This window comes from Psammomys obesus, unplaced genomic scaffold, assembly GCF_907164565.1.
Source record: "Psammomys obesus unplaced genomic scaffold, mPsaObe1.curated_primary_1811, whole genome shotgun sequence".
Classification (NCBI taxonomy): domain Eukaryota; kingdom Metazoa; phylum Chordata; class Mammalia; order Rodentia; family Muridae; genus Psammomys; species Psammomys obesus.
Genome location: NW_026585504.1, coordinates 40953783 through 41024328, shown reverse-complemented (window position 1 = coordinate 41024328; position 70546 = coordinate 40953783). Strand labels below are relative to the sequence as shown.

The 70546-nt window shown below is 48.7% G+C and overlaps 2 protein-coding genes and 1 long non-coding RNA gene across 6 annotated transcripts in view; 1 reads left to right on the top strand and 2 right to left on the bottom strand.

The window, feature by feature from the left end:
- Cry2 (cryptochrome circadian regulator 2) overlaps window positions 1-23152 on the bottom strand; it is a 29505-nt gene extending 6353 nt beyond the window's left edge. Inside the window, exons 1-11 of one of the 3 annotated variants that reach the window (XM_055600258.1) lie at window positions 22919-23152; window positions 15295-15403; window positions 12858-13000; window positions 11191-11375; window positions 10501-10589; window positions 7489-7629; window positions 4907-5218; window positions 4538-4689; window positions 4220-4422; window positions 3867-3959; window positions 2832-2973 (exon numbers count right to left, since the gene is read on the bottom strand). In XM_055600258.1, coding sequence (XP_055456233.1) covers window positions 2834-2973; window positions 3867-3959; window positions 4220-4422; window positions 4538-4689; window positions 4907-5218; window positions 7489-7629; window positions 10501-10589; window positions 11191-11375; window positions 12858-13000; window positions 15295-15403; window positions 22919-23130 — 1779 coding nt within the window. In that variant the 5' untranslated portion in view covers window positions 23131-23152 and the 3' untranslated portion in view covers window positions 2832-2833. The other 2 variants (XM_055600267.1, XM_055600276.1) reach the window with 2 other exon arrangements.
- A 15129-nt stretch (window positions 23153-38281) lies between these two features.
- Window positions 38282-45369, bottom strand: Slc35c1 (solute carrier family 35 member C1). 2 transcript variants are annotated; one of them, XM_055600239.1, is made up of 3 exons: window positions 45247-45369; window positions 43494-44023; window positions 38282-40174 (listed from the first exon to the last, which is right to left on the bottom strand). In XM_055600239.1, exons 2-3 carry the CDS (start codon window positions 43990-43992, stop codon window positions 39615-39617), a joined length of 1059 nt encoding a protein of 352 aa, XP_055456214.1. In that variant the 5' UTR covers window positions 43993-44023; window positions 45247-45369; the 3' UTR covers window positions 38282-39614. The 2 variants fall into 2 exon arrangements, with proteins under 2 accessions (XP_055456214.1, XP_055456206.1); XM_055600231.1 differs by lacking the exon at window positions 45247-45369 and having other exon boundaries at window positions 43494-44600.
- LOC129671350 (uncharacterized) lies at window positions 44729-48141 on the top strand. Its single transcript, XR_008719344.1, has 2 exons — window positions 44729-44907; window positions 45076-48141. It is a non-coding gene; the product is annotated as an uncharacterized LOC129671350 (long non-coding RNA).
- The last annotated feature ends 22405 nt before the right edge of the window (window positions 48142-70546 follow it).

The following is a 70546-nucleotide window of genomic DNA, read 5'->3' as shown; positions in this document are numbered from 1 at the left end:
GAACTCCCTCAAGGGGCCCCTCTGCCTGGTCTAACAGTCTTCCAGAGCTTCAGGCTGAATAAACAATGATCCCAATAATCCCCATCCCAGAAGGAAGCACTGCGCCGTAGTACTTCTGCACTAAGCCCAGGCTATAAGGCCTACACACTGTGTGACGCTGCTGGTGTCTGCCATGATCTATACTTCTAACCCCACCCAAGCCTTCCTGTCCCAGACAACAGTCCAAGACAACGATTCTTAAAGCTCAGTTCCTGAGTCAGCCAACCCTGCGTGTCCCAGACTCTCCTTTCTCTTCTTAGGCAACTGCATCTTTTCTTCATAACATTTATAGCTTCTTGAAATTAAAACATCTCTCCTTACACTCTCTCCTCCTACCTGTATCACCCGAGGTGAGGTGGGGGCTGCCAGTCTAGCTCACAAAATGCCCCAAGCCTAGGACCTGTCATGGGAGTTGGAAACATGGGATGTACGTTAACTGAGCGAGTGAGTACAGTCAACCCTGCTGTCCTGTTCCTGCCTTAAGGAGGCAGACAGCTGAGCTGCAACAACCATCTTGGGCCTACCAAACCAGAATCTGTAAACCTCATCTTTGAGCCCCTGAAAGTAAGAAAAATGTCCCACTCTGTTTTACCCAACCAGTAGGGCTTGGTACCGAGGCTGAGTGCCCATTATCTGACACGCCCTGACCAGAGGTATTTTAAAGTTCAGGGTTTTGTGGATTTAGGGATATCTGCACAGACTTCACTATTGACACTCAAATGGTTTTGGATTTCAGAGCATTTGGATCTAGGAGCTTGAATTAAAGGATGCTCAACTCACATCAGCACCCCAACATGTTCTTGACTGGTATCTGTGCTTAATTTTGGGAACAACCTGATTTTCAGGAAGGAAAACTATCCTCCTAGAGATTAAGTAATTTGCATAAGATTGTGTGAACTTTAAATTGATTTTGCTGTTGTTTACAATACTCTTTACTCTGCCTGAATCCAATTCCTCTTTCAGGTTCCCTGCTGTAAAGTTCAGTTTCACGTTCCTTCATCACATAGTCCATCAACAGCTCTCTTCTAATAAGCTGCGAGTCTGCGTCATTTGTTTGGGAACTGTAGGCTGTTAGTCTGCCTTGCTGTGCTGGAATCCACATTAATGTGGCATGCTCTCTATGTCATTTTTCCTGTACACCTACATGCAACAAGCCATGCTGGCCTGTATGTCATCAGCTTTACTGTGCGGCCTTGACTAACATACCTAACCTTTCTGCTTACTAATCTTGCCTCAAAAGCAGGGAATTTGGGCTGGAGAGATGGCTCTGTGGTTAAGAGCACTGACTGCTCTTCCGGAAGACCTGGGTTCAATTCCCATTATCCACATGACAGCTCACAACTGTCTGTAACTCCTGTTCCAGAGGATCAGATACCCTCACATAGATATACATGCAGTCAAATACCAATGTATATAAAATAAAAAGAACTAAAATTTAAAACTGGGAAATTTACCAAGTACACTCATTAGCCATCACACACTGTGCTTAGCACCACAAAGAGCATAAAATTTTAGCGGCTGGCTCTTCCAGGGACAAAGCAGCGCAACCTTGTCTTCCCACTGGCAATGTCTAGATGGCAAAAGTACCAGGTACTTGCCATCTCACTGAGCACAAAAACCAAGACATTCGCCCTAGTGAGGCCCTGAAGTGATCAAGACCAGAAAGAAGAACCAAAAAGCTCCAAGGTGAAAAGCACCATCCAATCTACTGATGCATGGAACAGGCTGATAAGAGAGGATGACAAACCTGATTAAGAGAGGATGGCAATCTACATTTCTCCAGTATTGGCTTGAAAGCCTTTTCTGTCTTGGGGAAGGAGACACAAGGAGGAAGCAAGACTTCCTTCCTTCCTTCCTTCCTTCCTTCCTTCCTTCCTTCCTTCCTTCCTTCCTTCCTTCCTTCCTTCCTTCTTTCCCTTCCCTTTTTAATGATTCAGGAACCCTCTAGAAAAGATGAGCATTGACAGGGATGTGCAAAGCCACAGCCTCGGTGAGAAGAGGAGACGTTCTGCAGGTAGCGGCAGAAAGCTAGTTCTGGGCCCTCTAGCCCTTCCTGGCTCAGTGTTGCCCTCATCTGGCCTACAGGACACAGCCTCACACCTGCCACTTCACAGCTTCACATCCAGGTCTGATTTGACTCATGTTAAGAGACAGAAAGAACAAGTAAACAAACAGAACAAAACTAACCTTCTCCTCTTCCTTCACCCCAGCCAGAAAACAAAGGATTTCAACTTCTAAATTTCTTTGATTCAAAATAAACTCTTCTTTCCTTAAAAATTAATAATTTCCTTTTAAATTTTAGATGGTAAACTGGACATGGTGGCTCACATCTGAAATGCTGGCACTCAGGAAAATGAGGCAGGAGGATTGCTCCAAGCTGAAGATTAGTTCAGCTACACAGTGAGGCTCTGTCTCAAACAAACCAATAAATAAACCCCCTAAAGGTTTAGAACAGTGGTTCTCAACCTGTGGATCAAGGCCCCTTTGAGGGTTGCATATCAGATATTCTGTATGACAGATATTTACCTTTTAATTCATACCATAGAAAGTAGCAACAGAAACAATTTTATGGTTGGGGGGTCACCACAACATGAGGAACTGTATTAAAGGTCACAGCACTAGGAAGGTGGAGAACCACTGGTTTAGAAGGTATGAAAGGCAGAATGGCGGGATTTTGAACTGAACTTCTACCCCTCATCCCAATCAGATTTTAATCTGGTTTGCTGTTTCAATCTCTAGCAGGCAAGTAGTAGCTTTCTAACCCATGACCCCCTCCCTCCGCAAGGACTCACTCTCAGGCATCCTTGCTCGCTGGCTCTTGGGCAGGCATCTCTGTCACCCTCGCACGCTTGCTTAGTTCTTCACCAGGAGGCTCCTCAGCTGCTTCCAGCTTGCGTTTGGGGGAAGCTGGTCCACTAGATAATGGTCTGGGGCCTGTGGAGACACACAGAGAACAATCATAGTTACATACCATAATGGTCTCACGCTGTGCAATGACTGCTCTTTGGGGACAGGAAGCCCTGCCATGGCCTCTTTTCAGCAGTGGAATTGGATGAGAAGGGCATGAGTTGGCCTGCTGGCACCACAGCCAACTTCTGGTCCTCAGGTCTTTGGTCTAGGTCAGAGACTGATCTGGTGTATCTGCTGTCCTTGCTCTGAAGGTGAGGCTTTCCCTTTGCAGCCCTGGGGAAATTCTGGGAGTTCTGGCCACCTGCACACTATGGAGTATTCCCATGCTGACCAGCACCCTTGCTCTTTCCTGCTGCTTCTCATGCCTAGACCCCTGTGCCACCTTATTCCCCATCTCTCCATCCTTACACTGTTCCTCACTGTTCACTGTTTATGTGGCAGGCAGTGAAGTTTTAAAACTCAACCGGGCCTTGTCCGGCCCTGCTGACTCCCTTCAATGCAGGAAGGCAGGGCGACTTGAGACAAAGTTGCTCTGCTCACCTGTCCATGGCTCTGGATCCCTTCTATTCCTAGAGTGAACTCTGCTCACTCCTGCTTCTGGAGCTTTTCTTGCTATTTCCTTTCCTGGTTCTTATCATGCTAAACAGTGCTTAGAAAGCATCACCCCTTGGCTGATTCTATTTAAAGTAGCTCTAAGAAAGCCCCATTCCTAGCCCCACATCAAGCCACCCAATGCTACTTCCCTCCAAAAATCTTAAATGAACGCTCTTATATGATCGTCTTACAGTGTGCTCTAGGTGAAATATAGGCTTCACCAGGCACATGCTCATTTGACATAGGGCCTGAGTGACTGAGGTGGTGGTGGGGGCACAGACCACAGAAGGCCAGGGAGACCAGAGGCCAGTGTAATTACTCACCCGTATTGCTGATGCTCCCAGCCTGGCTAGAACTGGGCTCTGCCACAGGGTGACTGAGGTCTTCCACACAGGAAGGGACAGATGCTAGCAGACCTGGGGGATAAAGCAAGGGGTAGTCAGAATGCACACAAGATTAAAAGAGCTGTGGGTCATGAGAAACAAAGGAGCCCAGAGGGCAGGACCAGGACACAGCCTCGCCTTTTCCCAACACCCCACAGCTGCTGCTCAAAGAGCCCAATCTGGCCCAGCCTGCAGTGTCTTTCACAGCCTGGAACCAGTAAACACCTGAAAAAGCCTTAGGTTAAGTCCTCCCCTGGGTGAGTGAGATCTCAGTAGGGGTAGGGGCTCCTTACAGAGTCCCCGGTATCGTGAGAGCTGCTGGTAAATCTGCTTCATCCGCTCAATGTTGAGCCGACTAGTCTCTGCATGGTTGACAATGGGCCGTGGGTAGTCCACACCAATGATGCACTTGGCAGCCTTCTGAACCGACTCTGGGGCATTCCAGGGCTCATAGATGTAGCGAGAGGGGAACCCTTTCAATTTGGGCAGGTATCGCCTGAAACACACCAGGTAATTTGTCAGCACAAGTGGCTCTTCTTCAAAGGGCCCAGGATACTCCAGCCCAGGAGGCCACAGTGGTCCAGAGCCAGAAAGTGTGGCCTGCACCTTACCGAATATAGTCCCCGCTGGGGTCTGTGCGTCGACCGAAGCCCACAGGGCAGTAACAGTGGAAGAACTGTTGGAAGAAAGCGCTGCAGGACAGCCACATCCAGCTTCCCGCATTCACGCTGAAATCTGCGTCCAGGAGCAGCTCGTCAAACACCTACACAGGAGACAATCAACCTCCTTGGAGACCTGACTCTCTGGCTCTCTCCAAGTCTATAACAGTGTAACTCCCCAAGAGGCCAAAGCCCTTCCGTTGAGGGCCCAGAGGATGTGGAAGGGATCGCCTGGACCCAGAGATCCCACCCCAGCCCCCAGCCTAGAAGGAACTGCCCTTGGCTAGGCCTGGTCACAGGGTACAGGCCGCTTGCACTCACCCGGACCCCGCTCTCCCAGCTGACCCAGAGGTCCCCGCGGGTGAGGAAGCAGGCCACGGCGTGCCGGGCCAGGTGGTGGATCCAGCCCTCCTGCCTCAGTTGGGTCATGATGGCGTCAATCCAAGGGAAGCCTGTCTTGCCCTCGGCCCACTTGGCCAGGGCTTCGGGGTTGCGGTCCCAGGGGATCTGGATGCAGATGGGGTTCCCCTCCATTCGGTCAAACCTGGGGTTGTTGGTGGCCGCTGTGTAGAAAAACTCTCGCCACAGGAGTTGTCCGAATAAGGAGAGGGGGGGTGTGCTGTTCCTCTTCACCTGAGGGTGGGTAGAGCACACAGAGGTGAGTACCTGCGTGGTTCTTAACACTGTGATGCCCACATCTCCTGCACAGAGCAACCTGTGGCTCCAACCCCCCTAGATGTGCAGAGGAACTAGACTTACAAGTTCACAGTGTACAACATACAAGCCTTGCCCTGAGCACCAAGAATGCCTTCAGAGGGTTAGGGGTGGGGGAATGGTACTATGGAACTCTGCCATGGGAACCAAACTCTTCAAGACTACTCAGGATTCTGTGGCTCTACCTGCTAGAAAGCTGAAGGGATTTTACATATCATCAGCAATTAAAAACTATGACATCTGAACACATAAATAACTCACAGAACCCAGAAGTTCGGTTGGTATATACCTACGGCCTTTACTCTAGCTGCTAACTAGTGTTCATAGTACTGGAACGTACTTTGCATGCTCCCAGAGGAGAAAGAAAGAACACCAACCCAGTTGCAAACACACTGACCTACAACGGTGACCTACCTGCAACATACACCGATATAACACTGGCACAAAAGCTGTCGGAGTAACCAACCACTATGTGATTGATTTAAGGCCCACTCCATGAGATGGAACCCATCCCTGACACTGCCCACATGGCCACGAGCCTGAGACTAGATGCCTTGGACCTACAGGAAAACTAAAGACTACTGTTCTGCTAAAAGAATGTAGCAATAAAATGACTCCTAATGCCATTCTGCTATACTCATAGAGTATCTTGCTCAGCCATCATTAGAGAAGCTTCCTCCTGTAGTAGATGGGGTCAAATACACAGACTCACAACTGGACAAAGTGCAGAGAGTGAGACACCTCAGAATACTCAGTCCTAAATAGGATGTCTCCATCAAATCTCTCCCCTCTGGGCTCTTTGGAAGAGGATATGGAAAGACTGTAAGAGCCAGTGGGTATGGAAACAAGGTCTTCTAGATGGAACAGGATTGAAGAACACGTGAACTCACAGAGACTGGCAGCATGCACAAAGCCTGCACAAGTCTATAAGTCAGATGGGGTTCCAGCTCTGAGAGAAGTGGACACAGGCCCCATCTCTAACCCAGAAGCTATCTCCAACTGATAACTACTTACAAAGAGAAATTAGTTTTCTCCAGTGGAGTCTTTTTGGGTATACAAACTGCATGAGCAGAACCCAGCAGTAGATGGCGACCACAAAACAAAGTCAGTGGTGGTTTTGGAGGTTTTTTTGTTTTGTTTTGTTTTAAATCTCATTAATACTTTGGCTGGGCACTTTCTATCTTTCTTTCTTTTAAACCTTACAGGACTTTTGTAACATTATGGTTTCCGGTTTTGTGCTTTTATGAGATTTTCAAGTGTGTGAATGTCTGTGTCTTTGTGTTTATATGTGTTTCATGGGCTTTTTCTTTGGCTCTTCCCCCACCCCCCCTGTTCATTAGTTTTGTCTAATTCAGGTTTGTTTGCTTTTATTTTCGTTTTCTTCTTCTTTTTTTAGATGCCTGTTTGTATTCTAATGAGACAGAGAAAGAAAGGGGGTGGATATGAGTGGGTGAGGAACTGGGTAGGATCTAGAAGGATTGGGCGATGGGAAACTGTAATCAGAATATACTGTATAAAAAAATTAAGAAAAAAAATTAAGAAGTTTCAAGTCTGGATTTTAGTTAAATAATGTATAAGCAACAATCCAAGACAGGAAAGGATTAGGTTGATTCTATACAAATGATGACCTCCCCTAATTGCCAAAGCTACCCCATGCCATGAAGCTGATGCTGGCTGGGCTTGAGAAAGCAACACTTAGAAAGCAAAGACACAGTATGACCTCAGGAGCTTCTCCAGGGAATGCTTTGCCAAGAGGCTCCAGGCTGCATGGCACAGTCCTGTATGCAACCCTTCCAGGCCTCCCTTGGACTTCCCCTTTAAATTCTGGTCCCAGCTCCAGTGATGGCAGCTGAGCCTTTTTGCTTAGGATTGCCTCTGGCCTCACTGCTCACCTCCAACCCTGAGGTCCCAAGCCTTACCAGCTGCTAGTGAATGGACCACCTCTAAAGCCCCCGAGGCCAGCTTTTCTGTCTTGTCTTCAAAACCATAGGAGAATCTAGATTCATTCACATCAGTGACTCAGTTGTGCACAGCTGTCACCTCTTGGAAACCAACATGTCCTGTTTCTCTGAGTTGAGTGTCTCCAGGACTCTCAGAGCCCGGCCCCAAAGCCAGAGAGAAGGGCCCTTTCTGAGATGACTGGCGACGGGCGCTGCGCCTAGGTGGACTGTGCACTGCCTGCCCCTCACCTTCTTATACAAGTCCCACAGGCGGTAGTAGAAGAGGCGGCAGGAAAGGCATCCAAAGCGCAGGTAGGGGCTGAGGCCCGTGGGGCTGGCCAGCAAGGAATTGGCATTCATCCGAGGTCTCTCATAGTTGGCAACCCAGGCCTACAGAAGACAGGTGACAGAAGGGTGTCACAGAGTGAGGAGCCAGGCCTTGAACACTGTGTGCATTCCACTCCAGGAAAGAGAGGCATCCATGTTCTTGCTCTGACTTCAATGTTCAGGCTGTGGGATGATTGTGATGACTTACTCAGCTCCTCAACTACTTAGCTATTAAATAAGGGCATTCCCTGTCTCTGGGGATTAAATGAAGTAGAAAAGAATGCTTAGAACATGGAACAAACTCTGTAATTACACAGAAGAGGGGAAGGCACATGCTTTAAAGAAAACAATATTCCTAGCTCAGTCCCTGCTCTTGTCACCAAAAGCCTGTAGGACACCCAGGGACTTCTCACCATTGTTAAACAGCCAGGAAAACAAGAAACTTCCAACCCATTTCCAGAGACCAACAGAGCCATTCACTTCTGTGGCCTCTTGTCTTACATTAGTGGTCTTGTTTTCCTCACCCACAGGCCCTGGCACGCTACTCTGCTTTCCAGATACACTGTTCTGAGGAGGGTTCTCACAAGACCTTAACAATACTTGGAATATCTATTATGCCATCATCTTCTACAGAGTAACTGGGCTCAAAATGTTCTGTGACTCTCTTGGGGTCAGGGCCCTGGTAAGAAACAGGCTGCAGAGAGCCTGGGAGTCTCACTTTAGACCTGAATCTCCCATACTATTATCTTTGTTCCTAACACCTTTCCTTCCTGCCCACTCTAACATGTCCCCCTCAGCTTTCAGGTGTCCTTTCTTCCTGTGACAAGCAGGCAGGAGCAGCTTATGTAAAACCTCACCCTTCCTCAGCCAGGTGGAGAAACACCTCAATTTTCAGACACCCAGTATCAGTTTTTTAAAGATTTGTTTATTATGTATACAATATTCTGCCTGGACACCAGATCATATTACAGATGGTTGTGAGCCACCATGTGGTTGCTGGGAATTGAACTCAGGACCTCTGGAAGAGCACACAGTGCTCTTAACCTCTGTGCCATCTCTCCTGTTATAATGGTTTATAAAACTCCCCAGTTGCAAGTACAACACTTGATTGATAATTAACCCCAATGCTCTTTGCTCCTGCAACCTTCTGACCTGCTGCTTTCCTAATCCTTAGTCCATCTGCAACTAAACAAATGTGTTTGGAGGCTTTCCATGTATGCCCTATTCATCAGTCTTTCTAGCTCCTAGAACATCCTGATGTAAATGGCTGCTCCCTTTAGATCTGAAGAACCAAAAAGGTTAAGTTCTTCAATCCAGTACCTCTGGTTTGCCCAGTAAGTGGAGAACAGGGTAGCTACCATCCATAGGTGTGTGGAAAATGGGCTCCTGATTTGGTGATTTGAGGGGCAATACTCTACAAAATACCTTTTTTGTTGTTGTTGTTTTTCAAGGTAGGGTTTCTTTGTGTAGCCTTGGCTGTTCTGGATTCACAGTTCTGCCTGCCTCTGCCTCCCTGAGTGCTGAGATTAAAGATGTGTACCACCACATCCAGCTTACAAAATACTTTCAAGGAATAAAGATGAGGATTCCTCAGGCCACAGGTTAGTTCTGTGCATCGTCAGTCTTACCCCTCCTGCCATTTCCTTTGTCTGCTCCATCCCCTGCTCCTGACCAAACTTCTGTCTCCAAACAGCCTAAGAATCTCTGGGCCCGGTATTTTGTTTTGTTTGTCTATTTGTTTTCCTTTTTTCCTTTCATCTGGTGCTAGGATGGAATGAGGGTTTTGAACATATCTGGAAAACACTCTCACACCAAGCTCTATCCCAGCCCTGGTCAGAGCTCTCGCTGTAGACACAGAAAGCTGGTCCCTCACTGCTGCTGACTCTGGGCTTCATCTTTCAGATTGGAGGAACTTGTTTTAGCCTCAGCTAAACAAGAAACATCAGGATGGGAATATTAAGTCTGCTGAGCTAAGGAAGGCTGAGGCCATCAGCACAACCTTCAGGTGCTGGCTGGGCACTCCTGAGGCTGGGGAAGATCCTTCCTAAGCAGGCCATCTTGGGCCCTTAGTCCATTGTTGTCATCTAGCCGCTGGTGAAACACCTTGCCACTTGAGCAGGAGGAGAAAAAGCTGTGCTTGTAAAGGCCAGATTACAGAGACTGAAGGGCCAGGAAACTCGGAGGGGAGAGTACTCAGTCCTTGGAAGCTACTCTGCTTCTCTGGTCACAAGAGGGTGAGGACCATGGACAATATGGAACAGTGCCTCTGGGCCTCAGACTCTTCCTCTTGCTGAGTCCCTCTGCAAAGAATGGGGGCTGTTTGCTATCTGGAACTAAGCAAATGGAATGCAAAGCTGTGGAGGAAACAATAAAGATGGGGAGAGGCCATCTGATACTAACAATTGACCTTAGGGGCTTTACCAACTGAACAGTCCTGTGGATTGGTTCTCACTCTGTAGCCCACTCTGGCCTGGAAACTAAAGCAATCCTTCTGCCTCAGCCCTCTTCCATGCTAGATTACAGGTATGCACCAAGCCTGGTTGGATGCCCTTGCAGTAAGCAAATCCTATCCACAGAAGAAAGTTAATCTGGTACAAACTGTGTGTGGCATGGAACCACGCCTCCCTAGGCTACTTAGAAATGGTATGACCTCAGGCAGGTTACTCAACCTCTCTAAGCCCAGCCTTGTAATCTGTCAGATGGAGAGCCTAATGCCTGCCTGTGGGGCTGCTGGACAGACAAAGGGAGAGAGTGCAGTCAGGCACGTAAGCCTGCGGCCAGGGCAGGGGTGAGGTCTCTAGCCAGAAGCTGCTGTTAATTTTGTCATCAGAAAGAGTTTTCAGTTTTCAACCAATCGAAGATTGATTGACATGAACCTGACCTACACCCCCTGCTGTGCAGCTGCAGTTCTGTGGCTCGGAGACAGGGCCATACCTTTCGTTCCAAGTGCTTATCCAGGCGGGCCAGAGCTTCTGTCTCTCCTCCTTGCCAGACTGCTGGGCCAAGTCCTTCTGTGGGGAACCCTATAAAAGGAACAGCAGGCTATAGCATTGCAGATCAGATCACCTCAGAAAGAGCTTGGGAAACACCTTTAAGGTGATTAACAGTTATAAAAATGATCACTTCCATTATTCACACTGATCTGTTCTTTAAACAAAACCATAGACCTTGTACTTGATGCTATTGGGACTCAGAAAACCCTTAAAATGAAGAAGGCTAGCTTTATTCAGATCAGAAGATAGTCTGGGAGGAGGGAGAGAGGGAGGTGGACTGGATACCCAGAGACTGGGTTAGTCATCTTAGTGGAGAAGCCCACTGACCAGCGACAGACACACCTCTTCTGTCGGAGAGAGGAACAAAGAGGAGCAGCCTGGCAGGGCATAAGCAGGTCATGGAGGTCAGGTAGGTGGGTAACAGCAACTTTTTCTGGTTTTGTTTTGTTTTAGACAAGGCCTCAGGTAGCCCAGGCTGAACTGTTTCTCCTGCCTCTGTCTCCCAGATTCTGAGATTACAGGCGCGTGCAACTAGGCCAGTATTTTCTAACTCTGACAAAGAAGGAAACAAGAAAGCCACATCCCATACAGGAAGCAGCAGCCTGTATGATGTGGCACAGGACATACGAACCCAGTTCCTCTAGGGAAGGCACTCCATAGGTGTCATCATGGTTCTCCTGGATCTCTGCCTTGCAGCTCTCCATCTGCTGGCTGCTCACAGCTCCCACTGGCTTCTTGGGCAGCTCCATGCGGCTGATGATAGCCTGAAAGCGCTTGTAGGTAAGGGGTGGTTTCTGCCCATTCAGTTCGATGATTCTGGAGAGGCCAAAGCACATCTGAAGTCACTCCTGAAGTCCTTTATTTTGGGGTCCCTGACCACCCAAAAAATAGCCCAGACTTAGAAGCTCTGAGGGTCACTCTCCTCATCAGCTCATGGTCCCACCTCTTGAGTAGAAAGGGGGGGCGCAGGGGAAGCTGTATCTCCATTTTACCGAGAGGGAAAATGAAGCCCAGAGAGCTGGAACAGGTGCCTCAGGTAATGGAGCAAGGCAGGGCCAGAGCTGGGACTCAATTCCAGGTTCCCTGGTGTCCACGTGGAGACGCCTAGAGACAGAGACTGACCGTATCTCTCTAATCAGACAGAAAAATCCCCCATGGGCCTTCTGGGAACCTTTTTGACCACACCAAGGGCCTCTCTCCACCCCATTTCGAACCGCTGAGGGATGTGCGGTGTGGGCTGTGCCATGCTCCTCTCTTGGAGGCTCACCCTCCTGATAGCCCTAGCTAGTTTACTAGAGCAGAGTTGTGGGGGGCAGCTGATGCTCCCCAAGTCAGAGCCTGGGAGTGTGCTAAACAACAACAACATAAAGAGTTCTGCAGCGTGCCAAGAGCTTTCTACAAGCAAGAAGGAAAGGCAAGAGGGCTGAAGAAAAGAGCCACATGCCTCTGTATAAAGCTGGGTGGTTGGCAGCCAGATTCCTCAGCTCTTGCTGCCTGAGAAGGAGCTTATGCAAAGGCTGCCTGTCTGAGTGAGTTCATTTCCCGGTTTGTTCTCCCTCTGCTGCCCCCATTTGCCCAGACAAAAGCTGGCTGCTCCTTCTGCAGTCCCTCCCCTCCTCTGGCACGTGGCAGGGGAAGGGCTCCACACCAAGCCTCTCCTCCTGAGGGCTTGGCTCACGTGCACGGCTGTGTGACCCAGCCTCCTGGCAAGCAACCCTTGGTTGGGGAGGGCAGGGAGCAGCAGCAACAAAAGAGCGACATCTCCAGTAGGGAAGGGGGGACAGAGCACAGAGGCTGGCCACTGGGCAAGAAGGCATAGTTAACAGCACCCTGCAGGGGTCTCTAGAGCCCTCAAACAGCATCAAAATACATGGCCTGGAAACCCAAATAGGCAGAGCAGAGCCAGGAATTGTCCTAGGGCTTTAAAGTAGGTCTGTGGGAGCAGAGACCTGCTGGAGGGGTGGCAGATGGGGTCTGCCAAGGTTAGGATATTACAGTTTGGGAGCACAGCAGGAAGCTCAATAAGTCAAAGACAGATCTGTGAAAACCCTGTATGGAGATAGATCCTCCCTGCTTACACTGCTTGGGCCTAACCAAGACTCTGTTATCCAAACTGGGAAACCTCATGGTGACTTCTTTAGTCCCCAACTCTGGCCCATTCTTGTCCAGTTTCTAGAAGATACTGTACCTTGTGAGCCAGGTAGCCCTCGTGCTGAACTGGTGCAAGTTCCACTTAAGAGGAACCTAAATCACCAACCCTAACCATGAGCAACCTTACCAAGCGCCCCCATGTCTTACCTGTCCAGGTCATAGAGGGTGTGAGAGTTCTCAGTCACTACCTCCACACCAGCCTCCTTAGCCATCTTCATAATGGCTGCATCTCGTTCTTTCCCAAAAGGTTCGGAGTCATACTCAAAGGTCAAGCGGGTCACCCCCCATTCCTGTGAGGAGATAATCTGTTATGCTCAGTACTGTTGGAGAAGAGGGATCTGGGCATTCTCAGCTCCTTTTTGGGAGTGAACAGGGCTAATCTTGAGGCATGTCAGAATGGCTACAGAACAAAGGAAGGGCATCAGACAATAGCTTAAATTGGAAAGCAGAGAGCCTGAGGCCCAGAAAACGTGAAGCAGGCAGCCAGGAGCCATAGCACTGCTGTGGTGGAGTCAGTAGGAAGGCCCTGCGCATTCACTGTGGCCTTGAGGTGGGAGAATGAAGCTAAAAATACAGTGTTCCCGGGGGAGCCCCCAGCCCACAGAGAGGTAATGACTCACAGTGGAAGCGGGCGGAGAAGACACACACAGGGTCACTAACTCCCGCCTGCTCTGCAGCCTTTCCCAGGCCTCCTCAGACTCTACAAACTTGTGGCCTAGTTTCCTTGGCAGACTTGTGCTATGTAAAGTGTCTTAATGGTTTCCACAGCAACACTCCCTAGGCCAGAAGCAAACAGAGCTAATAGCTCTCAGAGCTGGAGAAGGAGGAGCGAGCCTTAGTCTGGAGGTTGCAGCAAACAAACTGGAGAGGCTACAGGCTGCAAAGAGGGGAACTGTTTCTGAGCTTTCTGTCACTTCTGGTAGGAATGGCTGGTCGCCTAGCAACAGCAGGAGAAAGTTGATCCACTGAAAGCCATCTAGACAAGCCACAGAAAGCATGTAACTACCAAGAAGCAAACAGTCTAACCAGTCTGTGGTCATAGTTCCTTAAAACGTGGAACGACTCGCAAATATCCTCATTCAGTCTTGCCCAGGGGGTGCGTTCTTAGCCATACATATCCAGCCTGTCTAAGTCCAAGGGCACTAAACTTTTATTTAGCCCTTGCTATGCTAAGTGGTTCACATAGATGTCATTACATACTCATATAACCCTGTGAGTAAGAAGATTCTCATTAAATGACAGCCCCCACTCCCTCGGGATGATTCTCCTGTGCCTTGTCCTATTTCTACCAGCACATCTGTCACAGGCAATTAAGTTGCCGTTACCTGTCTGTTTGGCCTATCATTGTGTGCGCTCAGCGCAGAAATCATGCTGTGTTTGTCGTGCATGCATCACTATCTCCCTGTCAGCCTTAGCGGCCTGACAGCCAGTACAAGTTCAATAAATACACATTGAGTGGCTCAATAACAACGGATCTATATTTCTGAGCTACAGGGAGAGAGAAGAGCACTGTGGAAGCACAGGAAAGACAAAATGTTTTCTGTTATCGTTGTCTTGGTTTTGTTGTGCTGGGGATGGGACCCAGGGCCTTACTCAGCAAGTGGCACCCTCAGCCAGTGCTCTAGCCCTGAGCCACAGCCACAGCGACAGCCTAACACACACATGTATGTTCGCCACAGCCTAACAAATTTCATAATGGCGGGTAAACACACAGCTCTGTGTCACAGAGCCTAAGACACCATCTTGGCCAGGGGTGCATGCTAGCTTCCTCACCTATAAACCTGAGACATAAAACCCACCCCTCGGGGGTAATGGGGGGTGGGTGTTAGCCCATGTTAGTGGTTGAAACAGGACTCAGTCAGCCCTCAGAGAACCTGAGTGACTAGTGTCCAGTGACTCAAGGTGTGTATAGAATTACGGGGGTTGAGGAGACACAGTATGAAGCAATTTTCTTTGACATTAGACTTTCTCTCCCGGCACAGAATTTGCAGTGCTACTCAGGATAAAAGACAATGGTCTAAAATGCCCTATCCATGAGTACTTTTGCCTTTGCTTGTGCCTTCAAAGACGCATTTTAAAGAAACTAGGAGAAAATGGGCTGCCTCCAATATGCTCCCTGAATGAAGATTTTATTAATTGCTTACTATAGGGAAACAGGGACACTCCCTCAAATGCTTGACTGACTTTTTCAATAATAAACAGAGCAAGTCAAGGTGGGCAGCACCCCTTGTTAGACAGGAAACCCCACCCTCAAAGCCTTGGCAAGAACAGGCCCTAATAAAACATCCTGGCTTGAGCAAGGAAACATAAGGAAGCCAGCGGCGGCACAGTGGAAGGACTTACCACACTGTGTGTCTGGGCTGAGCTGGGATCTTTCCAACACAACACTGATTGTACAGAGTTTTTTCCCTTAACAGTTTCCACCCTGCTGGCAAATTTACCAGCTGTCTCTGCTTCCGACCTCCCTAGCAGCCATTTTAGTGGCCAGACAGGCAACAGCATTTCCATTTTGCCAGCCAGAATAGCATTTCACTCTGGGGAGATGCCAGACAACAGAATCTCCCTCTCAGGCCTACACACTCACCTTGAATAGCCTTGGGAACACATCAGCTGGCTGTCCCCGGACTACAAACAGACGGGAGTTCAGCTTTCGTAAACTTGTATCCAGATCTTCTAAAGATTGCAGTAGAAACCTGCAGAGTCCACAAAAGCCTTGTTAGTAACATGGGTGGGGTAGGGGTGGAGGTGGTGAATGAGAGGACACAGGGACACACACAGGGACACACACATGCAGGGAGAACCTGGTAAGCTGCACGCAGGGCTGGAGACCTGGCCTGCGCTCAGCCCAGGAGTGTTAACTTCCTGTTTACTACAGTGCTGGCTGTGTGCTATGAGGCAGTGACTTAATCCCCTTAGTTGTTTTCTCAACCATAGCATGGGATTAACAGTAGAGCCTAGAGACTTACTAAAATGTTATCTCATGGAGTCACTCTGAAAATCAAATCAGATAACAAAAGGAAAACCTCAGGCACAGAGCCTGGGCATAGAATACACACAATCAGTGTGAGCTGCTCTTAGTGCTATGTTTCCGTATATCTGTTTAAAGGATGGCCTTTGGTTGGTAGGTGGCTTACTCTCCAGGCTTCTCTGTGTCCCACAGACCCTTGAGCCTCAAGCATGGTGTATTTGTATTGTCTATGTAGCCAAGGCTGGTCTTGAATTTGCCATCCTCTTGCCTTAGCCTCTCAAGCATTGGGATTACAGGCATAAGACACCATACATGGCTTGGGCTGCAGTCATTTCTGATACTACAGCCCCACACACCGGCTTGGTTGTTCCTGGGACTCTATTTGGCAGATTAGTTATCTTCTTATTACTTATCTGGCCTGTCCATTCCTCTGGCTACTAGGTTCTCATCAAGACGGGCAGGTGGTCTGGACAGATGCCATGCCATGCCTGGATATATAATAGGGACACAGATACTCAAGAGCCCATGTAAGAGAAGTGGGTCACCAGGGGACAAGGAAAGGAAATGAACCTTTGTAAATTCTGTCAGTGTGTTACTTTAAATTAACATTTTAACCAGGAAACTATTGATGTAGTTCAAAAATCCTAGTGATAAATAGGGACAGAGTGAAATGTCCTCTCTTGCCTTTCCAAGGCAATCAAAGTCATCAGTTTGATTCTGAATCTATTATACTTCCTAAGTACTTTCCATATTTGAACCTCTCAACATATTTTGAAGGAAACGGAACCATCCCCATTTTGCTGACAAAGAAACTAACGAAAGGCTAGGAATTTTACCAAAGCAGATAGCTATTAAGTGACTGAGCTGGCATTGTGGCCCAGGCTGATCAGACTCTAAAAGCCATGTTTTCTTCTCAGTGTCCATTTCTAAACACTTCAGTAAAGTCAGCTTTGCTCCTGGGCTGAGTCTCCTGGGCCTGGAATTTCTCTGACAGACACAAACCTCATCCAGACAGTCCATCCACATGCCTATCTTCATCTTCAGGGTCCAGGCCTGAACAGGTCAGCCTCTATGTCATGGTCGCTCCACAGAACCGGCTGCAGATCCCTGAGATATAGTCCCTGACTACTGGAGACTTACAGAAGCCTTAAGGGTGCCAATCACAACTAGGCCCTTCCTGCTGCCTCTGACGTAAACAAAATGACACAACCTCATTCCCATGGCCAATGCTGCAGGCCCACATTCCTGCAAGGGCCAAGCCCAGAGCTCACCTTAGTTAAACAGCACATAGGTTCACTCAAGGGGTTAAGACAGGAGATTGACAGCCTAAAGGCTGCTTTGATTGACTCAAGGTCCTGTCCTGTGATTTTCTCACTTAGAAGACCTGACACCCTTTGAATGCTAAAACTGGTCTCCCTGTGGCCTTGCTGCTTACCCCTAGCAACAAACCAAATAAAAATAAAAATAAGGAAGGCTCAGGGGAGCAGAAAGCCTCAGCTACCTGAAACACAAGGCTCTACCAAGCACAACTCCACCCCTCAGGGCAGAGGTTCTTTCCATCAGAAGACCCCATGTCCCAGCCGTACACTTTAAGTTTCTTCATCTTCACAGCTCACTACACCTCAGAGAACTTCAATCTGCAGCTATTAAGACTGAAATGCACAGGAAATACAGGTTTCAGAGTATGTTGCAATCTGTCTTCTTTACAGCTTTATTTTTATAACTCACTTACTAAAAGGGAGCTTCCTGCAACATCTCGACAGCATAGATGAATACCCTTGTCTTCCCTGGCAGGAAGCAGAAGGCAAAGTCTGCAGCGAGCAACAAAGCAATGGTGCAGTTCACAGTGGCAATAGCTACATTTCTGAGCACTCCCTGAGCAAGGGTCTATCCTACTTGTGCTGCATGTATTATTTCATTCTCAGACCACCCTGTGAGGCAGATGATGTTACTGTCCACGCAGATGAAGAACCTGGCATTCAAAGATTAAGTAGCGTCCCCAACATAATATACCTAGTAACTGGCCAGCACTGGGAGCCTGGACCCCCTGCAGCTCCCTACAGGCTGTTCTCAGCTACCAGGCTCCTAAGCCTCAGCAGTGAGCACACCCACTGCTCTGGGCAATGCTCGCTGAGGTGGGCAGTGTTGCCTGGGGAGCACCCAAGCTCAATTCAGGGCTAACATCTTCTCTGCAGATCTTTGCTCTCCAGAGTGTGGTGTGAGGCTCAGCAGCACTAGCTGTGCATGACCAGGAACTTGCTAGAACACACACACACTCTTGGGCTCCATCCCTGACTGACAGGATCAGAATTTGCCCTTCTGATATGAGTGCCTGGGAATTCACTCGTCTGTGAAAACTGAAGAAGCTCTACTGTGGCATACATTTCACCTTGACCTTGAAGTACATGGTGCATTTTTGTTTCAAATTTGTTTCTACTGGGCCCTATCCCCACCCCATCAGATCTTTATTTCAGATTATTTGGCCCTTAAAAAATGCTTACCTAGTGGAGTGGCGGTGGCCTATGACTTTAATCCCAGCCCTTGGGAGGCAGAGGCTGGCAGGTCTCTATGAGTTCAAGGCCAGCATGGTATACAGTGTGAGTTCCAGGACAGCCAATGCTATACAGTGATCCTGTCTCCAGCCCCCTTATCATAACCCCCAAAAGAAATGCTTAACTACTTCCATCATCTCTCTTCCTCAGCATGAACTCAGAACAGCTTCCCAGGAGACAACAGATATAGGGAGGTCCCTGGGTAGCTTCCAGCCCCAGGCAGCCAGGGACAGAGAGGCCACTGCTATGGCATCACCTTTTGTATCTGCCTGGTGGTAGATCTGCAGAGCACTGAAGGAACTGGAGCAAGCTGCTCCTGGACAGTACACACCAGAGAGGCCTGGGCTTTCCTAACTGGGGAGAATGGGCCTTCCCTGTGCTCCCTTGGAACCCTCCTCTGTACCTGCTCACTTCTCTTTACTTCAGGAGGGGAACAAAGGAAAACAGCCTGAGCACTGGAAGGGCTGGAGTTGGGGCCGATCCCCACCCTTGCTCTAAGTGGAGATCACATGGCCAAAATGCAGAGCACCCTCCAACCCAGGGAGCAGCCAGGGCTCACTCTTTTGAATAGTCATGCACTAGAGTTACGTAAGACCCCTGGAGCCTGGACACACAGAACTGGAGGAAACCAAACTGGGATTCCCAAAAGTACAGAGAAAACTGTCATTCAACAACTCTAGGAGGCTACCCCTTCAGAACAAGTCAGCTGCATACTTCTGCTCAGGAAAACCTTCTCTGGGGACAGCAGTGGCTGTGTTGAGAAACACTTGCTTTATCTGTTAACATAGAGAAGGCGGTGAGAGTGAATTCTTTGGGTCCAGAAAGTCCTTGACCAAATTTCTCTGTTTCAAGCATAACAATATTATGAGCTGGCAAACTGGTAACAGAGAATCTTAATAGATAGAAATTCACTTCTAAGAAATTAAGAGAGAAGCCGGGCATGGTGGCGCATGCCTGTAATCCTAGCACTTGGGAGGTAGAGGCAGTGGATCCTTAAGTTCAAGGACAGCCTGGTCTACAAAGTGAGCTCCAGGACAGTCAGAACTACATAGAGAAACCCTGTCTTGAAAAACCAACCAACCAACCAACCAACCAACCAACCAACCAACCAACCAACCAAAAACAAAAAGAAAAGAAATAAATTAAGAGAGTTCAAGCCCCACAAAAAAAAAAAAAAAAAGAAAAGAAAAGATTAACCCCACACTCTGTGGCCAAGACTTCTTCCTAAATCTCATTCAGATAGAAATATAGGTTTTGTTTGTTTTCTTTTGGGAGTGCTTAATCTTAAAGAGCTCCATCTCATCCCTGTTGGGCAAATACGCACTTGACCTACAGAAGCCCCTTGCTAGGGTTACAGTGTATTAATTTGAGCTCAATAGCTCAAGGAACACAAACCTCTGTACCAGCAACTGCAGAGCCCACGTCCTTCTTGCTGACCAAGTTTCCAGCCCTCCGGCTGCACTTGGCTTGGAGCACTTGGGAAGAAGCATGCTATTTCTCACCGGGTAATGAGAGTCCCCATCCCGTAGCATTGGCTAATTTCTGAGAGAAATGGCTAAGACAGAACATACTCCTACCAACTCCCTCTGTTCCAGAAGCTCCTAAAAGAGATGCACCATAGAGCCAGGGACAAAAGGATTTCCACAGAGGTGGAGGAGAACCCTGGTTGGCATCTAAGCTGTGACAGGGAGAAGAAGGTAATTAAAAATGGATTGAGTCTGACCTATTTTTAAAAGCTTGAAGCCACTCACAGCTGCTTTTTGTTTCAGTTCTTGAATGTAGCACCTCCTTTGTAAATACAGCAAATTTGGGGAAGGAAGAACAGAGGAAAATGGCAAATCGGTGCTTCCCGGGAGTCATAGACTTCCTACTATCACAAAGACTGCTATAAATATAGCAGACTTCCTCTATGCCAACATAGCTAGATCTTCATCTAGATCTATGTACAAGCTTAGCAGTGGCCTGCCAGCTACAACAGCTCACAAAATAACCTCTCAATTGATGTCTGCATCCTCACACGATTTGAGATTTCACCCAGGCATCTGAGCTGCCTCGCTTTTTCTGCCTCATTCTCTCAAAAGTCTACGCTGTGGTTCTTTTAATCAGATTCCATCTACAGGGAGGGAGCCAGTGTGACAGAGGTGACAGATTCTGACCTCCGACTTCTGCCAGATGGACCCCACCCTTCTAGGGAGACTTTGCAGAGCAGCTTACTGAAGCAGTAGGGGGCAGGGCCATTATGCTGCAGCCTCATTCTCAGGCTATTCCCATGTTCAAAAGCAGAGCCGGAAGATTACACACACTGTAGTTATGCAGAGGTGCAGCTGGGGGGCGGGGGGGGGAGGAGCAACTCTGCCTGCAACCCTGTGCACCAAATAGCATCCACCCTTGCTCTCAAACCATCAGGCCCAAGGGCAGTGGCGGGGCTGCTGGAGTGTGCCTGCTGCCAGGCTCGGGAGCAGTTACCATAGTCGATCGGTTTTGCGCTATTTCAACTCGTTCTCCCGAACGCTGAAGCTAATTAGACTTCCGGCCAATGCACTGAAGCAACACACTCCCCGGGTTGCCTGGCTCTCTGTGGTTCTTTAGTTCAGTGCTTCTGAAGCTTAGCTGCAATGGCCAAAAAAAACAAAAACAAAAAACAGCCCAGGCCAGGACAACTGATTCAGATATGGGAGGGGAGCCCATGGAGCTTTCAAAGATCCAAATGATTCCAATATGAGGCCAGTATTAAAAACCCATCTGTAGTTTGTCCCCCATCTTATTTTGTCCATGGCACGTAGGACCTCCTCCTCCTCCTCCATTATGGTTGTTTACTTGCCTTTCTCTGCTCAAATGCAGGCTCTGGAGGCTATGGGAGTACACCTGAGCCTGCTGTTAACCTCCATGCTTACCAGCGGCCTACCAGCTACGACAACACACAGAATAACCTCTCAGTTAGCATCTGCATGCCTATCACCCAGGCATCTGAGCTGCCTCCCTCCTTTCCTGTTTCATCCTCTCAAAATTGCAAGTACAGAACGGTGACCCACAAAACCCCATAAAACCAAATTCTTAGTATATTAGAGTTGAATCAACTTTGTATTGGGGAGAAGGTTCCTGTTTTTTTTTTTTTTTTTTTTTTACCTCCACTACCACAAAGGTGTAGGCAGTCATAGGCAATGCTCCTACAATCACAGTAAAAGAAGAAACATCTTCATGACAACATAACAGAGTCAGATTCTATTGACTCTGTCCAGATTGGCACACTGCCAAAAGGAAGGGGAGGGCAAAGTCTGAGGCTTGTTTTAATGTCCACAGTAGAGATGGTCATTTGCCAGTGCTTGTCAAATGCAACCTCCTATCTATGGAAACTGGAGCAAGACAGAGTAAAAGCGCTGCCTGAAAACGGTGTGGGCTGGCTCTCCGCAGGACTATCTTTAGTTGTTCCCTCTGTGTAAATGGGGCAGGAAGGGGTATTTAATAGATGTGCTACCAGGAACACTGGCTCTCCTAGCAGGGCAAACCCCTCCTGGTGAGGAAAGAACTGGGTGCTGTCTCCTGGAAATTTCCCTGCTCCTCTGTGCAACAAGGCCATAAGTAAACACCTCTCATAACAATGCAAACAAACCAAGCTACTGCTAGGAGGCATTTAAAGACTGATGGGTACATGATGTATCAAAACATCTTGTTTCTGAATACTGGTTACAGAGAAAATACATCAGCTACCTAACTATTAATTGTGCCACACAATGCAGGGAAAGGACTCAACCTCCTGGGAGTTATCAGCGGCTGTTGATGTTGTGGGTTTTGTGTTTCCTAGTCCTTACATCGGCTCCTAAAAGTCTCATCTACAACGATCCAGCTGTCCTCTAAAAAACCATTTCATCACAACAGGAGGAAGGGCTGATAGGGGATGCCGTCCTCCTTGAATATTTTTCCAGTAAAGTTGTAACTACAGAGAGGATCCTCCTAGATGAGTTAAGGGGGTCACCTAGGAGACAGCTCAGCGGGCAAAGGCATCTGCCTGGGAGATCGCTCAGCAGGTAAAGGAACCTGACTCCAAGCCTGACAAGCTAAGTTCAATCCCTGGAATCGTGGTCAATGAGAACCTGTAAGTCGTCCTCTTCAGTCTATACATCGCCATGGCAGGCCCTTTCCCATTAAACGCACAAATGCATAAATAAATAACAATAATAAAAATGGGTAAGAACTGCTCTAGAGGTCAAGACATAAAGAGGTACCACCCGAAGATGCCTTTGGGATCTTTTTAATACTAGCTAATGCTAAGCTAGGGCCCCCTAAACACCGCCACGGCTGTCTGTGTAGGGAGGTTACCCAGGATGGAAAAGGGAGGAGCGTGGGGGCGAGAGATTCAAACAAATCCGAGGCTTAGGAAAGCCCTGGGGGAGAGGGGGGGGTCGGCGAGGGGCCCCTTCTCTTGAACATGGCTCTTCGCTCCTCCCCGGCACACCCCTAAAAGCCCAAGACCACAAGTCCCCATTCCGCCTGGGACTGACTGCAGGTCCTCCAGCAGGTCGACTTCACGTTTCTGACGAGAGTCTCGTCTGCACAGAGGGTCGTGACCTCTGTCCCCCAGCCTGTCCCCAGCAACACGGGGCGAGTGCGTGTGACCGCAGGCCGGAGTTCCCGGATCCGGGGTGGGGGTGCGCTCGGTGTTTCCATCCCACAGCTTAGGGTTCCCTCACCTCCATCGGTTGATGCCCACGGACGAGGAGGCCGCGAACCACGGGTCGAGGATGTAGACGCAGCGCACACAGCGTGCCCCGCGCACGGCCGCCAGCAGCGCGGGGTTGTCGTGGAGCCGCAGGCCTTTGCGGAACCAGTGCACAGAGGACGCGCCGTCTGCGCCCGTAGACTGCCCGGGGACCGCCGCCGCCACCACAGCAGCCGCCGCCATCGCCGTCCGTACTGGGTCGCGGTCTGCCGCTCCGCCCCTGACCACACCGTGGGACCAGGGCCTAGCGCCCGCCCAGCGGCCTATGATGCAGCCTCTCCCAGGCACGGCCCCGCCCCCGGGGATCGGCAGCGCCTCTGTGATTGGGTGGAGCCCTCCCTCGGTTCCATTGGCCGGCGGCGCCGGCGCAGGCCCCGCCCCCTCACGTTCCCACCATGTGTGGTCCCGCTTGTTAGCCACCCCCTGGTGACGCAGGACAGCGCTGCCGCCCGCCCTGCGTGGGCTCAGTCTGGAAGGACCCCGGATCTCCTACGCATTTCGCGTTTCTGGCCTGCTTCTGGGAAGGACAGGGGTTGCGGTGACTGCGGCCAGGGCGTGACAGACGTGTCACCTGACCCTTTCTTGCAGCTCAGTGTACTGTTCACAGGCCACGCTGAGCGGTGATTGCCTTACACAAACTGTCCTATTTTCTATTCTCATCTCGTTCCGGTTACGTTCTTGCCACAAACACGGATGAAACAGATGCTTGTTGGTCCTCCTCTGTAGGTGAAGCAAGCTTAGGGCGCCCCAGTTTGAATGACTTGCGCAATACCAGGAATCCAGTAAGATTCCGAATCTTCCGGTTTCAAAGCTTCTGCTTTTAACCCACTTTCTAGAAGAGAATCTTGGCATTTGCATGCAGCAAGGCATATGGATGAAGGAGAAGCCCTTGTATGCGGCGGAAGTGGGTTTGGGAGAAAGGGCAGAGGATGTGGGTTGACGCAATTATGCCCTCAAATGAATTTTTTTTTTTTTTACTTTCTATTTAGTAGACACAGTGCCATTATTGTGCATAGAACTCTGAACTGGATTCCATGCGGGAATCAGAGATGTGGAGGGCAAATATCCCCCTATTTCTCATTTGGGAGCCCTTTGATTCTTTGGAGATTTTAACACGGGGGTTGCTGATTAATGGAGTCAGCAGATGTTTGCACGTGGGCTAAGATGGCTGGGGTGCTGGTGGTATTAAGTGGATAATCGTTTCCATTTGTTCTTGTGTTGACCCCATGCTTAGAAACCTTTCCTGTCTTGGGAATGAGCAATGAAAGAATCTAGATTTTAGTCAGCAAGTTAAGGGCATTAATTGGCACCACCCTCTAACCAGAGCGTCATTATGATCCTCTCATTTCCAGGGCTTTGGACATGCTGTTCCCTCACATAAATCACACGCCCCAGTCCACAGCCTTTGTATCTCCTGTTTTCCCTGTTACAGCTGTCATTCCCCAGCTTCCTGGGCCCAGCCTGCAGAGCGCCTCATCTCATTTGGTGCTTTGTTTAATCTCTGGCCTTAGCACATAGTACTGGAATTTTTTAGCTATCGTGTGTCTGCTCCATCCGACTATAAGCCCTGGCATGCAGGGTGCTTGGCAACCGTCAGTTGCATTTCCTGGGCCTAGCTCAATACTTGGCACAGAAGAATCATATGAATCAACAGTAAGAGGCTAGACTAGCCAGAGCCTTAAAGGCTGTCCCAGTCTTTGCCTGACTCTCACCCTTTTGAATCTCTTCTGCAAGTGCTTGATGAGTGAACTGATGTTACCCGTTAATTTTTTTCATTATTTTAAATTTCATGTTTAGCTGTATGTATGTATGTATGAGTACAGTTATATATGAGTATTTATGTATAAATACATGCTCATGAAGGCAGATGCTTAATGGATTCCCGAATGGAGGGTTTCCTGGGGCTGGAATTACAGGCTGTTGCCAGCCCCCCTCCCCGATGTGGGTGCTGAGAACCACCACAAGCCAGGTTCTCTGCAAGAAAAGTACACACTCTTAATCACTGAGCCATCTCTCCAGCCCCCCATTCCTTTCCTTTTCTGCTTTCCCTTCTGTCTCCTCAGGTCCCCACAACATTGAGGGCCTTCCAGAAAGAGAACAGGGAGGCTAAGGAGGTGGTTCTTTCACAAATGTCCTTTTAGGGGGTAAATCTCCTTTTTTTCCCCCAGGCCCCCATGATGCTGTGTCTATATAAACTGTGAGCTCTCTGCAGTCAGGGGGTGCCCTATCTTACTCATGGAGAGGCTGAACTCGGATTCCGTGTGCTTCTGTGTGACCCTGGACAAACTGCTCCATCTGTCAGCTGTTGCTGTTTAATTTGCTTCTATTTCTATGTGTGTGTACATTTGTCGATAGATGCCACCTGCATGCGGAAGTCGTGAGGCCAGAAGAGGGTGCCGGATCCCTTGGAGCTGGAGCTATACAAGGTCCCGAGCCACCTGATGTAGGTGCCGGGAGCCAGACGCTGCTCCTCTGGAAGATGAGTCAGTGTCTTAGTTAATTTTCCATCGCTGTGACAAAACACCGTAACCAAAGCAACGTGTAAAGTATTTCATTTGGGGTCCATGGTTCCAGAAAGTAAGCGTCTGTGACCGTGACAATGAAGAAAATGGCAGCAGGCACACAGACACAGCTCTGGAGCAGTAGCTGAGCGCTAACATCGGATCAACCAGCATGAGGCAGAGAAAGCTAAGGCGGGGGGTGGGGGGGGCTTCAGCTTTTGAAACACGAAAACCCAACCCCAGCGACACACCAGCTCCCACGGGGCAACCTCTCCTAATCCTTCCCAGACAGTTCTACCAACTGTAGACGGAGCATTCAAGTATCTGAGCCAATGGAGGCCTTCTCATCCAGACTACCACAAAGCAAGCAGTTCTGTTAACCACCGAGCCATCCATCTCTCCAGCCCCGGTCACTTTCGGAATAGATACGGCAGGGGTGTGGTAATAGTTCCTTGGGCACAGTGAGCAGCTGCTCTTCTAGATCGACTTTTGCCCTCCTTGCAATTTCCAGGCCTTTTCTTACACATGACATGTGTTCCATAAGTGACCCAGTGAATGAGACTTTTATTCATTAAAAAAGAGAGAGAGAGAGAGCCCTCAGAAGTTAACGCAATGATGAAAAACAAAGGTAAGCCTAACAGCTCAGTCCTCATGGACCCTCCCCACGAGCATCTGAGGCACAGGGAGGCGCAGTATGACCTCCGCTGCATGCGAAGCGCTCGCACGTTGCTGTGTCATCGTCTTTGTCTTCTGTGTGCCTGACGTAGTCAGGTTGATAAGGATGACTCACTCCGCAGATTGGCTGCCCGGTGCTTGGTAAACTTTACCTGGGCAACACTCAAGGGCCAGGAAGTCAGTCTGGCACCCGAAGGGACTGGAGGCCAACGTCCACTTTGGAAATGTGTGCTTTAAAGATGAGTATGGAGATGCCGGGTTGAGGGCACCCAAATCTGCACACGACCAGAGAAGCCGAGATCTGAATTCTGTCCTACCCACCTCAGAGCTCCCCGCCTTCCCGTTTTCCAGGCAACCACAGGCCGCTTCAGCTCTCACTAGTGACAGAAGAGGACTGAAGGGGAGGCCTCGGTATGAACGCTGTCTTCCATAAAGATCTTTAAGGCCAATCAGCCCTCTTTTGTTTATTTCCTTTGGTCAAAGTCCTCTGTGCAGAGGCTTTGGGAAAAACTTTCTGCTTTGGACCCGCCTTTTGTATAAATATCTGATGATTGGTGGAGAGGCGATCACGCAGAGGGCAGGACATGCGCGGCGAGATTAATGTGCTCACGCCCTCTAGTGGTGGGACTTGGAAAGCACGGGTCCGTCGGGGCTACTGTCTTAGTGCAGCCTCTGAGGACACGCCCAAACTCAAAGACAAAAAGGAAAAAGAAAAAGAAGAAAAAAATCGTCCTTTCAGCCACTCCGAGGAGCCTTTTGAAAGTATTAAGTATAACTCCAGACTCTCTTAGTTCGGTTTGCAGATCCACCGTTAACTAGTAAACGGCGTATTTACTCGGACAAGTTTCTTAATGTCTCCATGCCCCCTTCATTTGAAAAACAAAGTGGTGGTGGCAACGCCTTTCATCCCAGCACTCTCGAGACAGAGACAGGCGGATCTCCGAGTTCAAGGCCAGCCACGTCTATAGTGAGAAACAGACAGCCGGAATACACAGAGAAACCCTGTCTCAAAACACAAAAACAAAACAAGAACAGAGACGGGGAGAACGACAGGTGCTGCGTCGGCTGAGAGCAAGGTAAATAGACAAATGACGCAAAACTAAGACCCCAGAAGCAGAAACATGAGAATAAGTGAACAGGGGCTGAAGAACTGGCTGGGGTTTAGTCCCCAACACCCACATGGTGGGTATTGTAACTATACAATACTATTTGTTACTATTTGTAACTCCAGTTCCAGGGGATTTAGGCCACCTTCCGGCCTTTGCAGGCACTGGGCGCATGCACACACACGCAGGCAGAACACTCAATCACATAAAATACAAAAATCAAAATGGAGGGGGGGGGTGGAGAGGTGGGTGGAGAGATAGATGTCTCAGTGGTTAAGAGCCATCCGAAGGATGCCCTTCCAAAGAACCCCTGTTCAAACATCCCAGCACCCACGTGGCAGCTCACCACTGCCTGTAACCCCAGTTCCAGGGGATCCGACACCTCACACCAATGCACATAAAACAAATACATTGTTAAAAAAAATAAAAATGTGAACATTTTATTCATGACATCATGTCTTTGGGAAGTGAGGGAAAATGGTTTTTCTTATAGTGGTAATGGGTCAATCAGGTACCCCAGTGTTAAGAAAACAAAAAAACCAAAGGGAGAAACTTGACTGTGTCTCTCAACACTTACAAGAGCTGACTCTGTGCCCAATGAGCAAACTAAAACAGCAGAGAACTTCTTCACTGTTTGGGGATGCAGAGAACTATTTATTTATTTATTTATTTATTTATTTATTTATTTATTTATTTTTAATTTTTTTTTTGAGAATAATTTCTTGAACAAGACATGAAAAGCGCCCACTCAGAGAAAGGTTAATAAGCTGGGGTTTTAAATTTCATCAAGTTTAAGAACATCTGCTTATCGAAAACAGTAAGCTGGAAAACAAACAACAGAATAGAGGAAGGTATGGTGACCTAATAGCCCCAAAGGAGCTCAAATCTAAAGCTAGGAGACCAGCCCTGGTTACACAGCGAGAATTTGTCTCAGAAGACAAAAACTCGAAATGAACGAAGCAGCTTCATCCAGAATACAGAAGGAATTCTTGCAAATGAAAAAGAGATGGGGAGTTCTGAAGTGGAACAGAATTCAGATCTCGGCTTCTCTGGTCGTGTGCAGATTTGGGTGCCCTCAACCCGGCATCTCCATACTCATCTTTAAAGCACACATTTCCAAAGTGGACGTTGGCCTCCAGTCCCTTCGGGTGCCAGACTGACTTCCTGGCCCTTGAGTGTTGCCCAGGTGAGTTTACCAAGCACCGGGCCGCCAATCTTCGGAGTGAGGGGAAGAGGCTGGAATGTGTATTCTCCACAGCAGGCACAGAATGCAGCAGGCACAGAATTCGGGTGTTGTGGTTCTATGCTAGGGCCACGGATGGCCCATTCCCTGTTCTGCTAGTCTCCTCTGAGGCTCTGCGAAGCGACCTCTCAACCTTGATTTCTGCGTGCTGGCCGCTCCTGTGTGTCCCAACCTTATCTCATTTTCTTTCAAGTGTTGGTTTGTGAGCTTTTGACAAAGTCACATATAGCCTACACTGATCTTGTTTTTTTTTTTTACTTATTATTTTTATGTATATTTGTGTGTGTGTGACTATGTAAGTCTGTGTATACCATGTGCATGCAGGAACCTACAGAAGCCAGGGAAGGGTGTCAGATCCCCTGGAACTGGAGTTACAAGCAGTTGTAAGCTGCCACGTGTTGGGTGTTGGGAACTCAGCCTGGGTCCTCTGCAAGACCTGAGCAATGTTTCCAGCCCTAGACTGACCCTGAACTCATTAAGTATGGAATGATAACTTCTGAACCTCTAGCCTCCACCTCCCAAATGCTAGAATTACAGGTGTGTACTAACACACCCAGTTTTTTTATGTAATGGTGGGGATCAAACCCAGGGCTTTGTGCCTGCCAGGCAAGCACTGTACCAACTGAGCTATGTCCCCGGCCCCTTCCTATTTTTGTATGTAAGTTATGTACAACACAAATTAACCATTTTAATCATGTTGCATCATCCCGCCTGGAAACCCTATACCCATCAAACAGCAGGTCACCATTCTTCCCCGTCCAGCTTTGAAAACATGTGTGAGGGGCACACGACGTCTGTCCCTCCATGTCTGGTTTGTTCAGCTCAGCATGTTGCTAAGTCTCAGCCACGTGCTCTCTTCTGTGGATGGATAGATACAGCCATGTACAGGGATGGGCCAGCCCTCACAGAGTAGAGGTCTTCCCAGGAGACTGTAATGGGGTTGGATAGCTCCTGCCCGCCAGCGATGCTGTGACTCGCATCACAGGGAAGCACAAAGGCTCCCATGGCGCTTCTGGTACGAACAAGCCACCATGCCACCCTCACAAAAGTATACATGACATTGGAGAACGGTGATGAAGGACCATGATGGTCTCTGTGTCTTCTGTACTGTTCTTTGCACCATGGTTTTGGGGGCACACTCAAAACATACCGAAGGGGTCTTGGCTTCACACACCTGGTATATCAGGAGGCCTTGATGAGCGAGGAACTTAAGCTTTCTCTAAGTGATGAGATCGCCAAATAGGGCCCCGTTCTTTTCTAGAACAAACACCTGTGGTGGAGTACCTCATGACTGTGGTCCGCTGCGTGTTTCACCAGTCGTCTGCTGCCAAGCACAGGGCTATGTCCACTCTGGGATTTTGTGTGTAACGCCGTGGTGAATATGAGCACCGTTCTCTCCAGGCAGCTCTACTGAGACATAGCATCCATGTCAAAAAACTCACCCATTTAAATGCACAAGTCAATGCTTTTATTATAGCCAGAGCTGTGAGCCGCCTCCGCTATCTAATTTTAGAGCATCTCCTCTCTCCTCCCACCTTAGAGGAAGTGAGTGACAGTTTGAGGCAGCCACCCATCTATTTCCTGTCTCTAGAGGTTTGCCAATTCTAGGCATTTCACATAAACAGAATCATATGTCTGTGTTCTTTCATAGCTATTTTTTTTTTTTGACAGGGTCTCATGTAGCCTGAGCTGGCACTGGGCTTGCTATGTAGCTCAGGATAACCCTGAACTTCTCTGGTCCTCCTGCCTCTAGTTCCTGATGCAGTGCTGAGCATCAAACCCCAGCCTTCATGCCTGTTGGACAAGCATTTTACTAACTGAGCACACACCTAGCCCCCACCACCTTAATTTAGCATAATATTTGAAGGCTGATCTATTGCTACTCATCTCTGCCATGGGTAACTGGCTCAATGTGGGGGCCAGGATTTCCCAAGGCTCTTGGCAGACTCCGGCAGGCAAGAGTGCTGCTGGTGGCTTGTGTGGCTGCATCCTTGAAAATGAGCCTTCCACACACTGGCCACTCAGCCGTCACCAAGTGATGAAACACACTGGATGTGGTGACAGACACTTTAGTCTCAGCAGTCAGGAGGTGGGGGCAGGAGGGTCAGATGTTCGAGGTCATGCTCGGATACACTGGAAACTGGAGGCCAGTCTTGGACCCATGAGGCCCTGTTTCAAAAAACAAAACACCAGGTCCCAGAAGCTGTACAAGGCTGCAGAGCTGGCAGGTGGCAGGATGAGGTTTGACTCCAGGCTGTCTGGCTCCAGTGGCCGAGAGGCACAGAGATAGGGGGTTTTCTCTGAGGGCGTGCTGCTGACCCGTGTGCCCAGTGCCCCCTTCTTAGTCTTTGGTTTATTTGAGTAGGCCTGGCTCTGGCGTCTGTCTTCCCCACAGGCCCTGGATTCACTTGCCCAACCCTGAGCAATTGTAGGAGAGTAAAAGTTGCCCCCCTTTACCAGCTACGGCAGGGAGACCCTTCTGTCAGACCCTGTGGGCACTTCCTCTGTGAGTGCAGCCACCCCGGGACAAACTCCACTCGTGTCTGTGGGGCGCTCTTTTGCCTCTCAAAGAAAACTATATTTTAAGGCCTCATGGCCTTCTTATTGTCTCTTCCTCCTACCCTCCCTCCTCTTTTTGCAGCTTTATTGAGTTGTAACTGACAAATAAAAATGTTATACATTGAAGGTATAAAATGTAATGTTCTGATGTCTGAATATGGTATAAAGGGATTGTTGTAATCAATCTAATTAATCTATATATCACCTCAGATACATAGGTTTATATATATATATATATATATATATATATATATATGTAACCTTTTTGTTAGTGTTAAGAATATTTAAGATTTACTCTTAGCAAGTTACCAGTATAGAATGTCATATTATTAATTATAGTCATCATTTCAGAGTCTTTCTTTCTAGCCCAATTCCCTCCACCACTGAGTGTGTGCTCTTTATTAGACAGTCGGAGCTGAGATCAGAAAGGACAGTAGGTACTAACTAGATGAAGAAAAGAGGAACGCTGCAGATAGGAGGAACAGCATGGAAAATGTCCGGAGGTGCGTGGGAGCATCTAGGATGTCAGAAAACTAGAGTGCATAACGAAATAAGAACCAGCCAAGCACCCAGTTTCCTCCTGGCCCTGTGATGGCAGGGCCAGCAAAATGACCAGTCAACCCCTTCCTTCTGTAAGGAGAGGCCACCAGCTCACACTGGCCAGAGCTGCCTGCTTCATGTTACCTAGACCATATGCAGAGATTAGTGACTGGAAACAGACCAACAGCAAGCAATTCATCCCTGGGCAGGGGCAGAGCCTGGCTGCCGGGAGACATGATGGGTGCTCTCTCAGAAGGGGAAATTGTAGGTAGACTGTGGTGCTGCTACCAACTGACTGTGCCTTTTCTACCCATTAGGATGATTATGAGGGCCGAGGGAGTCTGGGAGCAAATGGATAGGCTAGAATTCACTGTTCCACCCTCTCAGAACAAACCATGAAGCCTCCTACTAGCATTCTCCAGGATAACTGCCAGCCTGTGGTAGTTCCCAATTCACACTGTTCTAGCACAGTAGCAACGTCAACCACAGAACCGGTCTCTCTGACTCCCTGTCAGGTAGCAATAAGTTAAGAAGAAGGCTGTGGAGTGCCCTTTACCCCTACACACACACACACACACACACACACACACACACACACACACACACACACACACACACATTTAGTGCTGCAGAAAATGGGAGAAGCTACCAGAAGGATCTTTCTGGAAGCTTGTCTCCTGTGGAGGCAGAGGAAAGAAGGGCATGCTAACTGGGGCATGGTGTTACAGACCTACTTTCATCGTTGGCCATGGGCCCTGTGTACTGCTCAACCTTTCATAGATGTGGCAAGGTTTCAAAGAATCTAGATGCCAAGAAAGCCCCATGCCGGTGCCGCGGGCTGAGGCCAGCTTGTGAGTTTGCCACATAGCATCTTACAACTGGAGTTTCCTTTAAAGATCAAGAGACTGAATACAAAGTTTCAGATTTCTGTTTTCTCTTGCAAAGTGAGACATTGTAGCAATTTAGGCCTACTGTTGTTTGGAGACGGTTTGTTACTCCACAGGTTCCCAGTGGAAAGATTGGGACAAAGGGGGTGACATCTTTAAGAGGTGGGACCTAGTGGGAGGCGCTTGGTCTTGATCAACTCCGTGGTAGGACTTATGCTGGTCTCAGGAGTGGATTAGTTCCCACAAGAGTGGGTTGGGGTAACAGTCTGGCCTTTCGCACAGTCTTGCTTCTTCCCTGACACACAGCCGCTCTTCTGAGCTGATACCATGTAACCTGTGACATAGCAGGAGCTCGCTCCCCAGACTTCATGCTGTTTAGATCTTCAGGCACCAGAACTTTAGATATTGTCCAGAATTGGGTATTTTGATACAGCAATAAAAAATGGACTGAGATAAGGACGATCAAGAGCCGGGTGGCTGGCCCTCCAGTCTAGAACTGTCCACTTCATTGCAGTCCCCACACCCAGCCCCCGCCTATGTGACTGGCTGCTCCTGCTGTTTTCATTAGGATTTCATGACGATGCCAGTTACGTTCACCTTCCCAAGATGGCAGCAGGAGGGAGGGAGTAGAGATGCATTGGGGACTTGAGGGCAGAGGGGCAGTTCTCTCCCAGCAGGCTAGGCACTGTCCTGGCAGGCCTCCCATCTGAGCCCGCCTGTCCAGTGGCAGAGAGGATAAGTCTGTAGAATCCCACCACTCTTCCTCTGTGTGCTAAATCATAACTGCTGCCTATCCACAGTGTGCCAAGCAGGCTGCATGAGCTATACCATCCTGTTGTTACCAGAGAAACGGGGCTCTCTGCTTGTTCTTAGTCTAGTTAATAAAACGTTTTAAAGGCAGGAGAGATGGCTCAGTGGTTAGGAACACAGGCTGTTCCTCCATAGGACCCGGATACAATTCCCAAAACTAGCATAAAAGTTCATAACTCCAGTCCCAGGGACTGCAACACCCTGTTTTGGCCTTCATTGGCACCAGGCATGCACGTGGTACACAGAAACACGTGCAAACAAAATACCCATGCATAAGAATTAAAATAAATAAATAATAAATAAATAAATATACACATGTATATATATTTAAGAAAAGCTAGCAGACTCATGACGTTACTTGACTACGGCACCAGGGGGCAGAAATTCTGGGAAGGAAAAAATATATTCTCTTATCGATGGGATAATTATTCCTTCTAGCTCTTTAGCAGGTGGAAGGTGGATCTCCTTCCCAGAGAGTGGTCCTTGGAGACTGAACTGCCCAACTGGAATGTTAGGTCTTTGTCCAGGCTAGAAATTCCTGGCGATTTTCTTGATCTGAAGAAATTTTTTTTTTTTTTCTTACTGGGATTCTGTCCCGTCACTGCCCCCTGGAAGAGGGAACAGTGTCACCCTGCTCTACAGATTAGGCAGGCAAGGTTCAGGGATGTCAAGACAGAGCTTATAGTCACAGCTGCAGTGGGATGGCCAGGAAGATAGATGGCAGAGCTGAGAGTCTGCTATGGTGTGGATCTTCAGCGTCCCCCAGAGAGCCCCTGTAAGCTGGAGGCTTGGTCACCACGGCACACTTAAGTGTCAGCGCAGCAGTGCTAAGATCATAGGCAGAGCTAGCCTGTCCAGCCAACCTCAGGTATTAATGTGAGATAGTGACGGACAGCTGCTCACACAGACTGCACCTTGGGCTCGGCTAACTTCAAAACTTAGATGTTCAACCAGCTGGCCACGGTGGCAAGCTGTTTTGACCAATGATGTATAATATATATTTTTAAAGATTTATTTCTTATATATACAATGGCCTGCCTGACACCTGCATGCCAGAAGAGGGCACCAGATTTCATTACAGATGGTTGCTGGGAACTGAACTCAGTAGCTCTGGAAGGGCAGCCATGCTCTTAACCTCTGAGCCATCTCTCCAGCCATATGTGTTTTTTTAAGATTTGGAATTTGGGGCCTTTTACAGGGTTTCCTTGTCCTGGGTTTGCCACCCACATGACTGCATGAGGATGATTTGGTTAGTTTGCTAATGGCAAGGGAGTTGGTTACCATTGCTACAGTAGCTGGTAGAGACAAGAAGGCAGGCAGAGGAGGGCAGAGGCCTGCTGGGATGACTTCAGAGGTGCCATCCTTGGACAAGTGGAACAGAGGGCACTGGCCGCAAGCCAACTAGAGGTGGGCAGTCTAGGAGGTTGCAGGTTCTGGTCAGGAAGTGTCTATGGGCGAGGTAGAGCTAGAGAAGAGAATGAGTCTCAGTGTCCTGGGTCAACACTGCAGAGGCAGTCGGCTTTTGGGCCAGTCAAGGCTGTGGGTCAGGGTTCGACGGCCATTGATGATTTGGCCGTTGTCTGTGTATTCATGGAGAGTCTCAGTGTGCAGAGGGGGAATCTGCTCTGTGCGGTGCCTTTAATCCCAGCACTCTGGAGGCTGGGGCAGGCACATCTCTGAGTTCAAGGCCAGCCTGGCCTACAGACCAAGTTCTAGGACAGCCAGAGAAACCCTCAAAACCCAAAACCAACCAGCCAGCCAAACAAACAACAAACAATCTCATATCTCAGGAGGCTAAGGCATTGGGACTGTAAACTCCAGGCCAGCCTGGGTGAGATAGCAGATCTGTCTCAAAAGAAGAACAGAGAAGAAACCTCTCACCCCTACAACAGTGAACCGACTCCATCAGTGAGGCAAACTCCACCTCCCAGCACTGCTGTTGGGGACAGTGGCGGCTTGAATAAGAATGGCCCTATTGGCTTATATATGTAAATGCTTACTCCAAAGTTGGTAGAACTGTTTTGGGAAGGATAAAGCGGTGTGTGGCCTTGTTGGAAGAGCTGTGTCGTTGTGGGAGGGCTTTGAGGTTTTAAAAGCCCTCACCATTCCCAGTTAGCAAACATGCTCTCTCTCTCTCTTTTAATGTCTGTGTCTTTCTCTTTGTCTCTCTCTCTTTTTTGGATCGGGTGTGAGCTCTCAGCTACTGCTCCAGCACTGTGCTTGTCTGACTGATGCTGTGCTTTCCCCCACGAGAGTCAGAGACAATAAGCCCCTGGAACGGTGAGGCCCCAAGTTAAGTGCTTTATTTCACAAGCTGCCTTGGGCCTGGTGTTTTGTCAGTGCTATAGGAAAGTAACTAAGACAGGCACTAAGGTTTCCAACCATAGCAGGATGCTCTGTAGAAGCCAATCAGTCAGCAGGGCACTGTTTTGTCATCAACAACCCGGCAAGGTGTTTGACCCCTCTGGGCCCCCGTTCTCTCATCCAGAAATAAGCGTTACATGTGTTGACCCCTTAAGAGATCTGCTACCTCTTAACCCGGAACGACTTTCCTTTCACCCTTTTGAAGAGGTTGCATTAGCTACGACAAAACAGCCGACGTTAACAACTTAAAGGATTCATTTATTTTTGCTGTACATGTGTGTGGCCTGTGGACTGTGTGCACATTCCTGTGCCTGTAGGAATGCTTGCTCATTCAAGGGGAAGAGGGTGTTAGTGACTCTTATCACATCTCACCTTGCTTTCTTGAGATAGGGTTCAGTAAGGTGAACCTGGCCTTCACCACTTCAGCTAGAATGGCTGACCAGCAAGCCCCCAGGGGTCCTGCTGCCTCCTCCCACCCGAGCTGAGGCTACAGGTGTGTGTGTAGCCACGCCTGGCTTCTTATATGGGTGCTTGGGTATCTGAATGCAGATCTCATGATGCTCAGCAAGTACTTTTTCACACGGAGCCATCTCTCCAGCCCAGGAAGCATTTCTGTAGAGTGATCCATCATGGCAAGGAGGGCGTGCCAGACCAGAGGAGCTTAGCCTATGGAAACAGAGGAGAAATTGTCCTCACCACTGGCTTTCCCCTCTTCTTCAAGTCTGCAGCGTAAGGGTTGGTGCCACCTACATTCAGACACGCCTTCCACCTTTAGCTAGTCCTCTCTGAAAACACCCTCACAGACACAGCCAGAGGTACGAATCTCCCAGGGGTCCATCACAGAAGGGCAGCGACTTGACTAAACTCACTCCCATGAGCCTGGACCTTTTCATATGAAGACAAACCTTGACATCTGCAGAGGCCCCATCTGTCCTTGCCTTAAGGGGCTATTATAATGGTATCACACAGATAATACATTTTAAAAACATATATATATATATATATATATATATATATATATATATATATATATTTGTGAGTTAAGACTGATAACTCCTGTTCTCTGGAAGAGTTCTGATAACAGCTGGCCCATCTTTCCAGCCCCAAATAATATTTTTTTCTTTTTCTCCAAGACAGGGTTTCTCTGTGGGATACTGGCTGTCCTGGAACTCAGTCTGTAGACCAGGTTAACCTTGAGCTCAGAGATATACCTGCTTCTGCTTCTGCCTCCCAAGTGCTGGAGTTAAAAGAATGAGCCACCACCGCTGGCTCTAAATAACATACTTTCAATGCTCAAAAAGCAATATGGCTTATGGCTGAGAGTGGGACTACTTAGGTTTGATTCCTAATTCTGTCCCTTGCTAACTATGGGAGCTCAAGCCACTCATGATGCTATGCCTCAGTCTTTCCTGGTTGTGATATGGGAGACAACTGTACCCACATTAGGTTGCTTTGAAAATTAAATGAGCAAACATTTGCAAAGCCTTTTAAAATTTCTTACATTTACTTATTTGCATATACTTTTTTCTGCCTTGGTGTGTGTGTGAGGAGGTCAGAGATCAATTTGGTGTGAGTGAGTCCTTCTTTCATGAGTATCCCTGGGTGACATCTGACCTAGAGACTCCCATCTACCAGTAGATACCCAGATGTGAGAATAAGGTACATTTGTGGGGTGCCCTGGCTGGTGGGAGCAAGGACTGCTGCTGGCTACAGGGTTCTGACTGCCGGCTTTTTGTTAGTGTGGCTTCTTGGAGCCTACAATTCTCTAAGAAACCCCAGTTTCCTTCAAATAACCCACCCCACATCCTAGGCTAGTGCGTTAGGAATCTATTGCTGAATGTTGCTTCTCCATAATTTAGAGGCTCAGAACGACCTATAATTTCTCTAGATGTGGGTTGGGTAGTTCTGCTGGCTTTGCAAAGCGGGTGCAGGGTGGCAGCATTTACCCATTGCCAGGAGGGGCTACTGGCTTGGGGGTTGTATTCTTCTCCTGGAGCCTTCAAACTGAATCCTCACAGGTGTACACAGGAAATAGAAACTCTAACACATACGCTGCAGAAAGCCTCCTTTGCCTTTGGCATTTCTACCCCCGGTATTCTTCTGGTAGGAGTGACTGGATCATAGGGCCAACGTTGACTCAAGGACCCAATACGCTTTGAGATCTCATTCATATGACCTACCACAGTGAACTGACACCCTCTGAAGCCGGGAGCCACAATAAACCTTCCTCCCTCAAGCTGTTTATTTGGTTAGGTATCTGTTCACACAGTGAGCAGGAGGCTGAGCTCTCCCTCTGAATTCTGCTGTTTCCCCCTCACAAGCCTCTCTGAGCCTCAGTGTCCTCATCTGTAAAATGGAGGGGGAGTCAGTAATGGCTGACCCTCACCCCACACGGTAGGAATGGCTGTGAAGCTGGGTGACAGGTGGACAGCACTCAGTAAGCACACCAGTGGCACCTGGTACCAATGAAAACTTGAACTCTGGTCGCCCACTTCCTAGAGTAGGTACAGGGAGAATCCCTGTCCTAAGGGGTCCCAGGCCCAGGAAGGCTGACCACTGGGATGGGTCCCCACAGACTTGGCTCTTAGGTCCCCTCTAAGCCCTGTGTCCCTCAGCCCACACACATCTTGCCGTTTTACTTTTTTTTTTTTTTTTTTTTTTTTTTTTTATTAAATCACATACAACTCAGGGCATCAGGCCCCAGCAACTTCATTAGAACCTGGGTTTGTGGGAAGTAGGAATCAAAGGGTGGACAAGGTCTCCCCATCTTCTCATGACAGGGACAAGGACATCAGACATTACCCCAAGGAAATGGGGGACAAAAGGCCCAACAGAAGGGACTAGGACAGTGACAGCTACCCTGAGGTTAGGAGGGTGTGGTGCTGTCATAGTCTCAGTGCTTCTGTCCTCAAATTCATGTTGGAGTCCTTATGTTGAAGGCTTAGGGGGTGATCAGGTCATGGAGTGTAATCCTCAAGAATGGGGCTAGTACTGCTACGCAAGAGACCTGAGGGGTTTTGTCTGTGCCTCTACCATGTGAAGATGTGAACAGAAGGGGTTTCCTTTGAAACACTGGGTCCAAAGGTGCCTTGATTTGGGCTTTGCTGCCTCCAGAACAGTTATAAACCAACCTCCAATGTTCTGAGCCACCTGGTCTGGGCTATTTTGTGATAGAAGCTAACTCTATCACTGTAACTTTTGTGACAGGCTAACTCTGAGAACCGGTGGGCTCCTTCAGCCTCAGAGAACATAAATGTCTCTTACCATTATGATGGGAACAGAGGCTGTGAGGGGACCCCACTTCCTGGCTCTTCAGATGGAGGGGTTGGTGGAGACTGATGATGAAGGAGGGAGAACAGAAAGGGAACACAGCCAGTAGCAGGGCCAGGGGCTGTGAACAGGATGGTGGCCCCACTGGGCCAAGAGAAGCCAGGCAGAAGAGCCAGGGCTAGAGGCTGTGGGGGAGTGCATTGCTCTACTTAATAAAGCTGCAAATATGGAGTGCAGAGGTGAACGGTTTTTTTCATCAGCCACCCCTGGGTGAAGTTCCCACCTAGCTCCAAAAGTAGGCCGGGGTGTTTCTGATTTAATAGCACCTAAGCTACTATGCAACCTACCCAGGGCCCCAGAGATGTGGGGGTCACAACCCATCTCCCTTGTGTTAAGAAGGTAGGACATCTCTTCATCAATCCAGCCCAAGAAGGCTGCAGCTGGTCCCCATTCCAGAGGCAATAAGGAGGTAGACAGGCCCCAGGGGGAGGCAGCAAGGGGTGCCACTCCCAGCGGGTTTCCTCGAAACAAGATGGGGTGAACAGATTTGGCAGCCCTCTGACATTGCCAGGGAAGACCCTGGCTCTTCTTCAACCATATTCCAAGGAGGATGTAAACAATGCTGCTCGGGGCCACACACAGCTGTCACTCTGAGCAGCCTTCAGTGCTGTGGAGGCCCCGCCGGAGCTCAGCCCCAGGTCCCTGAGGAAGCTCACACCCCAACGGCACTCTTTTCACCCTCTCTGGAGCTGGGGCCCTCCTGGGTCTTCTGCATCTCCCAGCCTCTGACCCACGTGTAGGCTGAGGAGCCCCCCAGCACCATCAGGTTGCTTGTCCACCACAGGAAGCTCTTAGTCTCTTCGTAGTAGAGCACAGCCAGCACTGTCTGCGCACAGGCTTTGGCTGTGCCGGACACATTGTGGGTCAGGGGGCTGGTGAATTTGATCTGCAGTCCTGTCACGTAGCCGATGGCAAAGCCGAACAGGCCACCCAGTGTCATCATGACCCAGAAGTGGGCACTGTCCAGATGAGCAAAGCCAAGAAGAGCGTGGAGCTCGCCCAGCAGTACCATCAGGGGCAAGAAGAGCACACAGGCGTTGACGTTGTTATAGAAGGTTAGGCGCCAGATACTGTTGTCTACTGCCGGAAGCACCTTCTTCGTATAGATGGCATTGAGTGAGACGCAGAGGCTGGCCAGCACCCCGAAGATGGTGCCCGTCAGGGACAGGGTGCCCTCAGCTCCCTCTTGGTCTATACCCAGCCAGAAACCACCTGCAACAAAGATGGACAAGCGATGATGGGAAGAGGGATGAATCCGGGAGGGAGAGGGACAGTATTCTGACGCCACAGTCCAGACTGTTCTGAAGCCTTACCTCATCATCAACATATCCAAAGTCTAACCTCTGCACCAAACAGGGGCTGAGGGAGTGGACCCCAGAATGAAAACCTGCATCTCCTCCTCCCCCCAGCCAGAATCTAGCAGAGGGGGAAGGTATAAGGACAGATGTGACCCTGTTACCTCTCTAATTACAACTGTAATCACTCTAATGAGGGCTATAAAACAGCATAGGCTCCTGATGGCCTGTGGGGTAACGGTGCTAAAGGAGGAGGGCCAGTTGGTGGCTAAAGTGATCTTGGACAAGAGACAGGGTTCTAAGCCTTGGCTCCCTCAGAGCATTAGGTCAGAGCTGCTCATGGCCTAAAGCTGCTTGCAGAGCCACTTGAGGACTCTATTCATTCTTGGGTGACCCTCTGCTCAAAGAGCCTGCATGGCTCCCCAGGCCACAGTGCTAGATTTCCTGTATCTGGCCAGCAGTTACAGGATGGCTTCAAGCCACCTTCTCAGCTCCCCACTTCTCACTACAGATATACAGATGTACATCTGTATCTAAAACATTTTTCTCTTCTTAGGGATTCCCCCATTCTTCAAGGCCAAAGCCAGTCTCTGCAGGGATCTCTTCCTGATCCACCCAGGATCTAGGCCTCTTCTCAGTGTCCAGCCTCCCACCCTTTAACATGATGCTCCTGGCTTGCCCATTGCTGGCAGGTACCTGCCCGAGGCAACACTCTGATCTCTTTATTTAGACTCCGAATTCCCACAAGGCAGAGGCTTACTGCTGCTAACCGAACGGGATCAGTGACATGGAACAGCAGGACTAGCACAGGCATCAGAGAGATCTGGCCTCTGACTGCTTTGTGATTTTGAAGCTGAGCTGCTTGAGAGAAGTCACTTAACCTCTCTGAGTTCCAATTTCCTTCATCTGTAAAATTTAGGGCCATATTCTTGCTCCCTTAACCAATCTACTCTTTCTCTTGTAACTAAAATGATCTTCCTACAGTGGATCTCCCCTGTGTCTCGCCATTGTCTTCAGGAAAAACTGTACACATTCAAATGTGTGTTCCTGGCCTGTACTAGTCCGGCAGCCTCATGCCAGCAACGACTTCCCAGAAAGGTCTGCTTAGATCGCTCCTCCTGCTCCCTACTCCCTCTAGAACCCCCACAACCCTTATCATCTAATATAACTGTCATTTCTGCCATCAGCATCTTTCATGTATCGGGAGTGAGGACCCCATCCTATCCTCAAACTTGTACCCTAAAACTTGGTACAGGGCCTGGCAAAAGCTTGGCCACAAGTTAATAGCCATTGCCTGGCTGGCTGGCTGGAGACTGCTATGGGGAAAGGCACAAGTCTTCAAGTAGACAAGTGGGAAGAGGCAGGGTGCTCCTGCAGGCCCAGCTGCTTGGAAGGTGGGGGCAGGGCCAGCCGGGCAACATAGCAAGATGCTATCTCAGAACAAGGGCATGAGGCCCTATAGCAGCATAGGCCCTTGGCTCAGCACAGCCCACTGTGGGTTTCTCTGCTCAGCCAGAGCACCCCATGTCTTCTTGGTTACCATCTGAGTCCAGAAGCGACTCCATTCTCCATGCTCAAGGTGCTCGCCCCTGGAGAGGCTGTGAGCCGAAGAAGAGGCTTTGCAAAGTGCTGCATGCCTGGGAGGCCATGTCTGGGATGGAACCTCTCTCACCGGAGGAAGGGAGGGGAGATCCAACAGATCGTGTCGGTACTGGGACAGCAGTGAGTCCCACTTTCCCGGGCCACGAAGGCAGGCCACCATGATTCTCAGCTGCCTCACTATCCGCTACTTGCCACTTTCCGCACCTGGGCTCAATGTCTCCAGTGACATACCTTCCCGAATGTAAACTCTCCCACTAGGAGGCCCATCCCCTCTAACCCGGTGGGGCTAGTGGACTGAAGTGGGATCCCAGGGGAGCTTGTAGGACAAAAAGGAAGTAAGGAGTATCAGCCCTCTTCGGGTGGGGGCAGGTGGCAGTTCCCCAGGAAGGGGTGCTGGCAGTGCTGACAGTTTTTTACCTGCCCCGTCTCTGGCCCAGACCTCTTGCCCCTGGATCCAAGAACTGTCCAACCAGGAGAACATTTCTAGGGCAGATGGGACGGGTTGGCCTGGTTACCACATCCAGCCTGGGCCTCTGAGACACCAGGAAGACGAAGTAGGCCAAATGAGACAAACTAAAGAACCTGAGCAGGTGCAAATAAGGGCCACTTTCCACCGGCCCAGGACTCTGAGGGAATGGATGCCCTGGTCTCTGTAATCCAGCAGCCACTCAATTCAACATGCTCAGCTGCAAAGGTTCCCTAGCACATGCTGTCCAAACCAGGAGCTCCTGGCTACCTGTGACTAGGGTCAGGTTAGAACACCCATAGCTGAGGAACTGGCTGTTTAAAAGTTCACTGGACTTTCGTTTAAAAACACATTTGGCCTGTAGTTACTGTGTTGGGTTACACTGTGCTAAGCCCCAGTGGGCAGGAACAAGGGAGCCTGGCTGGAAACGCAGGCCAGGGAGTGTGGCCAGTCTGGGATCGCATCCCAGACTATCCGCTTCTTAGTTGTGGGACTGTGGCAAGCAGCATAACCTCTCGGAGCTTCAGTTTCCTCATTTTTTCGGAGATGCCCGCAGGGATGCCCCCACCCGGAGAACATAAAGAGGATGATGCTGCCCTTGCAGTGATCGGCACATTTCTATCATTAATTATTTATGTCACTTCTGCGGAGACACTTAAAGCCTCTTAAAGCACATGTATATCGGAGCGCTGAAATGAGCCAAACCCGATGACCTCAGTTCCTTCTTGAGCTGAGGGAAGGATCAGCGGCAGGGTGGCCAAGAGTGTGATCTATGGAGGTAACTGCTCACATTCAAAATTCAACTCTCTCAGGGATTAGCTGTGGGTTACTTAGGCTCCCTGTTTGTCCCTTGGGTTTTCCTCTTTAAAATATTTTACCTTGTAATGGGGACGAGGTGAGTTAGGATGGAGGCAAACGCTTAGATGTGAGTGCCCGGCACATGTTAAGCACTCAAGCATCGACAGCTGTCTTTGCTCTAGTCGCTGCTGACAATATTCTTTTCACCCTGGCTGGGTGAGCATGGGTAACTTGCTGAGTGACCGAGAGGAAGTTGTTCTCTACTCTAACTGCTGATGCAAGAGACCTGGGAGAGGTAAAGTGTGAAGGCGCCTTGAGGATTTCAGTTCACTGCCCATCCTGCTACCCACAATCCCGGAGCCCCACTCACCAATGATGACGCCGCAGGTGAGCAGGGCATAGAAGGACGTGGTCTGTCTGAGCAGCAGGTAGGAGAGCAGCACATTGAACACAGTGGTGAGCGAGCGTCCCACGTTGTAGAAGGCCACCCCCACGTACTTGAGGCAGAGGTTATTGAAGGTTATCATGCCGATGAAGACCACCGACAGCGGCAGCACACTTCGCGCCACCTTGAGGTCCAGGTTCAGGGTGGGGAAATCTACCGTACCAGGGCAGCAAGTAGCCAGGGTGCTGAGGCCCTTGCACAGCAGCGAGGTCACCAGGCATTGGTAGAAGGTGACGAAGATAGGGGTATCCAGCTGCAGGGAGGGGCTGTCCAGCAGGTACTTGTTGAGGAATACCATAGAGATGGAGGTGATCCAGTAGAGAGAGACCACCAGCGCGATCTGCAGCGCCCTTAGCAGAAATGGCTTGTTCCCGCCGTCTGCATCTGCCTCTTCGGAGGCAGCCGAGGCTCCAGTCAGCGCCATGCGCAGGATCCTGGACCGCTTCAGAGGGGCCCTGTTCATGGTGGCAGAAGAGCTAAGTCACCCCACGGCCAGAAGCGTTCCCTGGACTACAGGGCTTCAAGCTGCTAGGACCTGTGGGTGCAGCCTTCAGTTGTCACATGCGGTGACCTAACGGTTCCCTCTGTCTTGGCTGAAGTTCTGCTTCCGGATTTGCCCATTGCCCAGATGCTCTTCTTCGTGCTCGCTCCCAGAGGGGGGCCATGAGACAAGACCCAAGGAAGGGAGACGGGGCCTAGCTAAGGGTGTGGGCCTTGACAGCCATGGCCAGCTTGACGACAGGGGGCTAGTACCTCATAGGAACGAGTCGCGGGGAGAAAGGAAGCGAGGGGGACGGAAGGGCAGGGTGGAGGAGGAAAGAACTGGACGCGGACCGCGTGGGAAGCGGTGCACCGAGAAGGGGCGTGGGCTGCGTGGAGGCCGGGCTACAGGAGCTCCCGGAAGCGCCCGCGGGGCTGAAGGGAGGGCGGGCTGCAGGGAGGTCACGGAGGCTCGGGGAGGCGGCGGGAGGGACCCGGACTGAGGCCTGGCGGGAGCAGGCCGGGCGGCTGCCCCGAGTTCCGGCTCAGCGCGGCAGGTCCGGGAGCGCCTCCCGGGTGGGGCGGGGCCGGCGCGCATTTCCTGACACGCCTCCGGGCCGTCTTAAAGGGCCCGCTCGCCCGCCCGGCCCGCGGCCGCCAGGAGCGCGCACGATCGCCAACCTGGAGTTGTCTGCACCTGTGCCCACAGTCCTGCCCTCTTCTTCTGGGAACTCTCGGAGGTCAGGGAAGGATTTTCAAGTTCTGGAGCCTCGCCCATTTCCTGGAAGGCTCTGTCACTCTCCCCGCCACCCGCACTGTCTTTTCCCCTGGCCTCTTTAGATCGACTAGACTCGGTCAGGTACGTCTTCACCGTCTTCCCAGAAAATGGAATACCACCCCTCCGCTTCCGGAGACCCCCACACCAGCCCTTTGTGTCCTCCAACCCCACTCCGTGAGCCCAGGTCATCCGGGAAGGCATTGTTTCGGTCCTGTCCTTTCTCCCTACCCCCATTTTCTCTGTTTCCAGACCTAGTCAGGAGGACCTGAGGTTTCGGAGACCCCAGCAGCACTTCCAGGGCGTGCCAGAAAACCACATCACCATTTCCAGATAAAGTTCCTTCTGGATGGCCAGACCGCAGCCTCTGATCCTCTCAACGCAGCACCCCCTGCCCGGGGTCCTTCCCCTCCCAGAACATACCGTCCTCCCTCCGGGCTCGGCTCTGGTGTCTTGGCGCGCGCTCCCGGCTGATGCAGGGATCTGGCGCTCACCCCGGGCGGGGCCCTCGAGCGCACCTGCAAGCACCACCCTTGGCTGCACCTACAGGGCGGCCCAAGCCGCGCCCCCAGTATGACTTCCCGCTTGCTGTCCCCAGCGTGCGCCACGTCGGGCTCTGGGTGAGGTGGGGCGGTAACCCTAGGGGTCCAGCCAGAAGGCCTCTTTCCTCTATCTAAGACCGACCCCATCTCCCTCGGGACTCCTGTTCTGTTACCATCGCAGGCCTATCCCTTGACCAGGCTGCGTCCCTGGCCCTGCGGGTCCAAGCTGATGCTTCCAAAAGGGCGTGGGTGGGAAAACTGCCGAATGCCGCCGCTACCTGAGGAGGGTACCCCCTTACCGTCCCGGGGACCAAGGCTGAGTGGGCCACCAGCTCCAGGCCTTTTACTCCCAGGCAGCTGGGAGGCCTGACTTCTCTCTGGTTTCTTCCTAATACCGTTGTTGAGCAGGCAAGTTTGCCTCCGGCTGAGCCGGTTTCTTTGTAAGCTAGTTAAAGCAGTGGGTTCCAGCCTTATTGCTTGTGTGGGTGGTCATAAAGATGTGTTTAAAATATTTCGATTACTATTTTATTAGCCGGGCCTGATGGTAAAGGGCCTGTAATCTCAAATGAGGTAGAAAGATCGAAAGTGCAAGGCCAGTCTGGGTTACAGAGTAAATTCAAGGCATGTCTGGCAACTTAGTGAGACTTGTCTCGAAATAAAATGTGGGCGTGGGCACACATAAAGAGACATGGATAAAGGTGGATAAAGGCTTGGGGATTTAGCTCAATGTTCTATAGCTCAGTGTTAGAATGCTTACCTGGCACATACAAGGTCCTGGGTTCAACTCGCAGTACAGCAAGGGGGAAGGGGCGGAGGATCAGTACTGTTTGTCAAAATATTAAATTGGAACACATTTAGCTATAGATCTGCTGATTTTTATGGACAGCTCCACTCTACTCTAGGATAGAAGTGGTACTGGTTGCCACCGGCCAGCCTGAAGAGACAAGACCTATATTAGGAGACGGAGGTCCCTGCCCTGTCTTAGCTGCATGTGATGTGACTAAGGAAAGGTATTGGGGAAAGTTGCCGGATGGTTTTGTGCACTGTGGATTCAGAGGCCGATTTCTGTGCCCAGAGATCTGGTTGCAGTGGGCACTGTCATTTCTATGAAGACTCTCCTGTCTCAATGTTGAGTAAAAATTGTTCTCCATCATCTCTGATTGGTTAATAAAGAGCTGAACAGCCAATAGCTGGGCAGGAAGATTAGAGTTGGACTTCCGATGAAGGTTGAGGAGAAGGAGGCCAGGAGGTGGACATGAGGAGTTCACCATGAGGACAGACAGATGGAGCAGAAGCAGCTAAGATGATAAGTAGCATGGGGCATGTGGCTGGGAAGTAGCCAGGCTAGTCTAATTGGATTAGAATAAATCAATATCTGCCCAGCTTAGTCCCTTAAAGCCTATTAATAAATGTAATAGGTCTCTGTGTCATTATTTGGGAGTGGGAATGGGAGTAGAAAATAAATTATATTATTTTATCAGAAAGTACTTATGAGAATGCTATCATCCTTTAGGAGAGGCTTTTAAGGTACACTGTCAGGCCTGCAGTGGGGGAAGGGAGCCCTCACAGATAATGTTGCAAAAAGGACTTCTTAACTCATGTTCTGGTCACACAGAAGTTGGACTCCAGGCAGAATCACTAGCAATGTTACCAATTTTGTTCTAGGTGACTTAGGTAATCATGTTGAAATTCTTGGGTGTGAGCCAGAGAGAGACCAAACCAGGCATCTGAGGGGTCTTTCCCCCTGTTCCTGAGTGTCCCTTCACTGCCCTTTCACAGGAGCTCACACCCAGGCACCGGCAGGACAGCAGGGGATTGGACAATCATTAACAACTATTTGCCTTTTTTTGTGAGGACTATCCTGACTCAGGCAAGCTGGCATTGGTCTTCAGGAAAAACTGGTCTCTTTTGAGATTATGTTGGGCTGCTTCCTTGAAGTTGTTTGATTATGTGGCATTCAGCGCAATTCACATTGTAACTGAAACGCCAACTGTTTCATCCTTGGTGAGCACAAAGTCAATGAGCTCAACCAGGAAATTAAGGTCTGAAGATATCAGGGCAAGTGGGTCATGGCTATAATGCCAGTGTTGGGGAGGTTTAGGAAGGAGGATGATCAGTTTGAAGCCAACCTAGGCTACATAGTGAGTCTCAGGTCAGCCTGGGCTACATAGTGAGAACTTGTCTCAAAAACAAAAGCAACAGGGCTGGAAAGGTGGCTCAGTAGGTAAGGGTGCTTTCTCTGCAAGCATGAGGGTTGAGTGCAAATTCTCAGCTCATGAATAAAACGCTGGACACTGTGTGCATCTTAATCACAGCTTTGGGGTAAGGACACATAACATTGGGCCAGCTGATGTCATTTATCAGTTCACATGTCTCAGGATCATCAGATGAACGATCTGTCTCCAGAGTTTCAGCTCAGCATGGTCACCACTGCTTGACGCAGCTCTCAACTCAAATTGCCAAACTGCTGCAAGTCTGGACTCAGTCTGTGTATTGCCTTCCATAAAACAGCTTTAAAGTTGGGCACAACATACGGGGATTCATTATAAGAGTTTTCTGGGGCTGGGGAGAGGTAGGCCTTGTGCTGGTACTTTCTCAGATCCTACTAGTTTTCTCCTCCAGGAGGGTTTGCAAGTTTTTCTGTAAAGGATCAGAGAGCAAATATTTAAAGCTCTGGATACTAGATAGTCTCTTAATATGACTCAAAGCTACTATTTTAGTATTGTAAACAAAGGGGGACAGCTTCATTTCAATAAAACTTTATTTATAAGAACAACTAGTGAGCCAGCTTTGGCTCACAGGCTATAGTGTTCTTCCTATATTACTGTATTTTCCTTCCTTCTAATGTTACCCATATTTTGTAATCCAGTGTATCCACCTGAACTACTTACTCCTAGACTCTCTTACAGCTAGAGGTGACCATGTATTATACTTTTGGATAATGAGTAGTATTGTTGTCTCTGTTGCTTCCTTTTTCTTTTTCTACCTACAATGCAGAACTGAGGTCTGGAAGGGGAGCAGCTCCCATGAGTCAAAGGAAAGCTGGGGATGGCAGATCAGAGCATAGAGAAATCCTGGGCCCTCACGGTTTGCCTAAACTCTTTCTTCTTTGCTCTGAACTGCCTTCAGTTTATTATAGGAGATATATAACACTGTGGGGTTGGTAGTCTTTGTTTTTTCTTTAGCCAAACAGAGGCGTCCTGGAAATAGTTCAGTGCTGCTAACCACTTGTGTTGAAGGCTCCAGGAAGGCTTTGGATTGGAGCCTGGGGCAACAATGCAGACTATTTAGTTATCAAAGAGTGAACCAAATCCACAGAACTGAAATTAAATGGAGGACTTCAGAGACTCATGTTCAAGGCTGGGGCAGGAAAATGGGATTAGGTAGGCCCTTCAACAGACGGGGAGTACAGCCAAAGGAGCACATCTTTCAGACGAAACTTGGAAAGATGCTGAGATGAGCAGGGAGCCAGCCCTTCTTTTAATCAAAATTATAAGACAATTGTCTTTATTTCCTGGGCTGACTTCTGTTAAGCACTTGGCTTTCGACAGCACAGGCTTTCTTGGGTGTTTTGTCTTGGATCAAGAGCAATTTACTCTGAAACTCTCCATGTTTCTACTTAATCTCCAAGCAACGATGTCATTTCAGATTAGCAACTGAACTCTGCGGACCAACAATGTCATAGCCCTTAGCAAGGGCACACCCTAGCAATTAGTGTTTATGGAAGGCTGAATTTGTGCCAGGAGTTTTATGCACAGCAGGCCAGTCCTCAAAGTGCCCTGTGTGGTGCCATCATAGTCTGTAGGCTACAGACAAGGTGTTGAAACCCAGACATGTGACAACCTCCTCCCCGGAGGAGGAGGTTGAATGGTCTGGATTTTAACCCCAGTCAGTTTGCCTCCTGAGCTGAAGTCTGCTCACCCTTTGCTTAATCTCTTAGATTCTCCAGGTGCTGTGGTTTGGATGTTCTTTGTCTTACAAAGTCTGTGCATTGGAGATTTGTTCCCTAGTGTGAAGCTATGGAATGTGGTGGGGCCTTGGAGAAATGGAGCCTGGTGGGACATTATTAGGGCCTTAAAAGGAATTAAGATAGTTTTCATGGACCTGCACCACCCGGGCAGTTCTTCAGAGGGCTTTTAAAAAAAAAAATTATTTTTTAATAATTATAGTTTATTCACTTTGTATCCCAGCTATAGCCCCTCCCCCAGACCCTCCCAATCCCATTATCCTTCCCTCATCTCCTCCCATTCTCCTTTGCAAGTCTACTGATAGGGGAGGTCCTCCTTCCTTCCCTCTGACCCTAGCCTATCAGGTCTCATCAGGACAGGCTGTATTGTCTTCCTCTGGGCCTTCAGAGGGCTTTGTGAGAAAAGCTTGAGCCTGGCCCCTCCCAGCTCTCATGCCTCCTGTTCCATGCTGGGAACAGGATATCTTCCTGCTACAGTGAGTGCCCTTGCTACCGCTACTTTCATGATATGTCTGTCACCTACTAGAGAATCCTCTCCGGGACACAACAGGGACAGGTGCTATGCCCTCAGCCCCCTAAGCTGCCAGTTGAAGCAACTCGTTAGCTTTATTAGAAGCTGCATCAGATATTTAGTTCATAATCCCAACTAAGGTTTAACCTGCCAGTCTAGGGAGTGTCCTGGCTTTGCTGCTTCTGGTCCTCTAGTGAAAGACTTGCCTGGGCTCCAGTTGTCCCTAGGATACCTGCCACAGGGGCAATTGGTAGTCCCACAGCGGATCCACTGTTTCTCTAGCTCCACCACCCATTGGCTTTATCTCTCACTACAGGTGTGAGCTCCCTGGCGATAAGAGTGTGCTGGGGACAGTAGTGACTAACAGTAACTAGCAGATAGTGGTATAGGCCGCCTTGTGGTCTCAGCACCACACAGGATAACTCACATTGCCTCACTTTCTGGAATTGAGGGACTAGGGATGTGTCAGTTGGTGGAATGCTTGCCTAGTATGTGTGAAGCCCTGGGTTTGATCCCCAGCTCTTCGTAAAACTGGACATAGTGGCATACATGACTAATCTGAGCATATGAGAAGCGGAGGCAGGAGAATCAAAAGTTTAAGGCCACCCTTAGCTACACAGCAAGTTCAAGCCAGCCTGGGTTGCACAGGATATTACAACAAAACAAAAAACAAAAACAAAACAACACCTCCCTGCAAAAAAACAACTAAATAAAAAAATTCAACCTCCCCCCAAAAAACCCCAGAAAAACTGAGCTTCAAAGAGGTAAAGTAACCTATGACCTGCTTAGAGTCCTGAGGGCTTGTAAAAGACAGGGCTGGGATTTGAACCTGGACGGTGATTTACTAACTAAACTATTAACATTCTTCTGCCTCTTCTTCTGTATAGCATTGTGCACCTCACTGCATTGCCTTTCTTCTTCCCTTCTTCCCTCCCACCTCTTCCTTGCCCTTCCTTTCCTATCTTTCTCCCCTTCCTCTTCCTTTCTACCTCCCTTCCCCTTCCCTCTTTCTCTCCCTTCCACCCTTTCCCTCCCTTCCACCCTTCCTTCCTCTACTGGGGATTGAACCATGGGCCTCATGCATGTTAGGCAGGTGCTCTACCACTGAACTATATCTACAACACCCCACCTTTTTTTCTTTTAAAAATCTGAGACAGGGTTTCATTGTTACCTAGGCTGGCTGTGAACTCACCCTGTAGCTTAGATGATCTTGAACTTGTGATCCTTCTGCCCCAACCTCCTAGTAGCTGGGATTATATCTATATTACTAGGCACAGCCAAAGTATTTTCACATGTTGGAACACCTCTCAGAGCTTCTGAGCTTCATAGGACCTTAGGGACTGTCTGTGTTAGCCCCCTGACAGTACTGAGAAGGGCTTGGGTTCAGCAGGAGTGAGTTTTTCTGAAGCAAAAGACTGAACTAAGCTTGTCTAACTGCTCCCAGCACTGCCAGCTGCTTTCCTGTGCCCCAAGAGCATGACACTAAGGTCCTGGACTCTGTTGTTCTCTGGCACTTACCATGTAAGTGTGCAGCAGGTGGCCTGCGACTCAGATTCATGCCTTAATAATGTCTACAACAGCACCACCCAATGTGGACTTGTGCAATTTGGAGGACTGTACAGAGTTTACTTCCTGTAGTATCTGTGCCTATGAAGAACGGAATCTGCTTCTAGGTGTAGAAATGCCCTTGTCTCTTCCCTTAAGGGTTAACCCAGTGGCTCAGGTCAGGGACAGGGACAGGGCTAGGGGAGCCCCCCCCTAGAAAGGCAGGTTCACTTTAAGATCAGGTGCTTTTCTTTCTCAGAAGCCCTGCCAGCCGTGCCACCATGAAGTCCTGCCTGGTGTATGCACCCCTTTGAAGCCCAACCCAGAGAGGTGTCACTGTTCCTTTTTCTTTTACTCTGTCTTTTGATTTTTTCATTTATTTTTTGAGATTAATTACACCATCCCCCCTTTCCTCCTTTCAACCATCCCATGTACCCCTCATTCCTCCCAGATGCTACGCAGAGCCCAAGTATGCTTTTAACCTCGCTGGTGTTGTGGGCCTCTCATTCTACTGGCCAAGCCCTTCCTGAAGCAGATCCAGGGTCTGAATGGGAGGACAGCACAGAGTTACAGGGTGGAGAGTACAGGTACAGGTTGGTTAATCATGCGGTCAAATGTGTCCCATGTTCTACCGTGGAATGAGCCCGTCCTGTTCATCACAGGGTCCCCGGTGTTAGGACTTATGTAAAAATGATGTCACACATACAACAGATGTGGTATGAAATTTATTGTATAGAGGTGGAGGTGGGGAGAGAGAGAAAGAGAGAGACATGGTGGTAGACTCCCAGGAGAGAAACAGGCAGAGAGAGTGCGTGAGAAGAGAGAACAGAGAGAGAGAGAGAGAGAGAGAGAGAGAGCAGGTGGGAGTGGCTGACTGTTTATATATGAAGCACCTGGCTCAGGTGATGTCATAGGGTGTTATCAGGACTCGAAAGGCCCCTAAGGGCAGGCTAGTTGAACTGCCTGCACAACATAACATCTGGTCCCTATCAGAGCCTGCCTTTGGTGCCCCATAGAGGCTTGGTGGCTGAATGATCGAGTGGCAAGAAGGGGGAGCATGACCTGGAACTGGAGCAGAGAGACAGAGTGAGCAGGTTTGCCTGCTTGCCTGCTTGTGAAAGGGTTTCACTATGTAACCCTGGTCTCTGTGTAGACTAGGTTGACTTGGAACTCACAGTGATCCACCTGCCTCTGCCTCATTAGTGCTGGAATTAGCGGTGTGTGCACCAACATGCCAGGCCAACCCCTCTTTTGTAAGAGTTCTCTTACAAGAACTCAGGGCACCTCACAGAACCAATGTTCAGCTTACAGCATTCTAAGGACCTACTACCCCCTACTTCCCCCGCCCCCAACCAAATCCACCACTTCCATCAGCACCACCCAGGATCCAGGGTTTAATTCCAATGAGCCCTGGGGACACGAATCATATTCCATCCATAGCACTTGTTGTGGTTCAGCCTTTGGAAGACCACATGGTTGAATAGTCCATGGTGCAACATATGAAACTGGGAACAGTTAATAATCCTGTGATCATGAAAGGGACATTACACGCACAAGTTACATACCTGTACACACAGGTATTACATGCACACGCACAAGTATACATACCTGTACACACAGATGCACACGCATGTACATAGACATTTACGTCCACAAACTTAGCTCCACATCCACACACACGCTCAGGTACACACACAGACACTTTCTGACACAGGAGCTCTCTCTTTCTCTTTATCCCAGGCTAGCCCAGAACTCCATGTAGTATAGGCCACCCTCAGATTCAGGATAACACCGCATCTGAACCTCTTGAAGGCTAGAATTATGTCACCACACCCGGCCTTGGTTTGCAGCTATGGAGGCGGGAGGACAACTCATGGGAGTGAATGTAGCCTTCTTTATATGTTTTTTTTTTTTTTTCTGTTTAAAAAAGGTTTATTTTTACTTGGTCCAAGACTTGGGAGGGGCTCCAGGGAGGTTCCAAAGCTGCCTAATGGCTTGAGAGGGTCATTCAGGTGGAGGTCCTAAGGCTGGCTGGGGCAGAGCGGAGGAGGGAGCCCTTCGGAAGGCGAGGAGGCCTCCCGTTCGTGCTCGAGTGAAGGCGGTGGCATGCCAGCCTGCGTTGTCTGGGGTCCAGCCAGCCTACGGATGTGGGCTGGGTAGCTTTCCACCTTCCTGATGAGCTTCACCTCTCATTCAGGAAGTGGTTTTCCAAGAAGTCACAGAGATGAGGGTCTGTGCGGGCAGAACCCAGGGAATGAAGGTCCAAGAGGGCCTGGTTCAGGTTCTTCTCCAGAGCCATGGCAGAATCCATGGCCTCCTGGGTTTTACCCCACTCATCTCCACGCTGCACATCCTGCAATTTGAGCGTACGCTCTGCGCTTCTCAGCCAATTCGCGAAAGAAGTGGCGTCCACCCTCCAGAGCCACTTCATCCTAATCGAAACAGTAGCCTGCAGGCGCAAGCTGATGGGGCGGTTTACGGCAGCTTCCGTGGACTAGCTCTGAGGAGATCCGCAGTATGGTGCTGACTGCAAAGAGCCAGTGCTGGTGGTCCTAGGAGCCCAGGGCCGCGTGGACATGGTCCCTGAAGCTGCAGCTGGAGAGACTGGAAGGCAGCTGGAAGCTAACATGGGAGTCCCCGGGTCGTTCCGTCCAAACACAGTTGAAGCAAGACCCAGACCCACCATATGGGCTTTCGGGATAGAATTTAGACAGTCAGGATTGATGGCAGTTGTCTTTACTCACTGTGCCATCTTGCCAGTCCTGGTTGGTTTTTGTTTGTTTAGAGAGTGTCTCCCTATGAAGCCCAGGTGGCCTCAAACTCACGGGGATTCTCCTGCCTCATCCTTCCTAGTGCTGGGATGACAGAAGTGCACTGCCATGCCCAGCTAGGAGACGTTTTTTGAACAATCTAATTACGCCAGAAATATAAAATGGTCATTTGAAGGATTCTTAATAGCTGACCATTTGTTTTTAAACATAGAAAAGTGTAGAAGAATTCTGTGCTTCATATGAGGCAGTTCACATTCCTGTCAGCTGGTGGACACACTTATGTTTATTATCCTGGGGTAAAATGGCTCAATAATTAGTGATAATTGAAAGCTGTTTTGTGTGTGTGTGTGTGTGTGTGAGAGAGAGAAAATAATTGTTACCTTTAAACTATTTAAATAAATGGGAAGATGGATAGACTGTTCATGTGAATATTAGAAGCATGTGTTAGCCAGATAACTTTAGAAGGGACATTTCACTCTTTCAGAAGCAACAAAGGTTTACATAAATTTAAATCAGACAACTAGGCAGGATAATTGAGATCCAGTTACCTTTATATTTCCTGTCTTTGAATAATTGTTTGGCAGAATAATATTTTAACATTTAAACAAAAGAATTTAATTCCATTTAGATTGCTAGTCACTCAAGAAAGTGTCTTGAGAGAATCATTCATATTTTGTGGTATCAACTGAAAGAAAATGTCTGCTTTGCCACCCAAAAATTTTACAAGAAAGAAAAATTTTGATTATGAAAATAGAATAGGATCCATGGGAAATTAAATCCCAGTCATCCATGATAAAGGATGTTAAATTCCTAGTTTTATTTCTGTTGTTGTGAGAAAACACCCCAATAAAAAGCAACTTAGAGGAGAGGGGCCTTTATTCTAACTCCCAGTTCCAGGTTCTCCTATCACTGTGGGGAGGTTGAAGCAGGAACTTGAGCTAGCTGGTCGGAGCCACCGTCCAGGGCAGAGAGAAATGTGTGCATGCTCAGGGCTCAGCTGGCTTTCTCTGCTGCTGCGCAGTCCAGGGTCCCACACTAGTGCTGCCATTCTGGTTACTCTTATCACAGTGATAGAAAAAGAAGCCAAGACTGACTTCAGCACAGGGATTCAGTCTGGACATTCCATTCGTCCTACAGCAATGACTGGAGACTTCAATTACCTCAATATGTCATGTTCATAGAATATAATAACTATTATAACTATTATATTCAATAGAAACTTCACCCAGCAACTCAAAATAGACATTTCTCTCTTGGATGCAGAGACCCTTAGGAAGAAGCAGGTGTTAGGACACAGGAGAATTATTTCCCCACCAAAACAGAATGAAGCCACCCATTAGCAACAGAAAGAAAGCTGACACAAGTCCATGGATCAAGCAAAGGGACAAAGAAGAAATGATAAGTGAATGTAGAATATTCGAAGTATAAATCAAAAGGAAATGATGCCGTGGCGAAACTTATAGGATGTAAGAAAAGCTGTGCTTAGAGCGATACTCAAGCCACAGGGGGAAAGGAAAGCAGTAGCCCTGTTTTGAAAACCAGCCTGGGAACTCCTTAAGAGCAGGGTGTGGCATTTGCGTGGCTCTGGTGCGGGTGCCATGGCTGCTGGCACGGTAGCGGTGGAGGGGGGTGTGAAAACATGAAGGAGCAAGGGAAGACACAGAGAGGCAGGGCATCAGAGATGGGGAGGGAGCCAGGGCTGCTGCTGTTCTTTTTTCATCTTTAAAAAATAATTGTTTGTTTGTTTGTTTGTTTGTCTGTCTGCATGGATATCTGAACACCAGAAGAGGACATCAGATTCTATGATAGACAGTTCTGAGTCACCATATGGATACTGGGAATTGAACTCAGTATATCTAGAAAATAGTTGAGCCATCTCTCCAGCCCCAGAATTGTTCTTATAACAACCCATCCTCAAGGAAATTAAGCAGGGTCCCATGAGACCTAGTCTATTCTAAGGACAGTTTCTCCAGGGACCTAATCACTTCCGGCTTCTCCTACCATCTTGTCACCGCCACCCTTGGGAGACAAACTCAAACAACATTCTACCATAGCATCTAGGATAGAGCAGTCTATAGGAACAGAAGGCACACGAGCTTTTGCTTAGGAACTAGGCTGGGAGAAATGAGAAATGCCCTAAGGGACATATAGAAAGGTCTTTTACTGGATGGCGAAATATTCTAAAGTGGCTGATATTTGCAGATGTCTGAAAATACACTAAAAGCCATTGACTCGAATACTGTAAATGGGTAGATGGTATATGAAGGCTTTATGCTGGATAACAAAAACATTCTAAAATGATTGTGGCGATGTGCCTGAGCCCTGGGTATGCTAAAACTCACCCGACTGGACTTTTAGTGGGCAAGTGCGATGGCTTATATCTTAATAATTTATATTTTAATAATGATGTTTTTAAAAGCTATGGGAATTTATAAGTGAGTTAAGCAAAGATGCAGAATATAAGATCAATACAAAAATCAATCGTATTTTTATAAGTAGAAACAAACAACTGGAAATTGAGGTTTTTAAAATGTACCACTTAAAATAACAAGCAACAATGAAAAGCAACAAAACGCTAAGAAAAAAAATAACCACCCCAAAATGTAATGGATAAATCTAACAAAATATGTGCAAGATCTACCGCTGAACTTTGTCTCTATAAGATATGCAGAGATAAGGAGACGGCGAATTGTAAAGTTTCTAGTCTCCCAGATTTAATGTGTAGACAAATTACTGGTCTCTCTCAATTCTGTCAGTTTTACTTTATATCTTTTAAGTCTTTGTTGTTAGGTACATATATGTTTATAACTGTTTATCTTCACCTTTGCACAGTCATATGGGAAAGGGGTTCAGATTTAAGCAGGTGAATTTGGTGTGGGGAGGCACAATCCAATAACATTTCATTATTGGATAGAACATTCAACATCTCATCTATCCACTTGTTTTTTGAAGAACAGCTTGATTGCTCCCAGTTTGGAGCAACCGAGAATAAATCTATTGTAAACATTTCTATAGAAATTGTTTTTCCTCCTGTGGATGTGTTTTCAAGTCACTCAGGTAAATGCTTAGGAGTGTGATTGCGATTTGTATGGTAAGATTATATTTAGCTGTTTTCCATTTTGCATGCTCACTCATGTGCACAAGAGTTCCTGCTGTTTTGTGACCTCACTAGCATTTGGCATTGTCAGTTTTTTTGGGCTGATCCGTTCTAACTTGTCCTGGTATCTTAGTTACTTTTCAATTGCAGTGACAAAACACCACGACCAAGGCAACTTATTAAAGAAAGCATTTAGTTTGGGGACTCTAGCTGAGAGCACACATCTGATCAACAAGCACAAGGTAGAGAGAGAGGGAGAGGAAGGGAGAGAAAGAGAGAGAGAGAGGGAGGGAGAGAGAGAGAGAGAGAGAGAGAGAGAGAGAGAGAGACTGATTAACAAATGGCAGGTTCTTTTGTAACCTCAAAGCTCAACTTCTCCAACAAGGCCACGCCTCCTAATCCTTCCCAGACAGTTCCACCAACTGGGGACCAAGCATTCAAATACATGAGTATATGGAGGCCATTCTCATTCAAACCGCCACACCTGTAACTCTCTCATTGCTCTTCAACCCTGCACCTCTTTAATGAGGCAGAGTGTTGACATCAGGCTGTTCCTTGCCTAGAGAGACTCCATTCAAGTCCATTTTGAGAATAGAGGATGGCTGTGCACCTGGGTGGGCATATGAATGGCACCATTGGCCTGGCACCACCATGGCACAGACTGATATATAACTTATTCCTAAAAGTAGAAGGAGACGATCTGTCTATCAAGTAAGTCAGAGCTAATGGGCATATTAAAATCATATCAGGAAAATGAAGCCTGAGAACTTATCAGACACACCAGACTAAGGCATGGGTTTACCTATGTCATCTGCGTCTCATAAAGAGGCAAATGCCCTAACACTGCGGTGGTGACAGCCCCTCAGGCCTGTCATCTGACCACCTAGTGTATTCATGAAGGACTGATAGGCTGAGAATTCCAGACTGTCCCTGGCAGGGGCTGTGTGTGTGTGTGTGTGTGTGTGTGTGTGTGTGTGTCTGTCTGTCTTTCAGCTATGTTCTCACTGTTGATGCTGTTTCCAGCAGGCTTAGCTTTCTCCCATGCATACCCCACACCTCTTTGAAGCTCTTTGAACTCTGCCAAGGCTGCTTTAGGACATTCTGTAACATATGTATGTGTATATGTATACATATTCATGAATATACACATTAATATTAACATTTAGATTGGAATAAATGAAGCTGTGTTTGATTCAGCTGCCTGTCAAGGAAAGTGGGGGGTTACTTGACAAACCCCAGCCAGCAAAACTGACACAGTCTGTGAGTCTATTGTTATTTGATCAATTTTGACATTTTGGAAAGACATGGGTGTGTTCATCTGTGCCTCTGACCTAGTGTGCTCATGACATTGAATAACCTTTGTTGATGATTATTAGTATTTATTATTGATTTATCTTTTAGTTAAACAGCGGTTATTCCTAAACCAGCTCTACACCCAAATCACCACACACAGACTAGGGATGTATTTTTTTAAGCTAGAGCACAATGCTGGCCAATAATTACTCCACCCTAAACCTTCAAGCCTGTGTAGCTTCTGCCCATTCAGATTTCCCACCTTATATTTGCTTTTAAGTCTCTCCTGGTGTTTCCAGGTACTCTCCTCTCAGGTCTCTCTTCTCAAAACCCTCCTCCCACTCACTTTTCTCTCTTCCCCTCTGGACAGGATGTCCCACCCTATTCTCTCCATTGCTCAGCATTGGCTGGTTGTTTTATTGGCAATACAGAGAACAAATGGTAGCATGTTTACACAAACTTGAGACAGGTGATGCTTAAATGCAATGTCTGGATTGAAGCCAGATAGTGGGCTTGATAAATCACCATGTGAACGAACAAGGGTAAATTGCACACATTCCACAAGAACATTATACCAACACTTCATTTTGCTTATTTTTCACGCTTGTGTCCATTTGGGGTGTGCCTATCCATATCTTGCACCCATTTTGAGATTTTGAATGGTCTGCTTTTATTGTGGGATTCTAATGGTTCTTTGTGTAATTCAAATGATGGTCTTTTGCCAGGCATGTTTTACAAATATTTTTTCTACATTTTTTTTTTTTTAAATAAGGTCTCACTCTATAGCTCAGGCTGGCTTTCAACTCACAGCAATCACCTTGCCTCCTAGGTGCTGGGCCACAGGTGTGATCCTGGATTTCTTTTTCTTTTTCTTTTTCTTTTTCTTTTTCTTTTTCTTTTTCTTTTTCTTTTTCTTTTTCTTTTTCTTTTTCTTTTTCTTTTTCTTTTCTTTCTTTCTTTCTTTCTTTCTTTCTTTCTTTCTTTCTTTCTTTCTTTCCTCCTTCCTTCCTTTCTTCCTTCCTTCCTCTTCCTTCCCTTCCTTCTTTCTCTCTCTTTCTTTCCTCCCTCCCTCCCTCCCTCCTTTCTTTCTTTCTTTCTTTCTTTCTTTCTTTCTTTCTTTCTATCTATCATTTTTCTTTCTTAAGATTTACTTATTTTACATATGTCATGGGTGCTCTATCTGTATGTATGTACACCTGCATGCCAGAAGAGGGCAATACCTATGTATGTATGTATGTATGTATGTATGTATGTATGTATCTATCTACCTACCTACCTACCTATCTATCCCAATATAGACGATTGTGAGCAGCCATGTGGTTGCTGGGAATTGGACTCAGGACCTCTGGAAGAGCAGTGTTCTTAACTGCTGAGCCATCATCCTCTCCAGCCCCAGGGAACTTTCTGGAATAATGAAATGTTGACTATCTCATCATTTCCCATGTCAGTCACTGTCTTGGTTGTGTTGTTATTGCATGGGTAAATAAAATTTTCAGAGTTCCAATTCTACAGTTATGAACGTGTACACAGTTATGTTTCAATAAAGCTGACACTTAAGAAAGGGAGTGGAGAAATGGCTCAGTGATTAAGATCGATTCCTGTTCTTTCAGAGGACCAGAGTTTAGTTTCCTGCATCTCAGCTGGGTAGCTTACCTGGAGCTGTAGCTCAGGGGATCCAGCTCCTCTTGTGGTCTCCTTGGACACCTGCGTTCATCTCACATAACCCTCTGCCCCCGACACAGATACACATAATTAAAATTTAGTTCATCTTTTTTAAAAAGTTCATCGAGGGTCAGGGAGATGGCTCATTTGACAAAGTAGTTATCCTGGAAGGATGAGTAATCATCCATCCAACCTAGAACCCATGTAGAAGAGCTGTTCATGGCTGTGTGTACTTATAATCCCAGCCCTGGGGACTCAGACAGAAGGATCCTGGTCCTCACTGGTGAGTCAGCCTAACCTGATTGGTGAGTTCCAGGCCACTGAGGGACCCTGTTTCTAAAACCCAAGGCAGATGGCCCCTGAGAAAGCCATGACATTGACCTTTGGCCCAAATGCATGCACATGTACATACATGCTAGAGTAGAGGCGCAAGAACACACACATGCAGGAACTCACATACATGAACACAGACACAGAATTTTCTTTACATATTATTGTTGTTTGTGAAGAATCAAAGCATCCTCTGCTGTGTATATGTTAGGTCTTACTTCTTTCTCTACTTCCCACCTTCTCTTCAGATTTTTTGGCTTTTAATTTAGAAACAGTTTCCCAGCAATTATGCATTCATCTGGCAAAGCTTCTTTGAGCTTTTCTACATTCTACATGCATCAGCAGCAAGGAATCTGGCTGGAAATGCATGTTTAGAGCCATTAGTCCAAGGCTTGATAAGGTCCACACGCCCTGGGGAGAGTTCCCCATTTCCCTTGCATTTTGAAAGCAATTTTGTGTGCTTTCTCAGTTGTTTCATTTTAAAAATTCATTTTCAGTCATCCATGGCTACTCTACTTATTTAGCTATGTTTTCACAAACCCCACGGATATTTATTTGTACTCTCTTAGAGGAAAGAGCAAATTGACAGTTCACAGCCTTGACAAACAAAGTGAGCAGGCGGGAGAGATGGAAAAGAGTTAGGCCATTCAATCACAACAGCCAGGAAAACTCAGAGTCAGAGAGAAGAGCATACAGATTAATAAAACATTATAGCACAAATGCGTGCAGAACAAGCCCATGAAAATTCCCAGATTCTGTCACCATGTTACTATGTGACCCTGGACAGTTCAGGTTCAATCTCTCTTTTGTTGTTGTTTTTTTGAGACAGGTCTTAGGTAGTCCAGGCTAGCCTCTAACTCACTGCATAGGCAAGGAAAGCCTTGAATTTTGGCCTCCATCTCCTGAGCACTGAGGCTGCAGGCGTGTACCACTCTTCCAGGTAAAGGGAAATTCAACTACTTTAAGCCACATTTCTAGGCCTGAAGAGTGGGGGCTGAGCATAGAAACATCTACTTCCTTGGTTATCACAGGGCTTAAATGAGGTTGTGTGTACAAAAGCCAGGAACACGCACGTATCAAGTGTTTAATAACATGTTAGGGGGCTGAGGAAACAGCTTCACCAGCTAAGAGCACTGGCTGCTCTTCTAGAGGACCTGAGTTTGATTCCCAGCACCCACATGGTGGCTCACAACCATCTATAGTGAGATCTGGTGCCCTCTTCTGGTATGCGTGAAAACAGAGCACTCATCTACATAAAATAAATAAATCTTAAAAACATGTTAGATGCTATTGTGTTAGTATTAAATTCTAACATTTTATTATTAATTATGCTAGTACCTCATTCTCACCTCCATGGTTTATAATTACTACATGGAACAATAACAACAAAAAATCAGTGACTTAAAATATGGTAGCCCATGCCTTTTTTTTTTTTTTTTTAAGGTTTTATTTATATAAGGGCTCTATCTGGATGTATGCCTGCATGCCAGAAGAGGGCATCAGATCCCCATATAGAGCCCCCATGTGGTTGCTGAGAAGTGAACTCAGGACCTCTAGGAAGAAGGAAGAGCAGCCAGTGCTCTTAGCCTCTGAGCCATCTCTCCAGCTCAGCTCACACCTTTAATTCCAGCACTTGGGAGGCAAAGGCAGGTGGATCTCGGTGAGTTTGAGGCCAGCCTGGTTTATAGAGGGAGTGCCGGGGCACAGAGAAAACTTGTCTCATCCCGCCCCCCAAATGTGTGTGTGTGTGTGTGTGTGTGTGTGTGTGTGTGTGTGTGTGTGCACTCAGATGTCCACAGATGTCAGAAGAAGCCATCAGATCCCTTGAAGTTGCAGGTGCTGGGATTTGAATTCAGGTCCTCAAGCAGAGCAGCAACTTCTCTTAACTGGGAGCCATCCTTCCAGATCCTGGGGTCATTTTGCTTAATGCAGGCGGGGTCAGAGGTTGCTAACAGATTGCAGAGAAGTGTGTATGTGCATAGTCTAAACTAAGTGAAGTCCCAACTTGCAAAGCTGTTCCCTATGCCCGCCTCCCTTGGAGGCCTGGGGCCTGGTGTCGGAATATGGGATTCCAGTGTCTGAACTTTTCTCCGTTACCAGGGCAGTGCTTGTTTCTCATCTCCAGATTTGTCCCTTCCCTGTGTGCCCCTTTTCAGAATCTAATGTGTCCTCCAACTCTGGTAATGAAGGTCTTCAGAAATGCCACTCAACATGGGAAGGACACAGATCCATGTCAGATAATCATGTGAAATCATACAACTGCACAGATTTCCCTGGGGAGAAAAGTCCATAGAAGTTATGCTTATTTTCTTTTAAAATTTTTGAAATTTTGTCTTATATGTATGGGTGTGTTTCTGGCATGTGTGTCTGTGTCCTGAGCACACACTTGATGCCTGCCCTTGGAGGCCAGAAGATGTAGCGTCCCCTGGGTTGTGAGCCATCATTCGGTGCTGGGGATTGAACCTGGGTTCTCTGCAAGAACAGTAAGTGCTCTTAACCGCTAAACCATCTCCCCAGTCCTCTATAGGGCTTTTAGAGGCTTCCCAGAAGCCCCAAGTTGCTTTTTGGTCGTGGTGTTTCGTTGCAGCAACAGAAATCCTAAAACAGTCCTCCAGCTTCCTGTTCTCACCAAGTGCACCTGCTCATCTGCTACTGTGTTGGGAAGAGGGTGGCAGCTCAGAGTGAAGGAGCTGGAGGAGCTGGTCCACCCCTTCAGGCAAGAGGCGGCTCTGAGCCAGACGCTGGGAGTCAGAGCTGGGGTCTGGCCTTCCCGCAGCAGGGCTGTTCTTGTGATTTGCTTGACTCTAGTCTGGGGAGCAGATGGTACCATTCTCCCCATTCTATAGAGGTAGAAACTGAGGCTCAGAGAGGCGGAGTCTCCAGGGGGGCTTGCTTGCTCAAGGTTATAATGCAAGCCAAAGTAGTTGGTTCACAGTTCGGCTAGGCTGCCCCTTCCTTCTTTTTCCTAGGGTGAGGGAGGGGCTTACGGGTTTTGAGGCGAGGTGATAGAGCTTTCTGGAAGCAATACTAGTCCAAGAAATGTCAAAGGGACAAGCCACAGGGGTGGGCTGAGTAGCCCTTGGCAATGTGGGAATGTGAATGACCTTACACATACTTCAAACTCAGACAGTCCCAAGCCTCTCTCTATCCTTCCCTATCCATCAGGCATCTAAAACCCCTTCCGGCTCCTCATGCCGGGTGGGTGGACCCCTTCTCCAGCTTGAAGCAGAAGCAGCAGTTGTCATGGCAGAGCTAAGGCCTGCCAATTTTTACGCAGGGGACATAGTCGCAGCCAGCCCCCACACGGCCTGGTACTGGCTCAGGTTTGCCAAGCTCCTCTTTGGTTGCTGAGTTTGCTCTTCTGTCCCACCTTTCTGGGTTGTGGTGGTAAGCATCAACTAGGGAGACCCCATTGGATGAGACCTCCCTGAGAAGCGAAGCTATGTGGCTTTGGCGAGGTGTAACTTGCTTGTGCGAAGCTGATGACAACGCAGCCCCCTCTGTAAACACAAACAAAACCACCAAAACCAGCCGTCCAAGCGCGGCCCTAGTTCCGAGAGTTGGAGGCTCAAAGTGGGTTATTAACTGGGGACTGCAAACCCGCCACAGGCACGGGGGTGGGGGGCGGTGTCGTTAAACCGAGACGCCTGCCTTCTTGAGCGCATGCGCTCTCGGTGATGCACCTCGCAGTTTGGAAATTTTTGTGGGAGAATCCAGCCACCCGCTTGCCACAGCCCACGTTCACAGCCGCTGCCACTCGGAATCTCTTATCTGGGCCTTGTAACGATGTCATTCGAGCGTTCCATAAGTGGGGATGCCGAAGCGGGAGCCCGCAAAAATCAAGAATCCCCAGAAAGAACGCGAGGTGCGCCCAGACCCTATGAAGACTGCCCGCGGGGCGCAGGGAACTGTCGCTGCTGATTCTCCTCAGGGCCTCAGTGGAATTTTCAGTGACGATTTCGGGAGGGGGAGGGAGGAAGGAGGCCCCAGGGCAGAAAGACGCCACGCCAGGGACTGGTTTATGCAGCGCGGTTTTCTGCTTGCATTTTGCAAGGGGCGGCTGCGCTGTGCTCAGGCAGGGTGGAGGATGGAGGAGTGGATTCTCAGGGATCTTAGGACAGGCGATTACAATTCTTTTATTTCTGTGTATGAGAGCGCCTGTAGAGGCCAGAAGAGGGAGCCGATCCCCTGGAGCTGGAGCTGGACGCTGAGAATCGAATTTGGATCTTTTTGCAAGAACAGCAAGCGCCCTTAACCGCTGGGATAGCTCTCCAGTCCCAGGCCAGACAATTTTACCTTTATGTGGGGCTGGGTCTTAGGGTTTCATCAGTAAAATAAAGTCAGACTGGCTTGTCTCCGAGGGCATGGAACTTTGTAGAGAGACAGACACCATATTATGTCTGCCCTAAGGGGTTTTATTTTTTCTCATGGGCTAGTCATTCAAACCCAGGTGGGATGACCATTAGGAGACAAGGTCCGACCTTCCCCGCCACGTCCCACCCCACAGAGGTGTTCTAGGTAGCGGTGGACCTGCGTAGAGGCAGGTGGAAAGGTTACACTTGGACACTAGCAGAAGCAGGCGTCGCGGGCCCAGCGCCACTGGAGGGCAGCACCAGCTCAGAACTGAGGCCGCCGGGTCCGAGCCGGCGAGAGTGCCTGGGTCTTGGTTGGCATCAGACAAGGATGAGGAGGACTCTTGCTCTCCTTAAAAGTGCACCACCCAGGAGCAGGCTGAATGAACAGGCAAAATGAAATTTCAAACAATGTGGCAGTTTCAAGACTCAAGAAGTACAAGCAGAGAGGGTCAGGGAGGCCTTGTTGGGTGTTAATGTGTGACTGTGCGTGTGTTTGCGTACACCTGCGCACGTGTGTGTGTGTGTGTGTGTGTGTGTGTGTGTGTGTATGTTTATGCCGCTGAGACAAGACCTGGACTGGGAGAGCAGCCAGCGATCTGAGTATAGATACATGTGGATGCGGAAGCGGGCTTGCGTAGGAACTGGGGAGGGCTGGCATGAGGAAACAGAGGAACAGAGAACCTACTCATGGTCACAGAGTCGGTGACTTACGGACTGTGTCTGGAAAAACCCAAGAACTCACTTTTCATAACCTTGGCTTCCTTCGTCTTTCTGCTCCCCCTCCCCCCCACTTCCTGTTTCAGGCCCTAGTGCACTGTAAGAAATAGGGCAGGGATCACCTGATGGGAGCTAGAGCACGCCCCCTGCCCTCCGCAGCAGCATTTTTTTTTTTTTTTTTTTACTTTTGAAAGGGTAAAGTTGTCTTGACAACCAAGTCTTGGCTCCCTGTTCTGAATAGTCTCAGGACTGCTAGAGCGGGAGCGCCGTCTAGTGGGCAATTGTGGACTCACAGGCTCAACTACAAAGGGTCCCGTGGGACCGAGCCCGGAGTCCAGGGGATTGGTTCTAAGGTGTCATGAGTGATCACGTATGTGTACACATGTGCGCTTTGTTTGTTTGCATCAGAAGCATGCGTGCATCTGCAGGTTGGTCTCTGTGAGCGGCCATCTCTGTATATAGGTGTGTGCTTCTGCCCGGAAGTGAACACCACCTGTGTCTCTTCCTGCATCCTGCTTTCCCTGGCTTACAGGCACACGCTCATGTGTTGCTGTGGGACTGCGCCCGTGACTGTGTGTTCTAAAGCATGTCTCTGCGTGCATGACGTGCACACGTCCGGCCAGGTGTGTGCTCCAGCAACAGGGGTGACGAGATAATGCGAGCGACTCCCACTCACCAAAGTTCGCCATTCCTCTCACCTCCACCCATCTCTTCCCTGTCCCCACTGCACCTCTTCACTAAGAGGATGGGTCAAAGTTCACCTAAAAGTCGAAGATCACCTTCAGAAATTGATCCTTCTTTCTACGAATCCAGATGCCTGCAAACTCCTGTCTCCTGAGTGGGTGAACCCTGTCGTGCCGCGGTAGCCCAAGACCCCTGAGGGTGGAGCAGGGAGCCAGGCATATGGTAGGACTGGCATTGCCCACAGCAAGCCCAAATCATCTTCCATGCTGTCTTCTCGTTCAACTCACAGGCCAGGCGTGACTAACCATCCTCGTTCCTCCTAGCTCAGGACCCAGAGGCTCAAACAGGCGCCCCTGGGGACACAGTGAGGCAGCACTCCTAACAACTGAAGGCAGGGAGGGTTTGCTTCTCTCTTTAAAGGGGATGATATCAGCCTTTAGCAGCAATGACCGCTGCCCAGCGCAGTGTAGCCAGATGTGATCTCCTTTTTAATCTTTCTGCATGACTTTACCTTACTTCACGCCTGCTCTGCAGCGCCCCCGGCAGGCGAGGATTCTCAGCTTGGTAGCTCCAAGGTCCTAAGAGCATTCCTTTTAGAGACCCAGGGGAGATCAGCTGCTTCTCCCAGATGCGGAGGGTGGAGTCATGGTCCCTGGGAAGACCCAGAGCTGCCGGATGGGGCCAGCATGAATTTTGCAATCACCTCGCTGTGGTGGCCTAATTGCATGGTAACTGCAATTGAGTGTTGGGATCACCGTTGTTACAGGGAACACTTTGGGGCAGTTAATGGGAAGTGCAGTGATACTTGCTTCCTGACTCCAGGCTGGCCAGCCTGTGTGCTCTTTCCTGGAGGCAGGGAGTTGGGGAGCAAGGGGCGAACGAGGGCTAGCCGCTAGGATGCCACCCACTGCCTCCCACATCCCCGCCCTGCCAAGTCCGCATGGCAGCTGGGATTGCTACTTCGCAGATGTAAAATTAGTGTTTGAAGGCTAAAGACACTCACATGTCACAGTTGGTCTTTCGGTACCCAGTTGGTCCTTGTAGAAATGACTCCCTGGCTCTTTCCTGGACCCTGTGCTTTTCGTAAAAATTTCAGGAGTTGGATGGATACGAGCTGGTCTAGGCCGTTCACCGATTCATTGACTGCCTGCCTGTCTGCAAAGGTTCTGTTGCCTTGATGATGGTTATGGTGTCCTCTCCCACTTCAGGGCACAACAGGGAGGGTAGCCACCCTGTGCCAGCTGAGACACTTCGTTCTAGGAGGTTCTCTTGAGGAAGACAAAGTTATATGTGGACAAAGGTTATCTGCATGACTCTGTCCTCCCTGCCATTCTTGCTACGGGAGATAGCCTTCCCCTCGGATCCATCATGGGCTGAGCTGCCTGTCCTGCTTCTGTCTCTGGAACTTGTCTAGCAGTGACAAGTCACCTGTTCCACATCAGGCCTGAAGAAAGCACCAGCTGTTTGCTCCTGACTGACACTTTGAGGAAGATTTGCCCAGTTGGCCAAGGCAGCTTCCTCTGAGGATTCCAGAATGGAGAGTTCACTGACTGCAGCTGAAGCCTGGAGTCTAGCATAACCATGAGTACTAAAAGAACAATTGTACTAGGTCACCGAGCCTTCTGGAACTCCTTGTTACACAGCATTGCCATGACAGACGCTGACTGATAAAGAACTTCTCTTTCTGCGGAACTGGCTAAGCTCAATCCAAACTTTGAGATGGGTATCTTTGGACAGGAAAGCAGAGCCTGCCAGAGTGAAAGCAGCCTCGACACAGCTGAGATATGGTGGCGATCCCGTTGATGGCCTTGGTTTCTGTGCAGCCAGCTCTACCTGAGTCAGTCAGGGCTATTCCAGTCTCAGGGAGCAGAAACCAGAAAACCCAGGAAAGCCCAGATGTGATGACAGCCTTGGGTGCGGCGCTATCTAGGAGCTCGTTGCTGCACCCATGCTTTTGTCTCTCCGTCCAGCCTCCCATATGGAGCACGATGGCTTCCCAGTTCAGGTCTAAAAGCCCAGTTTCTCCTGGAAGACTGTAGTGGGTAATAAATATCTTCTTCTGACCTGGCAGAGCCAATGGTGTGGATTCTACCTCTGTCCAGCACCCACCTCAGAGATTGCAAAAAGGAATGTGTTGTATTTCCTAACTCAGCTAGGCTGTGAGGAGGGCCTCTCCCTGGCCTTAGAGGGAGGTCCTAGGCCAAGTAGGAGTACCAGAGCTCAGGCTGGAGCTGGGGCAGAGGATCGAGTGCTACCAGGAGAATGCTCCTGTGCCAGGACTGGTGTAACACAGGGAGGGATTCTCTTGTATCTTAGAGGGATGGATTCCAGGCTCCCAGGATTGCCTGAAACCACAGATGATACTGAACTCTATGCATGCTACACTCTTTTCTATACACATAGCTACAGTAGAGTCTGACTTATAAATCAGATACAAAAGACACAACAACAACAAGCAATAAGCTAAAATTGCTATATTAAGTAAAACAAAGATTATTTAAACAGAAGCTCTGGGATGGTTTATTTGATAACAGAGAGTAATGTATATAATGTGGACACATTGAACAAAACACATCTTAGAATACTACATATACATGTCTACGCACACACATACATATTCACACATGTATGTAATACTATGGTGAGTCAAACTGGTGACAGAGGTAGCTAAGTGACTAACAGGATGTATACACTGTGACTATGGTGCCAAACATAAACCCTGACTAAGATAGTAAACTCAAGAAAGACATGGCTAAGTAGCTAACGGGCAGGTAGGATATAGTACGGACACGCTGAACATAGCATAAGCCCTGTGATACTGTGAGACTCTGTCTCATGAGAGAAACAGCTATGGAACAAATGGGTGGGTGCGGATACGCTGGGCAACGGACCAGTTCACATCTTAGGTAGGACAGAGTGAGGCAGGGTAAGCTTTCACATTGCTACTTAGAATCTCAAAAACGTTTGAAACCTATGGGTTGTGTATTTCTGGGATATTTCACTTGATAGTTTGGATTGCATTTGGCTACAGATAACCGAAACCTTGGAAAGCAAAACCGTGGGTAAGAGGAGGCTACAGTAACACAACTCAAAGTTCTGGAGACAACTGAAGTAAACTCTTTCACAGTCTGGAAGCCAGAAGTGTGATATCCAGGTGAGGAGCTTCTTCTGTTGCTCTCTCTCTCTCTTTCTCTCTCTCTCCTTCTTTTCTTTCTTTTGTTTTTTTGAGACAAGGTTTCTCTGTGCAACCTTGCCTGTCCAGGACTTGCTTTGTAGACCAGGCTGGCCTTGAACTCACAGCCATCTGCCTGCCTCTGCCTTCCTGAGTACCGGGATTACAGGTGGGCACCACCATGCCCAGCTCCGTTGCAGTTTTGTAGTAGAACCTGGTCAGCACCTCCCCATAACATCTGCTGGTTGCTGGAAACGCGCAGTGTTTCTTGGTTTGTAGCTCTCTACTTTCATTGTCACAGGGGTCTCTGAGGTTGTGCACGTGTGTTCAGAGGCCTTCTTGCAAAGACACCTGTCATCAGGTTCCACTGTACTGCAGTTTGACCACATCTTAATTAATCCTGAAAAGATCCTCGTTCCTCTCCCAGTGGCTGCGGAGGGACATGGACCTTGGGGGAATAGCATCCAGTCTTGCACAGAAGATCAACAGCCAGTGCTCAACTGATCATAAGAATCTCTTCTTTGAAGACACAAAACAAATGTCATATGTTGATTTTTTTTTTCAATTTCAAAATAGTTTTCGACCTGGAGGAAAGTCACTGAGGTTTCATCGAGTTCCTCACTAGTCCTCCATTTGATTCCTCTAACATCTCCTGCAACTAGAACACAGTAACCCAAACCAAGGAAATGCTATTTGTGAACATGCAGACTTTATTCAGATCTCGCCGGCTTTTCTATTAACGGCTCTTTTCCCTTCTGGGATCCAGGCCAGGATTCAGGCAGCAGGGAGTCCTCGGGACTCTTATCTCCCTTGGCAGGGCCTCTGCTCTTCTCTGTCATGACCTAGACCCTCTGGGAGGGCACTGGTCATATGTTATGAAAGATTCCTGTGTGGCTTTGCCAACTGTTTCTTCAGCGTCAGGTTGGGGTCATATGTGCTAGGTGTGGATGCCCATCTCGGTAACACGCTTTCTGTGAGCGGTGGGGGATGCACTTTATCTTGGAGATGCCGACTGTTGGGCTGGGGAAGCATCTGCAGCGCCCCCCCCCCCCAAGCGTGTGACTGTCTTTCCCTTTG

Excerpts from the sequence above, each read along its gene's own strand:
- Slc35c1 (XM_055600231.1), bottom strand. The coding sequence starts at position 44,031 with ATGAACAGGGCCCCTCTGAAGCGGTCCAGGATCCTGCGCATGGCGCTG. Across the intron at positions 40,175-43,493 it reads CACCTGCGGCGTCATCATTG|GTGGTTTCTGGCTGGGTATA; the intron begins GTGAGTGGGGCT and ends TCTTTGTTGCAG.